Here is a 72,089-nt window from a genome sequence, read left to right on the forward strand (position 1 = left end):
TAAAGAAGTACCGGGATGGGTCGGCCGGCTACATGGGGAAAGTCATGTGTTGTTCTAACTAATGCTTCTCCTAGCCCGTTAGTATATAGATTAAAAAGAAAGGGGGCCAGGACACAGCCCTGCCTCACCCCCCTTCTAATGGGAAAGTCAGCTGTGCGTTCCCCCCCTGTTCCAAAACATACACAAGCTGATGCCTTGCTATAAAGATTCCTTAAGAAGACAATAATTTGAGGATCTACTTTTAAGTCCTCAAGAACTTCCCACAATCTTGCATGTTTTACCGAGTCAAAAGCTGCAGTTAGGTCTACAAAGACCATGTACAATCTACTGTTTTTTGCCCTCATGTACTTTCCAATAAGAAGGGCCAGATTTAAACACTGCTCAGTGGTTCCAAGTCCTTTCTGAACCTGTTATGTTTGCAGGCTTGCTGGCCATGTCAGCTGTTTGCATTGGATCCTCTACCCCCCTCCCTTTCTCTGTTCCCGGTAGTGTGCCTTGTCTGGAATTGGTTGCCTGTAATTGAACATGGGAAGTGTTTGATGCACTTACTCTCGGCAACTCTGAGCTAATCGGGGCATTTATGGTGCTCGTAACTGGCTGTATCTGCTGCTGTCGGACAATACCAATCTCATTCAAATGATGATTACCCGACGTCACTCTATTCGAGCTGTGGTCGGCTACATGACTACAGTGGCTGCAAGCCACTGTATTAGTATTCATTAGACTTTCCAATACTGTCAGCCTGATATCAAATTGTGTTAACATATGTTTTAATGGGTCCAGCACAGACCCCACAATCGATTCAAGTTTTAACCAAAAGTCCTCCCGCCCAGTATCCGACTGATGACCAGGATGTAAAGTTTCTTGACCACTTGCAGTTGGAACCTGATCCAATTGCTGTTGTGATATCTTTCCCGCGGGCTTACTTTTATTGGCCTGGCTTTTTACAGGTTTTCTCTGTTTATTTACAGACTGTCCTTTTCCCTTTTTGGGTGGGGGGGGGGGGGTTAAGACTATCACAATCAGTGGATTTGGCCTTTTGGCCTCTCGTGAGACCTCCAAAATCGACAGACGCTGAGTTTGTACATAGGTCACTATTGTAGGGGCTTTTTGCAGCTGGGAAAAAGTCTACAGGGCAGGTTGTATGATTTTGTGGTTCCAATGAGAGCCTACGCTCAGTAAGCTGTAATTTATGAATTAGTGCTGACTCTGCCCTTGTTAAAAATGCATCTAAAGTTCCCACCACCCCCTTCCCAGTAACAGATTTTCGCTTGTTCATTGTAAATTGCGCAAAAACTTAAACAAGGCACAGTTCCCAAATAGTAAACAATACCAACCCGACCTCCTCAGATTTGTCCCTGTGCTCTACCAGGTTCGATCTTTTTAGGATCCTGACTCAGTTTTAGTGGGCCCGGTCCATGTGCGTATGCAACTTCAGACGTGACAGTACCTTCTCTCCTAGACTGGACTAAGAGGTGTGGCCCAGCCCGGCCTCTTTCAGCCCCCTTTTCAGCGCCTCCTGGTGCTCGGTGATGCGATGCGCGACGTGCGCACTGTGAAGGATGGTGGGAGATGGAGTCCACCTGAAGCAGCAGGCGGCAGGCAGTGGCGGCACACGGGCCCCTTTGCAACCCCAGCAGCGGCGACCCTGGTGTGAAGGCAGCAGCACTTTGCCCGCAGTAGGTAAGTATGGGCTCCTCACCGGCAGTGTGATCTCACCTAGCTCAGGCTGATGTAAGCAATTCAGCAGGGCAATCCCCTTTAAGCCCCCTTTAAACTACGAGGGGTCGTGCCCCTTTACTAGCCGCCGGGTGCCTGCCCCAACCCGGTTGGTCACCAAGCCCTTTGTTCAATGTTCGATATTCCGGCTGGCCACCTCACGCTCAGCTTCAGCTAATTTGGCTCAAACTCCCTTTAATCTGCAGGGGCTCCTGCCCCTTAAAAGTCGCCGAGGCCTGTCCCGCCCTCTTGGCTGCGGAGCCTTTGGTCGAGTGGGAGTTTTCTCCGGCCGGCCACCTCGCGTTCAGATCTTTCTCCAGCTGTATTTCACTCCAAATGCAGGCAAAACGATGACCGTTTTTTCCAAAGTGAGTTTCTTTTCACCGAGACCTAACGACCCAAGGCGATGTCTGTCTGTCTACCCCAGACTCACCAGACGCTCCTACACACCGCTGAACAGGGGTCAGGTGGTTAATTTCCGCTGGAACAACTTAAGCCTTGTGGCAAAAAGGGTGGCCAATGGTGGGTGAAGACAGGCTGGGTTTTGGCCCAGGCACACTCCCGGGCACGTCCTGAGATTCACCTAACTCCTCACCACCATATGCCAGAGGAATTATGTCAGGCTTTAAGAATGCAATTTTCTCTTTTAACGTAAAATTCATTAGAGACTAAGGTAATGTTTACTCAAGAGTCAAAAAGAACTCTAGTAGTTTCACCTTCAATCAAGATTTCATCGAAGGGACTCGCTGTGCAATTTTGTTTGCTGTCAACTTGCACTACTATCTGCACACATTCAAAATCTTCAGAGCTAGATTCAACTTTATCATCATCATAAATTTCCACTTTCTTAACTTTATTTTTTGGTTTGCTTTTGCACAATGATGTGAGATGTCCCTTATTCTTACACTTTGTGCAAGTTTGTTTAACTTCAGGACACTTTCTATCATTGGCAAGATGATCTGACTTGCCACACCTATAACATTTTCTTTCAGTCCACGATTTTATAACTTCCTTCTTCTCTTTAGCAATTGACCTTTCATTTCTGTCCTTAACAACATGTACCTTCAACTCTTTATTGTAATCTTTTTTTATGACAGCCACACATTTAAGAGAATGTTCTATTCTTTTTGCTACTGATAAAACCTCATCTAAAGTGGGCTCATCACGCAACCAGAGTTCCTCCCTGACCTTCTCTATATTGCATCCAAACATAAACTGATCACGAATTCGCTCATCAATTAGATTATCAAATTTGCACAAAGAAGCAAGTTTCCTTTAGTGAGTCACATATGCTTCAATTGTTTCTTCTTCTGCTTGCATACATTTGGCAAACTGATATCTTTCCAGTATAGTACTAACCTTAGGAAGGTAATGGTTTTCAAGTTTTTTAATACAGATTTCGTAATCATTTAAATCTCTGGCTTCCGTGGGAGAGAGATCAGGTAGATGATCAAAAACCTCTTGACCCTCTGACCCTAAGCAGTGAAGAAGCAATGACGATTTTCTTTCCGCACTGAGTGAAGGACCGCACAGTCCTGCATATCTTTCAAAAACAACTTTCCACTTTTTCTACTTTATAGGTGGAGAACCAGGACTGGATAAAAAAAATGAGCTGCAGTAACATTCTGCATTATGCCAATATAATAAGCAATAGTAAATACAACTTACAATTCTATTGTATAATAATATAACACTACAGATGTCAAAAACCGAATGTATAGCTTATACGACAGGTTGAATTACTCCAATTATACCAAAAGGTTCTTTAAGAAACGTGTATGTCTGAATTTAATATACTAATAATGCATTAAAAGTGAGAATGTCACTGAATTCAAGCGTGCGTGCCGCTGAAATGTAAAGTATGCACACACTGGTTTAAAATGAAAAGTGTGCACATCATTGTTCAAGTGTGTGCTTCACTGTTCTGCAGAAAACTCACAAAATACCAAACTCAGTGTGCGTGTCACTGCAAGATTCCGCAAGCTGAAATATACCGTTGTATAGAAAACACAAAAGATTATGTATCTAAGTGTGAGTACCACACTGTATCCAAGTGTGCGTGTCACTGTTGTGCAGAAACACGCAAGCTGTTTGTGCATCCAAGTGTGTGTACAGCTTTATGAGCAACACGCTGGGTTCAACTTATAGTATGCGTGTCACTGTTTTGCAGAGCACACACAAGATTCACAAGTGTATCTCACAGAATATTGGATATCAAATTTAAGTGTACATGTCACTGTTGTGCAGGAGACACGCAATACTTTTCTCAATATTGGATTTAAAATTTAATTGTGCATGTCACTGCTGTGCTGGAGACACACAATGCTTGGGAGAGCGCATCACCGAATATTGAATTTAAAGTTGAAGCGTGCGTGTCACTTGTTCTACAAATAACACGCATATGAGTATCCGGGACGCAGTGTTGAAAGCAGAAGAGTTGCTAGGCAACGAACAGCAAAATGGCCTCCACGCTTACGGAGATGGCTGACGACAGAGCACGCTCCTGACGGGTTAGGGAGGACGCAGAATCTATGCTGGAAGATGTCCTGAAGCAGAATGGCAGCAGCGCTCCACAATCCAAACGAGGTAAGTCTTTTTTTAAGTAATGCACGCGCTGCAGATTACTTTTGAAATATCAGCACACTGTGAGCCCAGGGTTTACTTTTAAATGATGCACATGCTGAAGTTGCATTTATTTTAATACAATGCCGCACTGTGAGCCCAAGACCTCCAGAATTTAAGTTTATCCACGGAGAGCCCAAACAGTCACAGACAACAGTCACAGATGGCCCAACTTGAGTATTAATAATAAAGATGCATGTCTCCAAATGACAAACTGTCAGCAATGCGGAGCCAATGAACTAACACGGAGCACGATTTCACAAATTATCTTGTAAAATGTAGTTTGTTGTAAAATCTAGCACAAACGCCTTATCCCACATTAATGTGACTGGCCACTGAAATTATTAAAGTCATATGTAATGAGTGGATATTTCGTATCACCAGCCAGCTTAAATTTTAAATAGTATTTAAAGTCATGGAATAACAACTCATTTGATCACAAAATGAAGTGAAGAGTACTGCTTCCAGTTCCAATACACTGGAAGAGAATAAGGGCTTGTCAGTGGATGAAGAAAGATAACAGTTTATTTTTTCGTGGGATCCCAAAAATAAAAAGCTCATCTCTCACCAATCCTTTGAGTTAGGATCTTCTCCATCCTGCCGACTACACCAGTGAAGCATTCCTGGTAGATAAATTGAGGACACAGGAAGGCTGGTTCAATGAAGTTTATTCAAGGAAAAAGATCCCATCCATCTCAAGCCAGCATCAGTTTCAACTGACCACTTTACATTCTCTAACAGAGAACCCTATGACATACATAATTCTAAGCATCACAACAAGGACATGTCATGAAGGATGAAATACCACACCCACCCACGCGAGTGAGGTACCATTTTTATCGGGAGACCAGGGCGAACACTGGGTGGTAGGAAATTTGTGGATCTACGTAGATTCCAGAATTTTCCCACACAGAAATTTGAGAAAAAAGTGATTTTTTCAGCTAAATTTGAGGTTTGCAGGGGATTCTGGGTAGGAAAACGTTTGGGGACCTACGCAAGCCATACCTCGCTGGACTCCCCTGGGTGTCTAGTTTTCAGAATGGGTTTGGTAGGTTTCCCTAGATAGCCGCCGAGCCCGGGGCCAAAAACCCAGGTGACCCCCCTTGCAAAACCAGGTTGGTTTGTGATAGGTAATTTTGATGTCACCTCAATACATTTTGGGCCCTTGCCTGTCGCGGGTACTTGAGGCACTATTTTTATCGGAAGACCTGGGGGAACGCTGGGTGGTGGGAAATTTGTGTGAACCCGGTGATGCCAGAACTTTCCCACACAAAAATGAGGTTTGCAGGGGATTCTGGGTAGGAAAACGTTGGGGGACCCATGCAAGCCATAAATCGCTGGACTCCCCCGGGTGTCTAGTTTTTAGAAATGTGTGGGTTTAGTAGGTTTCCCTGTATGGCCGCTGAGCCCGGGGCCAAAAACTCATGGAACACCCTTTGCATAACCAGGTTGGTTTGTGATAGGTAATTTTGATGTCGCCTCAATAGGTTTTGGGCCCTTGCCTGTCGCGGGTACTTGACCCACCCATGCGAGTGAGGTATCATTTTTATCGGGAGACCTGGGGAAACGCTAGGTGAGAGGAAATATGTGGATCCACGTAGATTCCAGAACTTTCCCACAAAGAAATATCTGAAAAAAGTGATTTTTTCAGCTATATTTGAGGTTTGCAGGGAATTGTGGGTAGGAAAACATTAGGGGACCCATGCAAGCCATACCTCGCTGGACTCCCCTGGGTGTCTAGTTTCCATAAATGTGTGGGTTTGGTAGGTTTCCCTAGATGGTCGCCGAGCCCAGGGCCAAAAACTCATGGCAGAGTTAGGGTTCAAAAACTACAGCTAGGCACTTTGCCAAAAAAGGGTCATTTTTCACTGTGAAATTGTGGTGTGTCCACGTTGCGTTTTGCGCCGTTTCCTGCCGCAGGCACTAGGCCTACCCACACAAGTGAGGTACCATTTTTCACGGAAGACTTTGGGGAACACGGGGTGGGTGAAAATCCAAGCAGATTCCAGAACTTTCCACCACAGAAATGTGTTTTTTTGAAAATGTTTTAGGTTTGCAAGGGATTCTGGGTGATAGAACCTGGTGGGAGCCAGTCAGGTCACCCCATCCTGGATTCTCCTGGGTGTCTAGTTTTTAAAAATTAATAGGTTTTCTAGATTTCCCTAGGTGCCGGCAGAGCTAGGGTTCAAAAACTACAGCTAGGCACTTTGCAAAAAAAGGGTAATTTTTCATTGTGAAAATGTGGTGTGTTCACTTGCATTGTGAGCCGTTTCCTGTCGTGGAAACTAAGCCTACCCACACAAGTGAGGTACCATTTTTATCGGGAGATCTAGGGTGATTCAGATTTGTAAAGCAACTGTTATTACCTATTGACTTTCGATGCATTTCTGCCTTCCAAATGAAAGACCATGTGTAAAAAAGAAGTAATTTTGAAAAATGATCGATAATTCTCATGCTAACATGAGTATTCCCAATTTCGGATATGTGCAAATATCTACTGTTTCTAAACTCTATATTTTGTTCCCATTTCAGAAATACATAGGTGTCTTTCATACCGATTTTTCCATGTATACATTTTCCTACAATAATTGCTATATACTCGATACAAAATAAAAAACCATTGCAAGTTGCTGCTCAGTTTTTGGCTCTGGGTTCGTCGGGTTCTTGGTGAACCTACAAGTCCTATATATCCCCATAACCAGTAAGGTCCAGCGGATGTAGCTGTATATTGCTTTTAAAGAGTTGTCATAATTAGAAATTACAGGGGAAAACGTTGACACAAAAGGCTGTTTTTTTCAACTAATTTTCAATGATTCCTATATTTAACTGTTAGTTTCTATAAAGAAACCTTGAAGGATCTACACAAATGACCCCTTGCTGAATTCAGAATTTTGTCTACGTTTCCGAAATGTATACCTTTCCTGGATCCATTATTGCTTTCATACCCATTTCTACCATTAACTGGAAGGAGGTTGAAAACACAAAAAATAGCAAAAATAGTCTCAGAAAAATGACAAACTGTATAAAAAATGTTGGTTTTCTGACAAAAGTCGGCTTGTCTTTGAAAGATGGGAAGATGGTGATTTCACCACCACAACCCCTTTTTTTGATACCATTTGCACAGAAAAAAACAGATGCATTCATCTGGGGTCCCTTTTTTCGCATTTTTCCCGCCCCAAAAAAACTTTTGCTGTATTTTGGCTAATTTCTGAGTCCCCTCCATGGGAATCCACAAACCCTGGGTACCTTTAGAATCCCCACGATGTTGGAAAAAAAGGACATAAATTTGGCGTGGATACCTTATGTGGTCAAAAAGGTACAGGGGCGCAAGCGCTAACTACCCCAAAGAGCCAAAAAAAGGCTTAGCACAGGGGGAAAAGGCCTAGCAGCGAAGGGGTTAATGCTGCTATGTAGTTAATGACAGATTCTTGTTTACCTTGAACACGAATAGAAAATGTAGGTCGTTCCAAGACCACATTTATCTTATCACCAAAATGTGTTTCTAACGCGGTGCGGGCATTTCCGTGCGCGGGCGGGGCCGCGTCGGCCAACGGACGTGCGCAGCACTACGGAGGTAGTGCTCATGACGGCCATTGGCCGATGCACGCAGCGAACGGGTTAAACACATCCCGATCATCAGCATCCTCTACCCACTCTGGTTCTGGTAATGTTTCTGAAATAATCCTACCTTGAGTGCCTAGTTTATGTAATAGGATATGTTTGTTTCGAACAGCAGAAAACCTTTCACCACCTATTGCTATTAAGTATGAGTCAAACAACTTAACCCAGCCCTTCCAATGGATCTCTAGCTCCCCAATTTCATTTAGGAATGCAGGTGGTTGACTCATTGCTGGTACAGCCATAACAATTAAATGTAGTACTTAACACCGCTATATGTAAAATATAAACTTTACAATGTAATACGTAGGAATGTACTTCAATTTTAAATGATAAATACATGGGGTACCTGGAGAACGAACCTAAAAGAATTAACCTTTAAGAGTACACACAATACTAGATTAAGCAAGGTATTGAGGTGTGTGTGTCACCGCATGGAGGAGAAAGAAACAGAAGGTACACTGGCAATAGTACTTGAAGGGGTGTGTGTATCACCGAAGAATAGGTGCACACACAGTACCAATGTAAATTAAAGATGGTGTGCGTGTCACCGTAAGAGTGCACACACTTCTGACTGTAGTATGGCGAAAAACGAAAGAGGACTCCCGAGAGAACCGGTACCTCCTGAAATTGAAGTCAGGGGGCAGCACGTAGATGTCATCGCACAAAGGAACAAGCATTTGCAATGCAATAGGTCTCGCAGTTGCCAGAGTTTGAGCTATTGGCATTGTAAAGGGCAATGCATTTTATTTGTGTTTTGAAAACCTGTAAGCGGTGCGTAAACACGCACTTTGTACATATAGCCATTGCTTACGAGAAGTAAGGCTGGCAGCAAAAGAGGTGCAGTTACTGCCAGGCAATGACTATGCGCCGCTTGCAGGTTTTTCAAAACACATACATAAAAGGCATTGTCATTTACAAAGCCAAAAACGTCTCGCAAATACGAGACCTATTGCATTGCAAATACTCCAAGGTCCTTGTGCTGACTTCCAAATATACACAAAATCCCATAAAATGGCCCTACAATGTAAAAAAAAAAACGTAATTCCTGTTGTGAACTGCAAATGCAAACGACCCCTGGCATCCTGCAGGTGATGAAGGTTCTTTACTACGTTAACTGCTTCTTCTTACAGCAGCATAGTTTGCTATCACTGAAGTCTAAATTTTGTGTGCATAATTTCTGAGCAAGTGTCTTCCTTATCAGCAGGAATAGGGCCAAATTAGACAAAACAAATGTATCATCCTAGTTTATTCGTGGTCTCAAGAAAAGAGCAGGACAGACTGATTCGTGCTTGCAGTGGTAAGCACCCAGCACCCCAATACATATGTTTGATGTCCCAAGTAGAACATTTTCGTTCAACAAATCTGACCCATTTGCTTGTTGCCCTTATCTGCAGCTAAATATATTTTTTTAAAGTGCAGCAATATATTGTGCGTTAAATAAAAACGAAAACCCAGTTTACTCTGGACCATTAATAATTCATCAGTGCGCCAAAAGGTAAAAGGAGCTCAGTTTTATGAATGATAATGCCATACATTCACTCACACCAGTGTAACTCTTGCTCATTTACTTTCCTAAACCACAGACCAATATATGTATAGAAAGCTGCAACTACGATGAAGTGTAGAAAAGAAAATTTCACCATGGGTTACTCCTTGATGAGTTCATAGGAGGTGGGCGAGTAGTTCCGTGGGTGTTGCGCTATAGGATGCAAGGTTAGAGGGTAAAAAGAGGCTGGAAAACACAGTGGTGTGGAGTAAAGGTGGAAGGGCTGGGTAGGTGCGAAGAGGGGTTGTGGCTTGAGGAAGATGCGTTGTTTAAGTATGCGCACAAGTTGTTTGAGTATGCGCAGTGTGCAGAAGGAGGCTGGCATAATGTGTGAGAGAAGGGCTGTCAGTGCCAGTTATGTTCACGGAGGTGGGTGGGCAATGGCTTGTGATGCATTTGCGGAGGGTGGAGCTCGCAGTGTGGGTGTGATAGTAGAGGAGGCGCCGGCGGGCTATGCTGTGGCTTGGGGGCAGGTGTTGTTAGCAATATGTGACGCGCTGTGGTTAGTAGGGGCGGTTTGTAGATGTGTGAGCGATAAGTGTTTTGTGTAAGGAGGTGAAAAAAGGAAGATAGCTTGCAGTTTCCGTGTGAGAATGCCTGTCACGCCATGGAAAGACGCCCCTAGAGGAGTCCTCTGGGAAGCTGTGAGTTTTGAGAAGGTAAACAGCCACTCCCCCTACAGTCCCCATCGAAGTGTGCAGCCAGTACCTGCTGGTGTTTTAAATTTCCACTATCCATCCTACGCAGCACCCTCTCAGCAGCACCTTTACAGCGCCCCCTGGATCGCCAAGCATATTACCAGCATGGCTGCAGCCATTCTCCCTTAGCCAACGTACACATTATGCCTGATTCATGTATCGAGAGGGGTGGCCCCCTGGCCTCCCGTGGCGTGCTTTGCTGGAACGGAAGTAATGTTTTGGGCACACATGCGGATGTATACCTGCATTAACCACTCAGCAGCGCTTGTTCAAAAGTCCGCTTTTAAGATCCAAGCATGGCGCTTCCAGGCAGGAATACTATTTGTTATGGGTAGAAGGAAAAAAGGTGGTGACTGTTCTAATATGTTATTACTTTTTTAACAGCGTGGAGGATTGTTCATCCATTACCTTTTCGACCATTAAAGACCCAAAGTGTCACGGATGTTCTCAAAAAGCTAGGATACATCGAAGTACGCTCCCGCTGTTATCTCGCACAGGCACGCCCCTCTTCAGCGTTATTCCCCTCCGCATGGTTTTATCTTTTGGGGAGGGGCATGAACCACTGCCCCTCCCAAAAAACACAGTCCACCATGGCACCCTGCATACTTTCAAAGTGCACGAATGGGCGACCACTAGTCTGAATGCCGCAGTCATTAATGGCGTCCCCCCCAGCAAACCTTGAAAAAGTTGTTTACCTTCCCTGTCCCATCCCGCTGCAGCTGCCCCGGCCAACATACGCCATCCCTTAGCGCCCTGAAGCCCTTTCTGTGGCGCTTCACAACATTGCAGAACAGATCGCTAGTTCAGTCGGACAGAAGAACAAGCCGGAAGTCAGGCGCCCTTGCCCGGGACGTGGGCGGGGCCTGCTCCGGCAGGAAGAGAAACGGCGTGCCATGCTAACGCGGGGCTCCCATGCTGAAGGGAGTGCCCCGCGGTGGCGACCGGAGTGGACCGAAGCCCCGGGTCCCAGGAGGGGGCCCGGGTGAAGACTGCGGCGGCCGAGGCTGCCCACGGCAGCGCGGGGCTCCCGGGAGTGCAGGGAAGCCCCGCAAGAAAAGTGCTGCAGCCGCGAGGAGGAGCCCCCCCCCCAGAAGAGCAGCCCGGTGAGTGAAGAAGGGCTGGGCGGCTCCGTGTGGGCTATTGTTGGTGCCTGATCGAGGCACAGCGTCCTTTTGGCATTATGAGCGGCCCCGTCTTGCAGCGGGCCGCTCCAACAGGGCTGACGTGATCGGAAGGGGGACAGGAGATGTGCACGCCGCGTGGCTGTAAGCGCGTACACCAATTCAAATCCGCCAAGAGCCTGCGCGTGCACATCTCCTGTCCCGCTTCCGAGGCAAGTCAGCAACAATAGATCTCGCTGGCGACAGCAGCGCTTTGCGCTGCGTTCGCCAGGCGAGACCTAAAAACTGAGCGGAAGGCGGTAGAAGGAAAACACTTCTTCAGCACTCTTGCCGAATCACCTGATGGCGTCGCATACGGGATCTGTCACAGGACTTCACCACTTTACGAGTCTCCGGACGAGTCGGCATGCATCGGCACTCTGCCTCTGGATCGAACAGCTGACGTGATGACAGAAGCGCTTGTGCTTCCGTATGTGTTCCTCACAGAGAACAGCTTGCAGGAACAAGATGCGGTGATGTGGCAGAACTACGCTTCCCTCATGCAGAAACGAGGCGTACTCGAGACAGGCATCGTTCCTGAAAAGAATCGACGAGGAAATGTGCAGGATGTGCCTTCTCCCGTATAAGGTAAAACCTTCCCCACAGACAATGAGGATAAATAAATCATCGAAATACCTCTTTGACGCAGGATAAGAGTATCTTGAAAGCTGGAGTGGAGCACTTCCCAGTAATACTCCCTTCGGAAAGTATGACAATGTCAAGAGGTCGTCGACCCAGGAGGTCAATTAACGGCTGCACTTGAGGTGTTCCACAATCTCCTAACCAAACTCCTTAATCAGGATGTCAGCCATGGAGAGAAGCACTGAAAGGGGAGATGACTGACAGGCCCCTGCGCCCGATCGTCGCCAGTATTATGAAGTAAAAGACGCAGAGACGAGGTGAGTTCAAACGCGTCTTTATTCAGTCATCCGCTCTCTGCCGCCTCAGCTACCAGCATTCTAAAGCGCACTCCAACGGAGTGTTCCAAGGGAGCAGAGTGGAATGGAATGTACTAAGGAAGGGCACCTTCGGAAGGAAAGGAGGTTACAACACTAACAATGTGGGCAAAATATGGGAGCACAACAATAACAAACTCACAGATGCAGGCCCAATGGGGGGGGTGCAATAATTCAATCACAGGGGAGACCTGGGGCTGAACCATGGTTTGCGGCGAGCTCGAGGCTGTGGTGGTGTTTCTGAGCTACGAGGTGCAGCAGTGGGGGAGTGGTCATCTGGTGGAAACACAACATGCTTGACAGCAAATCAATCATTACCTGTATCAGATCCCTGGAAGCCCCACTGGACAGAAGGCTCAATCTTCAGACCCAAAGCAGAACCTTTGCCAGGAAGGTGCAGAATGAACTAAGGCTCCTTTGGGAATCCAACATTACATTCCTCAGCAAGATCTGAAATGTCTTTTTCAATCACTGGTTCTCTCCAGAATCGACTATTGTGCCTCTTCTGACAGGTCTCCCTAAGAGCCACCTCATCCCTCTGTAATCAGTTCTACATTTGGCGGCTCGTCTCATCGATAGGTCACAAAGAACCTACAATATCTCATCTATTCTTGTCACTTTCCGCTGGTTTCTCATCGAAGCCAGGGAGATGCACAAGTCTGCCTAGAGCCCCCTCAGGGCCTTACATAGAAACATTCCTCGCTACCTAGCGAACAAGCTGAAGCTTTCGGATGGGCACCTGGACATGGTGAATCACTAGATCTATCGGAAGGGCACTTGGACATCGGAAATCACTGACGCTATCGGAAGGGCACCTGAACATGGTGAATCGCTAGAGCTATCGGAAGGGCACTTGGACATCGGGAATTGCTGAGGCTATCGGAAGGGCACCTGGACATGCTGAATCGCTGGAGCTATCGAAAGGGCACCTAGACATGGTGAATCGCTGAAGCTATCGGAAGGGCACATAGACATGTTGAATCGCTAAAGCTATCAGAAGGGCACCTGGACATGGTGAATCGCTGAAGCAATCGAAAGGGCACCTGAACATGGTGAATCGCTAAAGCTATCGAAAGGGCACCTGGACATGGTGAATTGCAGAAGCTATCAGAAGGGCACCTGGACATGGTGAATCGCTGAAGCTATCGGAAGGACACCTGGACATGGTGAATCGCTGAAGCTATCAGAAGGACACCTGGACATGGTGAATCGCTGAAGCTATCAGAAGGGCACTTGGACATCGGGAATCGCTGACGCTATCGGAAGGGCACCTGGACATGGTGAATCGCTAGAGCTATCGGAAGGGCACTTGGACATCGGGAATCGCTGACGCTATCGGAAGGGCACCTGGACAAGGTGAATCGATAGAGCTATCGGAAGGGCACTTGGACATCGGGAATCGCTGAGGCTATCAGAAGGGCACCTGGACATGCTGAATCGCTGAAGCTATCGTAAGGGCACCTGGACATCGTGAATCGCTGGAGCTATAGAAAGGGCACATAGACATGTTGAATCGCTAAAGCTATCAGAAGGGCACCTGGACATGGCGAATCGCTGAAGCTATCGGAAGGGCACCTGGACATCGTGAATCGCTGGAGTTATAGAAAGGGCACATAGACATGTTGAATCGCTAAAGCTATCGAAAGGGCACCTGAACATGGTGAATCGCTAAAGCAATGGAAAGGGCACCTGGACATGGTGAATCGCAGAAGCTATCAGAAGGACACCTGGACATGGTGAATCGCTGAAGCTATCAGAAGGACACCTGGACATGGTGAATTGCTGAAGCTATCAGAAGGGCACTTGGACATCGGGAATCGCTGACGCTATCGGAAGGGCACCTGGACATGGTGAATCACTAGAGCTATCGGAAGGGCACTTGGACATCGGGAATCGCTGAGGCTATCGGAAGGGCACCTGGACATGCTGAATCGCTGGAGCTATCGAAAGGGCACCTAGACATGGTGAATCGCTGCAGCTATCGGAAGGGCACCTGGACATCGTGAATCGCTGGAGCTATAGAAAGGGCACATAGACATGTTGAATCGCTAAAGCCATCAGAAGGGCACCTGGACATGGTGAATCGCTGAAGCAATCGAAAGGGCACCTGAACATGGTGAATCGCTAAAGCAATCGAAAGGGCACCTGGACAGGGTGAATCGCAGAAGCTATCGGAAGGATACCTGGACATGGTGAATCGCTGAAGCTATCGGAAGGACACCTGGACATGGTGAATCGCTGAAGCTATCAAAAGGGCACTTGGACATCGGGAATCGCTGACGCTATCGGAAGGGCACCTGGACATGGTGAATCACTAGAGCTATCGGAAGGGCACTTGGACATCTGGAATCGCTCAGGCTATCGGAAGGGCACCTGGACATGCTGAATTGCTGGAGCTATCGAAAGGGCACCTAGACATGGTGAATCGCTGAAGCTATCGGAAGGGCACCTGGACATCGTGAATTGCTGCAGCTATAGAAAGCGCACATAGACATGTTGAATCGCTAAAGCCATCAGAAGGGCACCTGGACATGGTGAATCGCTGAAGCAATCGAAAGGGCACCTGAACATGGTGAATCGCTAAAGCAATCGAAAGGGCACCTGGACATGGTGAATCGCAGAAGCTATCGGAAGGACACCTGGACATGGTGAATCGCTGAAGCTATCAGAAGGGCATCTAGACATGGTGAATCGCTGAAGCTATCGGAAGGACACCTGGACATGGTGAATCGCTGAAGCTATCAGAAGGGCATCTATACATGGTGAATCGCTGAAGCTATCAGAAGGGCATCTAGACATGGTGAATCGCTGAAGCTATCGGAAGGACACCTGGACATGGTGAATCGCTGAAGCTATCAGAAGGGCATCTAGACATGGTGAATCGCTGAAGCTTTGTTGTTAGAGCCTCCAACCTTTACAAAGGGTCGACTCATGGCATAATCTTTCTTGGCCAACGCGACCAGAACCAGGAACTCCTAACCCCGGAACCCAAGCCCCACCACCTCACTACAGATCTTCGGAATGGAGTTGAAAGCCTTTTTCCTACTAAGACACTTTTGACAGTTGTCCCCTTAATTAACAGTTGTCCCCTTAATTAACTTCCCCTAATGAAATGTTCCCTCCGGAGGCTGAGATTACAGCACTGCCTTTGTCTCTTGATCTAACCTTGCTGCTACAACCCATAGCGCCTACATCCTCTAACGACTCTAAGCCCTTTCCTTTGTAGGGACTGAAACAAACAACTCTCCGTAGGTATCTAAACGCCGCTTTGCGCCTTTTTTAATGAACATAACAAACTATTTGTAACATTGTGTCTCTTGTAATGAAACCTGCCTTAATGTAAAGCGCTATAAAACCTCTGGATAATGTCTGCGCTGCACAAAAATGCATAAATAAATAATTTGATCCCCACACCCCTGTTTAGTGGTGCATGTGCACTGCACGGACCCCTGCTACACTGGACGGGCAGCACATACATCTCGTCAGTAGTGTTGCATGTGCCCTGCACTGACCGCCATGGAACAGGAGGGGGCGGTGTATACCCGCACCTTGTTGGTGAAGCTTTCACTGATCCATGTGGAACATAAAAACCTGTTTTCTTCCTGCGTTTCCTTTACGTTCGTGAGATGTCATTTGTTCACCAAAGAAGGGCCTCGGATCTGTGTGAGCGTCATTCTAACGTGGGACAGGTCTTTGGTCGGGCACTATCATAATGACACGTACCACGCCCATCATGACGTCAGAGCGCTCCACATAGAAGAGAGCACGAATACTAGAGTTAACCCTCACTTTGAGATGGGGCCCTTCTATACGTACCTCGAGACATGCACATCAGTGCCTAACAACTGGATGTATTCAAAGAACTTTAAGACCTGCCCATAGACCCACCCTGTCCATACCCTCAGTGGGGGAGGGGCCATGAGAGCAACAGACATTGAATATCCATTGTCACATAACGGGGTCCTCTGAAGTCTAGACACAGGGGCTCATTTGTGGGACTTTGGGGAGGGCAGAGCAGGAAGGCAGTTTGCAGCGCTGCCCTACGCCACAGTGAAAGGGCAGAAATGCACCATATTTATGCAACACGGGGCAATCCTGTCCTAACCCCCCCCCCCCCCCCCGCTTGTAATGGCAACACCTCCATCTGGGGTACTAGGCGTGTTTGACTTATCTGCCCCAAGTATTCCTATTTAGGGCACAAATGTTTTAGTCCACTTTTAATTGCAGAGAAGTTTAGACAAATTAGACCAGAGTTTTAGTGACCCCCAAATTCCTTTTTCTTATCTCGTTTTCTCTCTGGATTGTTTTCTGTATGCCATTAGCTACGGGTCGTTGTGTACACTTTACAATATACACATGTATTTTGTGACCTACTGCTAATATTCTTTTGTGTTGTATACCTTTATGATTTTACTTAAAACTGAATGTATTCCTGATATTTCTCTGTACTTCTCACATATGTATTCTGTGATGTCATGCTGCTATTTTGTATGTGTTGAATACCTTTGTGATTTTACTTAAAATCGAATAAAGTTTAACGACTTGACTTTCCCCCTGCGCTGGCGCCATTTGACAGTCTAGCGCCAACGCAGGCGCCATTGCACCCTGGGGTGCCTGCATTGCATGCAGAATTGTTTTTGTGCAGGAAGGGCCACCTTCCTGCACATAAACAATCTTGAGAGGAGTCTCGTACAAAGAGGAAAAAATGTGGAGAAATGAACCTACTTCTCCTTGTTACGCCTTAACTCAGGAGTCGTACGGATTTGGCACTTCCACAGGTTTACACGATTTTGCACCTGTGGAGCAGCGGTACATTCCATGGGTGTTGCGTGGGACGCCGGTCGGGCGCAGAGTAAGATGATGCAGCGAGTTGTGCCGCTTCGCCATACTCATGCTTTATGCAGCCACGCAGGGTGGCTTTGCGAGGCTTCATTAATCAGATTCAGAGCCCTGCGTAACGCATGTGCCACTTTACGTGATGCAATAGTGACGCAGGGCTCTCGCCCCGCAGTCTTTAAAACCTTTGTGTCGGGGTGGCCATCTCTTTGCTGCTGAATGCAGTCTCCAGTAAGGTCGCCCTTGACAAGGAGGGACGGCGCACACCAGGTCCTGGTTAATAAACCGCAGTATGTGCACCGCAGAAACAGCCCTGGCGCAGGAGGCGGCGGCATAAGCCAGATCCCAGTTAAACACATGAAATATGATCAACCGATAAACAGCCGGAGACAAGAAGAGAGACAGGATGGGACGCAAACACCAAACCCTGGCTCATGGAGTGCAGAGTGTGCGCTGCATTGACATCCATAGGACAGGAGAGGGCAGCATATTCCAAGTCCTGGTTTATGAACTTCAGTGTGTGCATTGCCGACACAGCATGGGGCAGAAGGTGGCAACCAGGTCTGGGTTCAGGGATTGTAGTGAGCACATTAAACCCACAGCTCTGGGCAAGGAAGGGCAGCATAAACCTAGGTTGTGATGTATGGACTGCAACTCATACACTGCACTGACAGCCTTAGTCTGGTAGGGCAGCATATGACAGGCCCTGGTTTATGCACTGTACCTTGTGTACTGCACTGACAGCCAGGAAAGGAGTGGCAACGTCGTGGATCATGGTTTGCAGTCAGCCGCGGCCGCTGCAGTTAAGAGCGGTGGGGCGGGGGTCCAGGTGAGGGGGATTTCGAGAGACGACCACGAGGGAAAATTGATTATTTAATTTCCCCTCCTGGTCATCTCTCGAAATCACCCCTCACCTGGCCCCATCGATCCTACCTGCAGCGGCTGCGGCTGGTTGCGGCATGTGCATATGGCAGGCCCTTTTTCATGGACTGCATGTGTGCACTTTTGTGAATGAAGTTAGGGACATATTTGTGATGTGTGGTGCAGGGCAGCACAGCACGTCACCTTTCTGCACTGTCCTGTGTCTTACTAAAAGGGCAGGAGTGCGCCGCAGTTATCCAATATGGCGCAGTCCTGTCCATTTCCCTTGCGCTGGCGCCGTGGCAGCCTAGTGTCCACGCAGGCGCCCTTGCACCGTGGTGAAAGGGTGCCTGTGTTGTAGGCAGGATTGGTTTTATGCGGGGGAGGGCACCTTTCTGCACAAAAACAATCCTAAGTGGCTCGTTCCTCTTTCTACATAAAGAGGGAAAAATGAGGAGAGAGAAAGATATTTCTCCTAGGTGCAGCTCTCCAGGGCAGGCGTATTTTTTGGTGCATTCTCAGGTTTTCGCGGTCTTGTAAATCTAGGAATGTGCCAAAATCCATGAATGTTCCATGGGAACACTTCCTCAATACCCATGAAAATGCCTCCCTGCTAAGAGTACTGCAACGCAGTGATTTGAGCAGCCACATTACTTGAGGTTTGAAGCCACCAGGGCTATGCAAGGTGGCCTTGTGCAGCTTCATGAATCTCATGTGACATTTTTGCGGGGTGCAAGAGCGACTCAAAGGGGCTCATAAGTATGTCTCTTAGTGCACTGTTCAAGCATAGGTAATGGCTCACGTCTAAATCTGTAGCAGGATTGCAGTGTGCACTGTACTCACAAGAGCGAGGGAGGTGAATGCACACCTGTACATAGGTTGCAGTGTGCACTGCACTCACAGGAACTAGGGATGCGAATGCACACCTGTGCATAGGTTGCAGTGTGCACTGTACTCACAGAAGCGAGGGAGGTGAATGCACACCTGTACATAGGTTGCAGTGTGCACTGCACTCACAAGAGCAAGGGAGGCGAATACACACCTGTACATAGGTTGCAGTGTGCACTGTACTCACAGGAGTGAGGGAGGCGAATACACACCTGTGCATAGGTTGCAGTGTGCACTGTACTCACAGGAGCGAGGGAGGTGAATGCACATCTGTACATAGGTTGCAGTGTGCACTGCACTCACAGGAGGGAGGTGAATGCACACCTGTGCATAGGTTGCAGTGTGCACTGTACTCACAGGAGCGAGGGAGGCGAATACACACCTGTGCATTGGTTGCAGTGTGCACTGCACTCACAGGAGCGAGGGAGGCGAATACACACCTGTGCATTGGTTGCAGTGTGCACTGCACTCACAGGAGCGAGGGAGGCGAATACACACCTGTGCATTGGTTGCAGTGTGCACTGCGCTCCCAGCAGGGAGGGAGGTGTTGTAGGTGGTAGGTAGGTACTTAGTGTTGCGTTTCCTTCACGTATGCAGTGTTCTATTCGGGGAATGTTTAGGTTTGTTTTATCTGTACTTTTACGTAGCATCCTTGTGCCCATTGGCGTCGAATGTATTTGTTATGCACGGAAGATGGTGCGGCTCAGGCCCGCGCCCCTGGTGCTGGTGAGCTCAGTTCTCGCGGCTGTGTGCTCTGTGTCCTTCACTACTTGATAATGAATGCTTCTGTGTAAGATGGCTGGATTCCTTCTCATTAGCTTATCTTTTCTAATGAAATGTATTGTATTGTATATATACTTTTATGGTCTCATCGACCGAAATAAAGTTTTTCTGAACTGAACTGATAATTGAACTTCATTTGCAAAAACGTACCTCAGTGATGCTTTAGAGTTCCCACCAATGCAACAGAGGTGTTTGCACAGACCCTGTCCGTTCGTGGCACTGCACACGCAACAGAGAGGGATGCGGTTCTGTGCACTGTACTCTCAGAAGTGATGGATGCGTGCACACACACACATTATGTCCGTGGTTTGCAGTGAGAGATGCGTGTGCACAGACACTGGCCGTGGGTTGCAGTGAGGGATGCGTGCACGCACACACAGTCCATGGGTTGCAGTGTGCAGTGGAGGATGCGTACACACACACACTGTCCGTGGGTTGCAGTGAGAAGTGATGGATGCCTGCACACACACTCAGTCTGTGGGTTGCAGTGAGGGAGTTGTGCACACACTCACTGTCCGTGGTTTGCAGTGAGAAGTGATGGATGCCTGCACACACACACACAGTCTGGGGGTTGCAGTAAGGATGCGTGCACACGCACACTGTCCGTGAGTTGCAGTGTGCAGTGAGGGATGCGTGCACACATGGTCTGTGGGTGGCAGTTTGCAGTGAAGGATACATACAGACACAGTCCGTGGGTGGCACCGTGCACTGCACTCAGAGCAGTGAGGGATGCATGCACACACACACACTGTGAGTTGCAGTGAGGGATGCGTGCACACACATACAGTCTGGGGGTTGCAGTAAGGATGCGTGCACACACACACTGTCCGTGAGTTGCAGTGTGCAGTGAGGGATGCGTGCACACATGGTCCGTGGGTGGCAGTATGCAGTGAAGGATACATACAGACACACAGTCCGTGGGTGGCACCGTGCACTGCACTCAGAGCAGTGAGGAATGCATGCACACACACACTGAGTTGCAGTGAAGGATGCGTGCACACACACAGTCCATGAGTTGCAGTATGCAGTGAGGGATGCGTGCACACACACACTGGGTTAGAGTGAGGGATTCATGCACACAATGTCCGTGAGTTGAAGTGTGTAGTGAGGGATGTGTGCACACACACACACTGTCTGTGGGTTGCAGTGAGGGATGCGTGCACACACTGCCCATGAGTTGCAGTGTGCAGTGAGGTATGTGTGCACACACACACTGTCCATGAGTTGCAGTGTGCAGTGAGGGATGCTTGCACGCACACACTGTCCATGAGTTGCAGTGAGGGATGAGTGCACACACACTGTGGGTTGCAGAGAGGGATTCGTGCACACACTGTAGGTTGCAGTGAGGGATTCGTGCACACTGTCTGTCCATGAGTTGCAGTGTGTAGTGAGGGATGTGTGCAGTGAGGGATGCGTGCACACACAGTCCGTGAGTTGACAGTGTGCGCTGCACCGGCAGCCGTGCAGCATAGGCGGCCCCCGGCCCTGTGCCTCAGACCCGCCCTGTGTGTGTAGTGCTGGTGGGAGCGGTGCTGTATGAAGGGACGTGGGGGGGGGGGCGCTGAGGTCACGACCTTTGCACAGCGGGAAATCCCCCGCTCAGCCCCCGCGTCTCCCCGCTCTGAGTTCACTGTGCGTCACCCACGAGGGCCCTCGAGCCCGACGCCCCCACGTCACAGCGAACGCTCCTCCAGTCGGAACGCAGCGTCATCTTGCCATTATGCTTTCTCAGACCAATGAGGGGAGGCGCGAGCCGGCCGGCTCCGCCCTGGACTCAGGGTATAATATCAGCAGCCGGGCGCGTGAGAGCAGAGTGGAGCGTGAGCTGTCTGTGGATTGTTGCGTCGGCAGTGTCTGAGCTCGCGCCGTAGCATCAGAGTGCGCGCGTGCACCGCCTGCATTACCAAGGATCTCCGCTGGGACTCGGGAGCGCTGCTGCTCCGCCTGGATACAGCGCTGTCTGGAGCAAGCCCGTGCACAGTCGCTGCACTATGACCCTGGGGGAGCTGATGCACTGCGAGGGCACAGGACACAAGTGAGTCAGGTCCTCTCCTGGGGGAAATTGGTCTGCACTAAACCTTGGGACATCCCACTGCGTGCACCCCTTGAGATTCACTCTGTGCACGGACCCCTTGAGATCTCACTCTGTGCATTGACCCCCTGTGAGCCGTCTCTGTGTCTCATTCTGTGCATTGACCCCTGTGAGCTGTCTCTGTGTCTCACTCTGTGCACGGACCCCTTGAGATCTCACTCTGTGCATTGACCCCCTGTGAGCCGTCTCTGTGTCTCATTCTGTGCATTGACCCATGTGAGCTGTCTCTGTGTCTCACTCTGTGCACGGACCCCTTGAGATCTCACTCTGTGCATTGGCCCCTTGAGATCTCAATATGTGCACGGAACCCTTGAGATCTCACTCTGTGCATTGGCCCCTTGAGATCTCACTCTGTGCACGGACCCCTTGAGATCTCACTCTGTGCATTGACCCCCTGTGAGCTGTGTGTCTCACTCTGTGTACTGATCCCTCTGTGCTGTCTGCCTCACTCTGTGCACGGACCCCCGTGAGATCCTGCACTCGTCGTCGCTCTGACTGTCCCTGCTCCGCGCTGTGATCTCTCCGCTCTGTTCTCACCCCTGTGTTGTGTGCATTATCCTCTGTGCATCGCCCTGGCTCTGTCCACCCTGTTCCATGACCGGCTCTGTCTAGGAGTAAAGTCCCCCGTGCACAGTGAGCTCGGATCCCCTGTTCTTGTGTGTCTGCGGTGGGTTAGGGTTCACCCGCCCCGATCTAACGCTCTTCTCTCCCCCCAGGATGCCCTCCGTGGGCGAGGCCTTGGAGCAGCTGCTGGGGGCAGCCCAGAGGCAGGACTGTCTGACCGTCGGAGTCTACGAGTCTGCCAAGCTGATGAATGTGTAAGTATTTGCGGTGCCCAGCTGTGGCACGGTGCATTGACGGCTGCCTCTGATGCCAGGCCCTCACTGCACCCTTACCTGTCCACTCCACAGATCTCCGCACTCTGTCCCCACACTCCCCACAGTGATCCGGACAGTGTTGTCCTGCCCCAACTAACCTCTGCTCTCTGCCCCACAGTGTTGTTCTGCCCCCACTAACCTCTGCCCTATAATGATCCGGACAGTGCCCCCCACTAATCTCTGCCCCACAGTGCTGTTCTGCCCCCACTAACCTCTGCTCTCTGCCCCGCAGTGATCCTGACAGTGCCCCCCACTAACCTCCGCTCTCTGCCCCACAGTGATCCGGACAGTGTGGTTCTCTGCCTCCTGGCCACGGATGAGGATGACGAGGGGGACATCGCTCTCCAGATCCATTTCACGCTCCTCCAGGCCTTCTGCTGCGACAACGACATCAACATCGTGCGGGTGTCGGGCCTGCAGCGCCTCGAGGAGCTCCTGGGGGCCCCCGAGGACCCGGGGGACCCGCGGGACCTGCACTGCGTCCTAGTCACGGTAGGCGCCTCCAGAAGTAGGAGCGGGGGGGGGGGGGGGGTCGGGGTTATTACCCTGCCTAGGTTCTAATGTTAGGCGCTTCCAGAAGTAGGGGCATGGGGGTGGGGCCTGCTTGGGCTCTTATGTAGGGGTGTGAAGGTTCGGGAGGGCACTTATTGTGGGGAGTGCTTGTCGCATACGAGTCTTGCTCAGTTCGGGCCCATACGCCACATCTTGATTAGGTAGCTGGAGCCGACCTTTCTGGGCTCTTGTTGGACACTTCCGGTGCTGGCCGCACACGGGGAAGAGGCCAAGGGGAGGGTCCGTTTGTCAGACGAGAGGTGGGGGTCACCGAGGAGCCCACAGCACCTGCTCACCCCCCCCCCCCCCAGCTGGCTTCCTTCGGTGGTGCTCAGTTGCTTTTGTCCATCAGTCTTTGAGGCTCTTAGACTCGAGCAGTCAAGGGCCTGGAGGTGTTTTATCTCGTGTACTCTACAGTTTATGGGGTTCAGCATTCATTCGGACAGTTTATGGGGTTCAGCATTTATTCGTACAGTTTATGGGGTTCAGCATTCATTCGGACAGTTTGTGGGGTTCAGCATTCATTCGTGCAGTTTATGGGGGTTCAGCACTCATTCGGAGGCGCGGGGCCCCCGCTTGCCGGGTAGACATTGGTGGGGGCTGCTGTTTTCATTTCAGGCCACTGACTGGTGTCTCTTTGCCCCTTTGCAGAACCCACGCGCCGCGCCGTGGAAGAGCCCCAGCCTGGAGCAGGTCGCCAGTTTCTGCGAGCAGAGCCGGGGCAAGAACCAGTGGGTGCCAGATGTGTCCTTGCAGGAGCGCTGAGGCCCGGTGCACTCTGGGAGCGACGAGAACACGTCGAAGAGCCACCGAGTCCCCTCAAGGTGCCCTGTGTCCAGGAGGTGCCCTGTGTCCAGCAGGTGCCCTGTGTCCAGGAGGTGCCCTGTGTCCAGGAGGTGCCCTGTGTCCAGGGGGTGGACCCCGGACTGCTGCATGGGAAGAGCACCGCAGTCTGCAGAGGGGCTGCTGGAAGAGGAGACGGGCACTGCCACACATCTGGAGAAAGGTTATTGGAGTTGTGGCCTGGACAGGTGGCAAACATGTGACTAGACATGAGATGCAGAACCGGGCATGGAGACCGGATGCGGAAGAAGCATCCTCTTTAACAGGGTTCCTTGTGAACCAAGGGTCGCTGATGGACTGCCCATGCCGTGCACTGGAGCTGGCATAGAGTGGCCCGTGGGATGCTGCCCACGCCGGTGGCTACGGTGGATCCAGGGTCTTCCATCATTTGTTGCTGCTGGACTGGAGCTCGCGGCCTTCATGGTTCCGTAAGATTGTGTGCTGGGTGGGTTCTGATGGACTGCTGGCAAAGTGCACTGGAGACTTGGATGGCATACCTGTGCCAGTGTTCACTGGCAGCTCACGAGGGGTCTTGGATGAAGCGCCTGTGTCTATACTGGACATACAGACTGTAGGTCTGGTACCAGGGAGGGAGGCTGGCACACAGGATTTTTGCTGGTCACCTGGTACCAGTGAGACTGGCTGGCACACAGGAGGACTACTGATGGCTGGTCACCTGGTACCAGCGAGGCTGTCTGGCACACAGGAGGATGGCTGATGGTTGGTCCCCTGGTACCAGTGAGGCTGGCTGGCACAGAGGATGATTGCTGATGGCTGTACACCTGGCACCAGTGAGGCTGACTGGTACCCAGGAGGATGGCTGATGGCTGTACACCTGGTACCAGTGGCCGGCCTGTGTTGGAAGGTCAGAAGCACCCTTTTAGTTGCAGGGACATGAAAGGTAGATGGAAAAAAGCGCATCGACGCCTCGTCATGGGTAGTAAGCGCTATATAAAGGCAAGTACAATACAATACAATAATGTATGTCCAGGCTGGATTCCGAAGCAGAGCCTTTTTATAGACTGGTTCTAGAAGAGAGGGTTTACGTATCTGGTGTTTGGACTCTAGATCTCAAAGCTTGCATTTGCTGTATGCCGCAGTATTACTGTTTTACACCGGAGTACGTTGTATGCGCTGCAGGTTGATATGCAATAAAAGGCTGTGGAATGTACGCACTGGTGTCCTGTTTTCCCTGTGGTTCACCCGGTTCCGCCTGTTCCCGCTCGCAGGCAGTTTCTTGCCCTGGGGCCCCGGCTGCACCTACCAGCCGGTTCTCACTTGGAGTGAAGCCAGAGATTCTCTCTAAGTCACCCACAACAAGCTGGGAACTTGGCCCACAGAGGCCTAAGGTACTACTGTGAGGATGCGTTACTGTGGCTGGCTCTGTCCTATCACTCACTGCCCTGAGTTTCCCTGCATCCCTCATACTTCCAAGATGTTACAGCAAACTGAGCCTACTCTCGGCGCCTCCTTCCTCCGTCTTAGACTAACCCAGCACTGCTGACTTCTTTCAGACATTCTTCCCACAGCTGTTATGCAAGCCTGTCCCTGCGACTTCCCTCTGCAGGGGTTTGGTTTTCTTGTTCCAACAAGGGTTAGTGTGGCCCCTTCTTTCCCGGTGTCGGTCGGTCACAGTAGCTGGTGTAGGACCCCCGAGGCACCGCTGCAGTCCGGAGTGAGCTCGTACCCTTAGGCAGCACTGTGGTCTGCACGCCATGCTGAACACACTCAACAAGAACTGTCTATCATCTATAGGGGACGGACAGAGTCTGATGCTAGTGTATGCATGACCCGAGTGGATGCACAGTGGGGTGGGGTGTTTATGGCTACGTTAGTGGTGTTGCTGCTTCCGCAGTGGATCAAAACTGAACTTTAAAGCTTGGCTTGTGCTCCCCTGCGGCGTAGTTTGAAGTCTCTGCACTTGGTTTGTGCTCCCCTGCACTACGGGGTAGTTTGAAGTCTTCACTTGGTTTGTGCTCCCCTGCACTGCGGGGTAGTTTGAAGTCTTCACTTGGTTAGTGCTCCCCTGCACTGCGGGGTAGTTTGAAGTCTCTGCACTTGGTTTGTGCTCCCCTGCACTACGGGGTAGTTTGAAGTCTTCACTTGGTTTGTGCTCCCCTGCACTGCGGGGTAGTTTGAAGTCTTCACTTGGTTTGTGCTCCCCTGCACTGCGGGGTAGTTTGAAGTCTTCACTTGGTTTGTGCTCCCCTGCACTGCGGGGTAGTTTGAAGTCTTCACTTGGTTTGTGCTCCCCTGCACTGCGGGGTAGTTTGAAGTCTTCACTTGGTTTGTGCTCCCCTGCACTGCGGGGTAGTTTGAAGTCTCTGCACTTGGTTTTGATGACTTTAAGGACATCGCTCACTTTGTGTTGCATGTAAGTGCTCTGTGATTGCAGCTGTCTTTGTAGACACGAGGAGGTTGTCTGCACTGGGTCGGCTGGTGACCATCTGCTCTGGGGCCCCCTCTGCATTTTGGGGTACTAGTTACTGTCAGCAGTGTGACCTAGTCTGTGTCGGCATTGTGAGGTGACTGGAGGTGTGTGGACCACGGGGATTGTCTGCACTGTGGGGTGTTTTGTGTCTGCACTGTGGGGTGTTTTGTGTCTGCATTGACAGTGGTTGAGGCCTCTCTTATGGAGTGATTAGTGTTTGATTGTGGCATTGCATTGTTTTGGTTCCTGCTATTCTTTTGGTGGGAGGGGGGCTGTCTATAGGGCAGGTTGGATTCAGATCATCATTTTGACCTTTATTGCTGCCTAGCAACAACCCTGGAAATCAGGAAAGGGGAGTGTGTGGGTGGGTGTGGGGGAGGGCGCTATGATATCGTTACCATTCAAGTAAGGGATCTCTGCTTTGAGGTTTCAGATTCCTTCCGGGTTAGGGTACATGTGCAGATCACTGAGGCATCCACACTAGTGCCAGCCTAATATAGAGCCCCCCCCCCCCCAACAAACACGCCTTTAAGTTACTTACAAAGTGCCAGATAAGATGGTACATTCAGGTCACCCAGCAGGTGTTCCCTACCTAGAACTGCCGCTGGAGTCCAGCTTTGGCGACAAACCGGATGCAACCAGCATCCTGTACCATCAGCCCAGCCTCTGTTTACCATTACACCCAGCCCCAGATTTGGTCCACTGCATACTGGAGGTTCCAGTCACACACATTACAAAGTACATTCCATCTTTGAAGAACAAATACAATTTACAGTTTTCTGGATTTGCCTGGAGTTCATGCAAATGGATTCTGACCTTGAGCAAGAATCCGCACATGCCAGTCACTGGACCTGGTATCCCGGAGATATCTGTGGGTGTTCCGTCAACTGGATCAACCATTGATGCCATTGAGCCGAAACGTGTTGCTGGTTCTAGTGCCGAGCTATATTTTGGGCCTTCTCTCCCCGTGCAGCCTTCTGGACAACAGTCCTGAATCCTGGCTGCAACTGGTAAACAATGGGGCACTTTTAGGGGAGTTTGATATGGTGCCAATCATGCAGGTTTACAGCGAATTAAAGCTCCCTGGTTTGGAGCCCAACTGAGTATTTTGGGAAAGTCAGTGTAGGTGATGCAAATGCCCAGTCTGGATCAGAAATGTCTCAGATTCTCAGACTGTGAGGTAGGGAAGGGTGTCCCAAGAACTGAAGAGTAGTGACCGGGGCTCCCTTTCTCCCAGTTGCAGTGCCCATGATGTACCAACGATTTTTAGACCAGATGTAGTAATTACTTTGCTGTTTGGACTGATCTTCTCATGACTCAAATGGAGAATGTGTTTTTCACAGCTGTAGCCTTGGCAATGAAGCTTCTCATCAAAGCGTGACAGGACCCGGATCTTCCAAAAGGATGAGCACCCATGGACTCAGTGCTTCTGTGTAGATCAAAAGCCGGCGCCTATAAAATGAAGGCAGAGTCCCGCTGAGGTTGGGAGGGGTTTTCTAAGTTAGATCAACAAGCCATTCGGAGGTTTGATTGTTTTTAGTGGGGGTGGGTGGGTATTCTAGTGCAAATGCTCCATTCTGTACTAAAGCAAAAGACACACAAATGATGGACGGAATGCAGAACAAATCAAAACATTCTCCTCCAGTCAAGAGATCTGGGTGAGATCCATCATTCTTTTGCTCACCATGCCACCTCAGTTTAGACCTGGCCATATGCAAATCAGTCTTGACCCTGTGCCTGATGAGAACAGTCCAGCCCGAAATGCCAAGCCAGGTGCTGCCTGGACTGGACAAAAGCATCCTAGGACCGGTTTCGGGGTTTCACCCCTCTTCAGCCAGGATAGCTTGATTCCAGTGGCAGAGTGAGCCCGGGACCTACGTCTAGGCATACCCGGCGCACTTAGGGCGAGAAAGCAAAAGACACACAATTGATGGACGGAATGCAGAACAAATCAAAACATTCTCCTCCAGTCAAGAGATCTGGGTTAGATCCAAACGATGGATTTAGGCCCAGATCTCTGTACTGGGGTGAATGTATGACATTGTTCTGCATTCTGTCCGTCGACTGTTGTTTTTGCATTTGTCACCCGAGTGGGAAGGGTATGCCCAGACGTGGGTCCCGTGCTCTCCATGCCACTGGAATCAAGCTATCCTGGCTAAAGAGGGGTGAAACCCTGAAACCAGTCCTAGGATGCTTGTTTCCAGTCCAGGGAGGACCTGGCTTGGCAGTTCGGGCTGGACTGTTCCCATGAGGCACAGGGTGAAGACTGATTTGCATATGGCTGGGTTCAAACTGGAATGGCATGGTGAGCAATAAAACGATGGATTTAGGCCCAGATCTCTGTACTGGGGTGAATGTATGACATTGTTCTGCATTCTATCCATCAACTGTTGTATTTCCATTCTGTACTAAAGTCAGAATAAAAGGCAGTTTTGGTTACTTCAGTGTGACTTTTCTACTGTCACTAAGAATCGCCCTAAGGAATGTGGATTTTTCTGGGGGTGTCCCAAGCTCACTGTGGCGAGCCCTCAAACTGCCGCCGAGGCTTGCGTTCCTTTCAGAGGGGACGCGGACACGCATTCTGTGCCGTTATTGGAAGGATGGCCAGGCTGGCTTGCATATGTCAAGTCCATTTTTATAATGACAGAGGGCATAAAAGCATGTATATTAAGATTAAAAAATCTATTTGGTTGAGTGGAAGTAAATGGTTACCATTCTTGAAGCCTCTCCATCCATTGGGTTCATGGCCCATGCTCCAGCGAAGCGTCCGTGGGGCGGGTTGGATTTCAGGCATCGCATTCTTAGGAAGTGCGGGGTGGGGGCGTCACTGAGTTGGTAGGTCACATGGCATTGAAGGGTCATGAAGAAAGGAGGGGTCTTTTTTGTGGGGAGGGAGGAACATTAAAATAAAGCAATCCCACCTGAATTAAGGTTGCCAATAGTTATTCTATTCCCTCAAAGGGACCCTTCTAGCCAGTCTGCGCTGTGAGATTCGCGCGTATATCGGGAGGTCGCGGCCCAGGGACAGGGGAAACCAGACCGTGGTTTTCTAAGGGGAAAGAGACTGTTCCCTGCATGCTTTCACCATCTGAAGATCGCCGATGCCGTCATTAAGGGCGACCATGAAAACTTTCTTACCCCTGACGAGGGGACTAAAATGCATTGGATGTTTTGTTTATCTGACAAGTCAAAAAATGATGGGTACACCCCCCTCTTCTAATAAAAGAATTATAATAATTTATACCTGCTTAAATATTTTGGATGTTATTTTTATTGGTGCTACATCCATTGACCCCCCATACCTACTACGATGCCAGAGCCTGCAAGCTTGATACCTTGAAGAGTGACACCTTGATGTCCTGTGCTCCCCTGAAGTGGGAACGGCCTATAACCCTCCTGCTGAGACCCCGGACCCTTTACCAGAGATGCCGCCTGAAGAGCTGGTTAAAGGATTGGAGGTTCTCTGGAATAGGGTGGCTTTGGGTACAGCCCATTCACAGCTGATCTGCCCTCAAGAGACAACAGGGAGCCCTACCCCAAAGCATCAGAGACACAAGGCACCGCATGGCCAACAGGGAGCCCTACCCCGAAGCATCAGAAACACAAGGCACCGCATGGCCAACAGGGAGCCCTACTCCGAAGCATCAGAAACCCAAGGCACTGCATGGCCAACAGAGAGCCCTCCCGGTGGATAGTAAAATGCAAGACATTGGCCCCGAAGTTGTCTTGTGTCCAGTAATCCCAACTGTGATAAGGCAGGTCTCCAAGATTCTCAGAGGCGCTGAAACCCAACTGCAAATGGCAGTTTTAGAAATGGTCATCCGTTGCATTCTTAGGCTGAACAAAAACATACCCAGGAGCCATGGGTGGGTTTTGAATCGAACGTCAACCCAAAGGGACGGTACAAAACATAATTTAATTTGAGAAAGTTTACACTTTTGCCTGAAAGACAGTAGCATCAGGAGGCCATGACAACAATCTCAGATTCCCACTGGATTCTTGAGGGGGCTGAGGGTCAGGGGTAGATTCTTGAGGGAGACTGAGGGTCAGGGGTAGTGACCGATTGCAGGTGTGGGTGACACCCAGTGCTACCTTCAAGCACCCCCTTATGGCAGTGCCATTCATTGCACTGGCCCCTTGGAGAGAGAAGCTGGTGTTACACATGGATTCCCATCTTTCCAAAGCTCTGCGAAGCCTGCCTCATTACACGGAACAACGGTGCCTGTTGGAAGCACAGCCAGGACCCCGTTACTAGAGCTAGCAGCCATGGCCAACCATTAGGATCTGAACAATCCCGGATTCCCGGTGAGAGATTGCTATATATTTAAATACAATGAATCGATCACCAGGACAGTCCACCTTTGCAGCGACATTTAAACGCATTGGTAAATCTTTAGGACTGGGGCGGCGGGAGGAAGGGGCAGGAGAGACAAAGGCTTCATAAGAGGTGAAAGAAGAACTCGCAGGGGTAGGACCTGTACCCGTACACGTGAATGTTTGAGAGATGGCAGCCCCACACCTCACTCCTGGTCAGAGAGGGGACTCCTTAGGACCCCATAGTCCAGCTTGGTGGGGGGATAAACAGCAGGCTGAGCCTCAGTCTAGTCAACTGGTCAAGTATGAAAAGAAACAACTTATTAAAACAATTCCAGGGTATTGTTGCTGGTCGAAGAGAAACTCCAGGGCATGGCTTCTGGAGGCGGTGCCACCTCCAGGGCCTTGGTTACCGAGGGATTGACAACCGTGGGTATTTGTGGCTGTCGAACTCCCTCAGGGTACTGTCAGTGCTTGATGTGTTCTCGGTGGGTTGCTGCACCCCCTACCCCACCCCATCCTGATTCAAAGTCCATATGGAGAGACTTGAACAAACGCAGCAAAGAGTCCGACCACCCGCGCTGCTGGGAAGAAGGGGTCCTTCCAGGGCTTGTATTCTGCAGAAGGGCAACTTGCGCAAGTCTATTAAATGGGGAAAGGGGGTTCACATAGGGCCGTTTATCTGGGGAGTCGACCAGCTCGCACATAGCATGGGGAGGAGGCTCTATTATAGAGCACCTGTTATCAGGAGCGTGGGAGTCCTCCCGCAAGGTATGGTGAGGTGACCTCATCATACAGGGCCTGGAATCTGGTCAGGGGACACCTTCACATGGGGGTTGGAAACCCCAAACACCGGGCCTGAATCTGGGAAGGCGGGGTCTCTGGACCTCTCAGTAGAGCACGCAGTGACCACCTCTGGGAATATCCACTCTCCCCAAATAATTCTGTATATATGGCCATCTCTAGGACCCCACTAAAGTGAACTCAACAAGTAACCATCTCCACAACCCCTTGCACAGCCTACTCTGAGTTGTTCTATATGAACCCTTCCCTCCCCCAGGACACACAGTGAACCAACCTGGGTCATCTCAATAGGGTACTGAATGACTCTGTGGCCCCCTGTTTGGCATATAAAGACCACTTATAAAGAATACTGGGACAGCCTCCACTGCTCCTCTAAAGTGTATCCCCACTGACCATCTCTAGGGCTCCTCCTGAGCGCACTCTACAAGTGACCACCTCTGTCTCGCCTCTATTGTTCTTGCTTCCTTAGTTTGTATTTGTGTATGTCTTTTCTTTGGCACCTACAGTGCATTGTGCTCTTATTTTCACTCCCACTTCAGCTTGGGGACACACAATGCCTTATGATCATCTCAAGATCCAGTCCTCTACTCCTGCTCTCTCGATTCAATAGAATCTTCTCTCTTTGCTACCTCTTTTTTTTTTTGTAACTCCCCCACTATGGTCTCAACACTCATTAAGCTCAAACACTTCGGGGCAAAAGTAGAGGAACTTGGTTTGCATACAGATTTACTTTCTATTAGATACACCCCTGGTTCAGACAACTGGGACCTCTTAAATCTCGACCCAAACGCTTTGCACCGCTTATACCCCCACAATGATGGCACCTAATCTTACAGAGAACCCCAATATCATCTCCCTTAATGTGAAAGAACTGAATCTCCCAGTCAAACGCCGCAAAATAATGGACTACTTAGCAAAAACGAAAGGAGATATTATCCTCCTCCGAGAAACCAAATTTAGTGAGAAAGATGCGAGTTTTATTAAAAACAATTGGATTGCACACATGTCCTGCTCCCCAGCAAATCATAGGCAAAATGGAGTAATTACAATAATCTCAAAAAAACTCCAATATCTCTCTCGTGTCAACTACTACAGACACTGAGGGTAGAATCCTTATTACAAATCTATGGAGAGGTGATGACTCTTTTCACGTAATAAATATATACGGCCCAAACTCGGATGATTCCTCTTTTACTGAAAATGTGTCTAATAAGATTGACCGTCTTCCCCAAAATGATCTCATCATAGAAGGCAGCGATCTAAACCTCCCCCTTGACACCACCTTGGGCTGCCAATCCACCTGTAGATACCGCCCAACGAAATAATCTACTACAAAAGATATGCTCAAAATACAACCTCAAAGATACTTAGCGCTTACAACACCGTGATAGCAGGGATTACACCTTCTATTCAGCCCTCACAATTCATACACTAGAATCGATAACATTCTAAACACGGGAAATTACACCCACCTAATCGACCAGACCAACATATTCCCAAAACTTGTTTCCGATTATTCCTGCATCAACACCCTTCTTTGTGGTAGCCACGTAAAACCAGCTACTAAAATGTGTCGCTTTAATAATGACGTTCTAGCTAACCCTGAAGATAATGGAAAAATCGGAAATGCGACCAAAAATTATCATAGAGATAATGACCTCCCGGACACTAATTTATATACATTATGGGATGCCCTTAAAGCTACTCTGAGAGGAACACTGATAGAAATTAAAACCAAGATCAACAAGGCAACTAATGCTAAAATTACTATCACTAGAACAGGGAATAAAACAACTGGAACTTTCACATGCTAACGCACTAGATAATAACACTCTCTCCCAACTTACGCAGAAAAAACATGAACACAATAAGACTGAGAGTTAGAGCAGGTGTATCGATAAATAATTTCAAAGATCTCAAACCATGCAAGGCTAATAAAGCAAGCAATATGCTTGCCTCCTACCTCAAGCACAAACAAAATCAAAACAGAATCATGTCAATTAAAGTTAAAAAAATATAGCCCATACTAACTCAGAGAAGATACTTGATACTTTAAATAAAAAATGATGATTCTCTTTACCAAAACGATCAATCCTTCAATCCGGTGCAATGTGAATCTTACTTCAAACAAGCTAATCTCCCCCAACTGTCAGAGGAAGGTAAACTAGCTCTAGGTAAACCGATTTCTCAGACCGAAATATCAAGTGCAATTAATATTTTAAAAGACAATAAAGCCCCCGGTCCGGACGGTTATACCGCAAAGGTCTACAAAACTTTCACTGACTTGCTACTACCTACACTTTTGTTCCTATTCAACCATATCACTAGCTCAGGTGAGGTCACAGGCACGACATCTGAAGCCAACGTCATCGTGATTCCTAAAGAAGGGAAAGACCCTACCCTCCCCCAAAACCTCAGACCGATCTCCTTGATAAACCTGGACTGTAAAATATACGCGAAAATCCTAGCCACTAAACGTAACATTTACCTCCCCAGACTAATCAGCAATTCTCAAGTAGGCTTCCTCAAACACAGAATGTCTATTGACAATACACGTCTCTTATGCCACGTTATAGATGAAGCAAATAAATCCCCCACAATCTCAGTCACCGTACTGCCCGATGCGGAGAAAGCGTTTGTCAGGGTTTCTTGGGACTTCCTCCACCAATGCATGGTATCTTATGACCTGGGCCCGAGGTTCATCGATATGGTCATAGCTCTCTATAAACATCCAACTGCTCATATCTCAATTAATGGTTCACTTTCTCACCCACTTACCCTTCAACAGGGAACGAGACAAGGTTGCCCCCTCTCCCCATCACTTTTCCTTTTAGCTCTCCCCTGTTATCAGACATAAAACAAAACCCTGCAATCAAAGGTGTAGGATTCAAGGACAAATGCATCAAACTGGCTGCATACGCTGATGATATCTTGATAATGACAGAAGACCCAGGCCCCTCTAGACAGGCCCTCATATCTACCATAGACCTCTACTCTTTACTCTCAGCATACAAACTTAACAGAGAAAAATCGGAGGTTAAGCCCCTAAATCTTCACTGTATGAGGGAGGCGCTAGGCTCATCTGGGATAACCTGGCAAACTGGCTATGTAAAATATCTGGGCATCGAATTTGGAGCCAACCTAATTAACACCATTAAACACAATGACTCTATTACTCTCGACAAGACTAACTGACTACTAGCCGCATGGTCCCCCAAATTCGTCACTTGGTGGGGCAGAATTAAGACCATAAAAATGACGATCACCCCTATAATAAATTACCTGATCAGCATGCTTCCCATGCTACTCTCAGAGGACTGTCACTCCAAAATAGATAAACAGATCTCTAAAGTCAGAATTGCAGTGAAAAAACTCAGACTACACAACTCGTTGGGGGGAGTCAACCTAGCCAATTTCAGGGACTATCTATCCGCCTTTCTGGCAAAGCCGGGCTCATATTGGATTCACCCCGTGTGATTACAGCCCAGTCTGGCTAGAAATAGAGCTGATCCTCTTAAATAACCGTAACCCACTAACACTACTTACGTCCGACACCAAACACCACGGCAGCTCCAACATATTTTCCAAAACACAAAAAGCTCCCTTTTAAGAATAGATAGAAATCTATCAGTTGGTAGAAAACTATTCAATTTCGCCTCACTTTGGAACAATCCTCACATTAAATATAATGGCAAGACGCTGTCGTTTCAAACATGGATTGACCACGGTATCTTCTTCCCCCACCGGCTAGGTCCTAACACACAACCACATACCTTCACCGAACTACAAGTAACCTATCATCTAAAGCCAATAGAATTTTATAACTTCCTAAAAATCAAAGTAGCCATCACGAACTCTAAGGTTCATATTGACACACCCTCCCTACCGAATCTTATCCTGACAATTAACAAATCTGGCCACCAAGTTTCCTACCTCTACAAACTTCTACGCCTCAAATCGTCACAACTAAACAAGAACATACCAACCTTTTGGGGAAACCACTCTTCCAAGGCCATTTCAACCACAGACTGGTCCCGCATTTGGAGGTCAGTCACCCACCAAAAATCTCCCCTGTACTCTCGCAAACTAAATGCTGGCTCCTGCACAGAGCATTCTGGACCTCAGCCCGCATACACTCACTGAAATACGTGTAGGAATTGTAAAGAAGAGGTTGGGGATGTTGCTCATCTCATCCTACACTGCAAGCTCCTCTCATAGTTTTGGGAAAAGGTTTTCTCCTTCCTATCAGACCTATTCAAATGCCACCCAAAAAAGAATTTGCATTCCTCATTAACGGGTTTCTCAACAGTAACTTAACCAAACCCACAGATACCACCTTGCTTGACCTACTACTCACATCTGCAATCAAAATAGTCCTATCTAAGTGCAAAAATACACACAAAGTCTCTCTTAACACTTGGATAAAATGGGTCACTCACATTAGAGGTGCTGCCAACATTTCTCTTCAGCACTCACCTTGGAAATCTACCCCCAATCCTATATGGGTCACCCTAGACAATTACTTCACCACGAAAAAACCTCCTTGGACACAACCGTGCTGTGCACGCCTCCAATAACAAATCTTTGCGAGGACCTTTCATCCTTATAAACTGTATGCGCCCCTCTGGACCTATATTGCGCTCATCCCTAACTCACCTACTGCATGTCCCCTTGCACCCACGAGCCTATATCATGCCCCGGCTCAAATTATCCGTACCAGAATAGTACAACCATGAAGTAACTGGTGCTTAATTCGCTACCATACTTGTATATACCTCTGCCTTTTGTATCCACACCACTGCCTTAATAACCAAGGTCTCCCTCAAATGCTCATAACTTTCACAAATGCCTTCCAAACCCCATTGCTAATGTGCCCGCAGTAATGGTAATGATCCGGCCCCTGTTTAGTGGGCATGCATAGACAAGTTCCTGCTTCTCCTTTGGCTTTTCTTCCCCTTTTTGCTTTATGTTTGTAGGGGCCTTTGCTCTCTGTATACATAATTTGATTACTTATCTTATGTTATCCATTAAGTATGCTTTGTACTGTATCATTGTTTTATTATTGCATACTTCTTGTATCTCAATCTAAACCTAATAAAACGTTTTGAAATAAAAGGACCAGTCTCCAGGGTCACTCTGTCGGGCCCTCTAAACTGATTGCTTCAATAGCCCTTCTGTGGCTCATTCTGTGAGCCAGTCTGTAGGACCCCTCAATAGGGCACTGTAGGGGTGAGGGCCTCTAAGAGCCCCCATAGCACACCCTAGGAGAGACAGCCTCTAGGACACCTGCACAGCACACTGAGTGCCAGTCTTGAGAATCACACTATAAAGCACTATGCAACTCATCACCTCAAAGATCCATCTGTAGGTCATTCTCTAATATCCCTTTATAGCACACTCCAAGAGGGTCATTCTCTGGGATCCCTCTATAGGGAATTCAACAAGTGATCGCCTCGAAGGCCCTTCAATAGGTTCTGTCTGTAGGACTCCTCTATAGGGTACTCTGCGAGTATACATTTCCAGTATCAGTCTATAGCGCAGTCTACAGCAGACCACCTCAAAGAATCTTCTATAGCTCACTCTATTGTCTGTAGAGTATCAGTCTCTGTGATCACTCTATAGGGCACACTGTATCAGTCTCTGTGATCACTCTATAGCACATTCTGCAGCCGACGACCCCAAACATCCTTCTCACTTCCTGTCTATAGGACCCCTCTCTAGTGCACTCTTCAAGTGTCAGTCTCTGGAATCTCTGATCGCCTCAAAGACCCTTCCATAGCTCACTCTCCTGTCTGTAGGACCCCTCTACAGGGCACGATGCGAGAGTCCGTCTTTAGATCACTCTACAAGGCATTCTACAGCTGACCGCCTCAAACACCTTTCTCGCTCCCCTGTCCGTAGGGCCTCTCTATAGGGCACTGTGTTAGTCAATGGGGTCACTCTATAGGACATTCTACAGCTGACCTCCTCAAAGTCCCTACTATAGTTCACTCTCCTGTCTATAGGACCCATTTATAGGCAGGGCCGGACTGGCTGTAGCTGGCACCAGGTGTTTCCCCGGTGGGCCGGAGGGATTGGGGTCGGTTTTGTCACTGGGGGCTGGTTTTGCAGCAGGACTGCAATATTGGCGCCCCTGCAACAAAAGCGGGAGCTGCACGTTTTACTAGAACCCACACCCCTGCTCCCGGTTGAGCAGCAATCTGCCAGGGCTGGTTGCTGATAGCAGTCCGGCCCTGACAATAGTGCACTCTGCGAGTGGCAGTCTCTGGAATCACTCTATAGTGCATTCTACACCTGACCTCCTCAAAGACCATTCTGTAGCTCACTCTCCTGTCTGTAGGACCCCTCTATAGGACACTCTGCAAGTGTCAGTCTCTGGGATCAGCCTCTAACACATTCTACAGCTGATCGCCTCAATGACCCTTCTCACTCTCCTGTCTGTAGAACCCCTTTATAGGGCATTTGACAGCTGACAGCCTCAAAGACCCTTCTATAGCTCACTCTCCTGTCTACAGAACCCCTCTATAGGGTGCTCTGCGAATGATCGCTTCTATAGGACCCCTCTTAGGGGGACTCTGTGAGTGTCAGTCTCAAGGATCAGTCTATAGGGCATTCTACAGCTGACGACTGTAGGAAAGTAGGATCTTTCTGACATGGTTGCTCCCACTTTTTGCCTGGAGTCACTGGGACCCTGGTAACCAGAAACCCAGTGTCGGTGTTGTGTTCCCTAAATTGGTACTTGGTATACCCCACAATTGGCATACTGGTACACCCCTGTACGTTCCTAGTACATGATGTTAAGGTACCCAGGGCAGTGGTACACCAGGGGTCTTCTATGGGCTGCAGCATGTATTATGGGAGCCCATGCAAACTGTGTCTACAGGGCTGCCTTTGCAGACTGCGTTAAAAGGTGCATGCACCTTTCACCACAGATATGAAGTTTACCTTATATCCCAGTCACTGCACTTAAAATCTATATGTTACCCCTAAAGTTGGCTCCCCAGCCCAAGGGCAGGGTGCATGGTCCTAAGTGTGAGGGTGCCCCTGTATGAGCAGAGGCACTGCTACAAACCACGGACTCCATTTTCTGGGATTTGTAATTGTGGGGAAGCCATCTTAAGGTATGTAGTGGACACTGGTCAACACAAGATGCACAACTACATAATAGCTTCTCTGTTTGGTATCAAACATGTTAAATCATGCAACTACATGATTACAATGTTGATTGCATGATACCATGCACTGTGGGGCTCCTTAGATGTATTCCCCATGTCTACCTGTATAGCCTTACAGGGTCTGAGGCAGGGAGAGGCAGAACAAAGGATTTCCTATAAAGGAGAGGTGTGACTGTTGTAATCTCTGTTTCTGTTCATAGTTGGTATGCTCCGCACACCCCTCTGCCATTGCCATGTTGGTATGGTCCCCGAGAGGTGACAGTAGAATGTTGACAGGAGAACTCTCCAGTTCAGGAGAGCGGATGACAGGAAATAAAGGTTGTACTTGCCTCGTCTTCATTGCCTTAAGAGTCTTCTTCATACTACAACACTGGCGACGTCTCTGCGCAGGGGGCAGCCTGTCATCTCCCCTTTCGTTACGTTCTCTCCTGGTTTTGCTGTCGAGTACGAGTTGGAGCAGCTTGGATCATTGTCCATCCATCTACGCTGTCAACCGGTGGGCGAACCGTGGCGATGGATTTCTAATCAGCCTGCATGTTCACATTGTCCTCGTGGAAATTTATTACGGAGGAGTTGATGCTTGGAGGAGCGGTGAACTTGCGAGCCGTGCAGCCGAGCAAAAGCAGTCAGCTTTCGAAGGAAGTGTCCTCCGTACGTGCTGTTGTGTCTGCGAGTCTCCGGTGAACTTCTGGGATTCCCATCTGCAAGTCTGACAGGACGAGAGGAGGTGCGTACCTTGGCGCTTGCCTCAGTCAGCAGGCAGGCTCCATCACGTCAGCTGTGGAAAGTCGACACGCCTCTTGCAAGTTTCTAGTCTGCGGCTGAGAGTTCGACACGCCTCCTGTCAGTTTCACCGGCGCACCAGTCATCGAGAGCCGGTTCAACGCCAGGTCCGGAGACGCTGAGAGTTCGACACGCCTCCTGTCAGTTTCATCGGCGCACCAGTCAACGAGAGCCGGTTCAACGCCAGGTCCGGCGTAAGAGTCCCTGCCTCTGTTTGGGGTCTCAAGGGCACCGATTATTTCCTGTTTCTGCGCAGCGATCGTTCAGCAAGGAAAAACAAAGACGTCTTCTCAAGTAAGACTTTTCCATTTCTTTTCGCTGGGTTACCACTGTGATAGGCACACATTCTACGTGCCTTCTGAATGCTCCTGTGATGCGCACACATTGAGGGAGACATAATCCTTACGTCTCTTCTGCTGCAGTGCGTTTCTTCTGTAATGCGCACACACTGTGCGCTACTCCACTAATTTCCCTACCGTGCAGCCAGTGCCAGGAGGTGACGTATGGCCCTTGATCTATTTCCTCAAGGGTTGTCTCTCTTTGTTTTACCGTCACAAGGAGACTTGGTAGTTGTTATAGATCTTTGGTGCTAGATTATCCTGTTTATGTAAGCTCCTGGTGGAGCGGGTTCCGCTAGCTTGAGGTGGTTTTACTGCAAAGCGCACCCTTCTGCCTCCCCTGCTCCTAGGTCCTTAGGGTGTATCCTCATACTATACAGGCCAGCTACGTCAGCCAAGTCTTACACAAGATGGGTACGCCTGGAATGAGCCAACCGCCATCATTTTTAAATGACTGTGGCGATCCAGATATTCATTGGAAGGACTGGACAAAGTTGTTCGAATCCTATTTGATTGCGATGGGCGGAGAAAGGTTCTCTCCGTTGCGCAAACAACATATACTATTGCATAATTTGGGGGTGCATGGTCGTAAGGTTTACGAAACTCTACCTGAGCCTGAAATGGAGGAAGAGGATGATGCAGATGTGTACGACATAACACTGATGAAATTGGAGATTCATTTTGGTGACAAAGTCAATGTGGTGCTTGAACGCCACAAATTCTTTAGCAGGGTGCAAGGGAAGAGCGAATCTATTAATAATTATATAGCGGCTCTTAGAGGATTGACGCAATTGTGCGATTTCGGTGAACTTAATGATTCGTTAATAAGAGACCAACTGGTAAGGTGTACAAACAGTGTGAAGGTGCAGGAAAAATTACTTGCTAAAAATCCGTCCTTAAAGGATGCCATTGCTATTGCCCAATCTATTGAGCACACAGCCAAGTGTGTGAGAGAAATGAAAGCAAAAGAAGAAGTGGTAGCTCCCATTCAGTGTGAAGAGTTTGGAGGGGAAGTGTTAAAAGTGCATAATAGGGAAGGCATGAAGAATCTGACCACCCACAAGGAAAGTCAAAATTTGAAATGTTACAGGTGTGGAAGCAGCAACCACTTAGCTAAAAGTCCTTTTTGCTCAGCTCGCAGCGTTATGTGTAAAAAATGCAATAGAAGAGGACATTTGGCCAGAGTATGCAGGGAGGGGTCGAGTAACACTTCTAGGGTCAGCAATCCTGGGGGAGAAACACAGGCAAGATTCATTTTCCAGGTCAAGGACAGCGACGAAACAACCAAGCCCAACTATCCTAAATGTGTTATACACATAGACAACAAAGCCATTGAAGTGTTTGCTGATTCGTGTTCCCCGTATACGCTTATAAACGCAAAGGACTTTGAGGAAATTCTAGGTTGCAGTAAAAGCATGCTACATTCTCCCGACATTTCTCCTGAGGAGTACACTAGAGACCCCATTCCCCTGGTGGGGATGTTGAGTAGCCACATAGAGTTTAAAGGCAGATCTATGGTGGGTAAAGTGTATGTGGTTGAAAAGGGCGCGAACCTGTTAGGATGGCAGCACCAAAAAGTACTGGGCATTATCCTAGATCCTAATAACAAAGAACAAGTCATCTTGGTAGACACTCCCGAAAACAATGAATGCTGTTGTCTACAAAACGTCTTTCCTGACTTATTTACTGAAAAGTTAGGGAAATTGAAAGATTTCCAGCACAAAATCAGAGTTAAGAAAGGCGCAAAACCAGTGGTCAATAGGGCGCGCCCTGTGCCGTTGCGCCTGAGAGAAGTCCTGAAAAACGAACTGGACAAACTATGCGACATGGGGGTGATACAACCCATAGATGCATCCGAATGGTTGGCCCCCCTGGTTCTAGCGTCAAAGGCCAATGATAAGGGTATCCGCGTTTGTGTTGACTTACGCAGCCTAAATGACAACATCTGGGTGGAGAGGTTTCCTCTGCCCAATATAAATGAAATGATGAGCACGATGGGTAAAGGGTGTTTCTTCTCAGTCATCGATTTATCCATGGCCTACCACCAGGTCGAGTTACACCCTGAATCGAGACCGCTTACGGCGTTTTCCTCGCCGTTTGGGGCTTACATGTTTGTAAGGATGCCGTTTGGTTTAGCCTCGGCGGCATCCCTTTTCCAGAAGGTGATGCAACAGGTGTTGGATGGTATCAAGAACACATTATGTTTTCAAGATGATATTTTGATGTATGGGGCTACGGAAGAAGAACATGATGCCATTTTTAACATGGTGTGTCAAAGGTTAACCAGGGCAGGATTAACCGTGAAATTAGAAAAATGTAAAATCAAGGTGGACTCAGTTGACTATTTGGGTCATACTATATCTAAAGATGGTTTCAAACCAAAATACAGTTTGATTCAAGCAGTTATGGACGCCCACAACCCTACTAACAAGGAAGAACTTAAATCATTCCTAGGTCTAGCTGAGTACATGTCTAAGTATGTACGGAATTTTGCAGAGATGTGTGATGAGTTGCGTGAACTGCTGAAAAAGGAAAAGGAATTTCTGTGGGAGGAAAAACACAGCAGGGCGGTAAAGGCAATAAAGGTGAGCATCCTAGAGTCACCTGCGCTGGGTGCATTCGACCCATGCAAGAAAACAGTCCTGACCACAGATGCTTCCAACAAAGGGTTGGGAGCAATGTTATCTCAACATGAACAGGGGCAAGTTACCATTATTGCGTTTGCATCACGGTCACTCAACTCTGCGGAGAAGAACTATTCCGTCATTGAGAGGGAGGCTTTGGCGTGTTTCTGGGCAGTGAACCATTTTAAATTTGTCCTGTGGGGGATACAATTTGTTATACACACTGACCACAAGCCTTTGACCTTCATGTTTTCGCCAAAAAATGCACACAATAATTCCCCACGCATAGCGAAATGGGTCCTGGGATTACAGAACTATTGCTTCAAAGTAGAGTATTTGCCAGGTCCAAAGAATGTAATCGCTGATTATTTGTCAAGGTCACCACTCCTGGAGTATGCCAAAGAGGAACAATTGGATGCTCCTATTTTTTCCATGCATCTCTCTTCTTTGTCGAAGGAAGAGTGGGATGCAAGTGTGAAGGGCGACAAAGAAATGAGCATCATCAGACAGTTAATTCTCAATGGTTGGCCTGAACATCGTTCTCAGGTTCCAGAAGAAGTAAAGGATTTTTGGGAAGTGAGATATGAATTGTCGTTAATGTCAGATATGATACTTAGGGGAAACAGAGCTGTTCCTCCTTGCAACTTGAGAGACAAGATAATTGACCTGGCCAATGAGGGTCATTTGGGGAGGAGCCTCACCAAAAACAAAGTCAGGAACTATTTCTGGTTTCCAAAGATGGACTCCATGATCGAACTTAAAGTAAAGGAATGCAATAGCTGTGCAAGTAGCGATAAGAGCAAAGTTACACGCAAGGCTCCTTTATCCCCTGTAGAAGTGCCAGAAGTTCCTTGGACCAAATTGGCAGTAGACATAATTGGTCCCATGGAAGTTCTAGGTACCCAGAAGAGGTTTATGTTTGTGTTGGTGGACTACACGTCCCATTGGGTACATTTTAAGTTCACATCGCAGACTACCACGAGTAACCTAATCACATTCTTGAGGAATGTATTCGTGTATGAAGGCATTCCGGCAACATTGGTTACAGACAATGGAGTGCAGTTTACTTCAGAAGCTATGTCCACATTTCTTGAAGAGTTAAACATAAAGCACGAGAGAACTGCACTCTATTGTCCGAGAGCTAATGGGTTGGTGGAGAGAACAAACAGATTCATAAAAGAGCACATTCAGTTGGCCATCTCTAGTGGGTTCAATGTGGAAGATTCTTTGAGAGACTGCATTTGGGCATACCACACTACCCCTAATCTGGTCACGGGAGTGTCTCCCTTTGTTAACTTAAGAGGAAGGGAACTGTGTACCAAACTGGTCCCGCACTGGTTGAGGGGTGGAAACAAGGTGAACCTAGACCATGGGGAGAGTAAGCAGCTGAGATCCCAACACCAATGGAAGTACAAGGGGTGGTATGACCAGAGTCATGGAGTCAAAACACTAGAGTACACGAGGAGTTCCACAGTGGTTGTTAAGAAGCCCACACATGTACAACCAGGGTTGAGCAAGTATCATGCACACCAAAGGGTGCAAAAAGAAGGCAAGAATGTGGTTCGCCTAGAGAATGGTCAGACGTGGAGCAAGGACAGAATAGCTGCCTCATCACAACCTTAAGTTATGGTGAAGTGTGCAATGCGAATAACGTGAATTGATGAATGTCTTGTTTTCCATATATATATATGGGGAGATGTGTTGTAATCTCTGTTTCTGTTCATAGTTGGTATGCTCCGCACACCCCTCTGCCATTGCCATGTTGGTATGGTCCCCGAGAGGTGACAGTAGAATGTTGACAGGAGAACTCTCCAGTTCAGGAGAGCGGATGACAGGAAATAAAGGTTGTACTTGCCTCGTCTTCATTGCCTTAAGAGTCTTCTTCATACTACAACAGTGACCATCTCTCCTTTAGAAATAGGTGTCACGGTCTAGGGTGGAGGTGGCCCAAAGCGCCACCAGACACCTTTTAAAGGCACATTTGGTGCCCCCTTTTATAAACCAGTTTGCCCTAGTCCAGGAGCCCTTGGCTCCTGCTCTGGTGCAAAACCACTCAAAGGACAATAGAGTGATAATCCCCCTGCCCAGCTCCTCCCCCGGGGAGGTGCCAGAGCTCTGCCAGATGGCCACTTGAAAGCAAGAGAAGCAGCGGCCCCTGGAAGCAGCGGACTGGTCGGTCCACCAGAATAGCATCCCTGACCCCCCTGATAGGGAGTCACTGTGGAAGCTGTACAACCCCCTTCCTGGGTTACTTAAGGGATACCCCGAGGGTGGGGCCCTAGATTTGCCTGGAACAAGATTCCTCTGCAAGACTGTTCCAAAGACTCTTCTGCTGCTCAACACTGGACTCTGCTGCTGGACTTTGCCAGGAACCAAGACAAGTCTGCTTCTGGTAGAAAGGCTCCTACTGCAACTGCGTCCCCGTCTGCAAAGACTCTGCAACCTCAATGGCCGTGCATCCTCCAGGGTCACAAGGACTCTATGGGAATCAAGGACAGCAAGAAGGAGTCACTCCCCTGCAGCCGCAAGCACCTCAATGGTGACTGGCTTGTGGATCCTGCTGTCCCACGGACTCTTCAAGGAGCTATAACACAGGTGGTGGTTTGGCGATGCTCCAGAGGCCTGACCTGTTTCTGTGCAATTTGGAAGACTGCAATCCCTTGTGGAGCTGCTGGAACCGAACCCCTGTGCACCGCGTCTGTTTTATGTTACCAATGCTTGTTGGTGCACCAGTCCGGAAGTATCTAAGCTCTAAGAATCCCCAGCCTCAAGCATTACCCTGCTGCAAAAGCGACCTCCTCAATGCATCTCCTGCGACGTGGGCCTCCATCTTCACTGTGCTGCTGAGGACTCCCTGTGCCTTCTGCCAAAGGGTCTCTCTGAGGTCTTCCATCAATTCCTGCTGGCTCTCCTGTGTGCTGAGGACCGGCCCTAATGTACCTGTGGTGGGTGAGTTCTTTTAACCTTGCTGGTCCTCCTTTCTGCAATTCATCCTGCAACACGTGTGCTGCATTTGCCAAGGTTTGTTGGTGGTTCTGCTGGCCACTGACCATCCTGCAATTTGTTGACCATTGTGGGACAGGTTATGGATGGCTCCTGTGATCCTACATCCTCGCCTGGTCTCTCCAGCTGCAATTCCAAGACCTTCGTTCTACCTTGAAGTACCCCCGGGAAGGGAGGGTATTGTGCTCCTGCACCTCCTGGACGTCTTCGGGTGGTTTGGATTCTGTCTCCTTTCTCCACAGGTACTGCTCGTCTGAAATCCACACCTGGGTTACACGGACCTGGTCCATGGGTCACGGTAGAAGCTGGATATCCAAAGATGACTTCAACGGGCGGTTCTGACACCACTTCACACCTATGCACCAGGGCTCCCTGGTGTAGGTATCCTGCTTCTCTGGGTATCCCTGAGTGGGGGTACTCTACAACCTCCCAGGTTCCAAAGGGTTTCCTCTGGGAAGGGTCCTGAATGCTGAGAAGCTAACCGTGACTTTCCAATGTTATCATATGGACACTGAATCTGGGTATCACCTCTGCCACCGGACGTCTAGCGACTCCTAGTTACTTACCTTTGGTGGTTCCATGCTTCCCCTAGCCTACAAGTTTTTGGGTGGTAGTCTTGCTTAGGTACCCCTTTAGCATTCCACTTACATAGTGTATGGTTTGGCCCCCCCATAGGGGCCCATGAGTTTATGTGTTTACTTACCTGTTTTGCCTAAGTTTTTATTGTGTATGCATATCTCCGGGGAGGAGATATACCAACGTAGTTAGTGACTGGTGTTGTATTAAATAGTACCTATTCTTGTAACACTGGTGTGGTTCTTTCCTGTGTGGACATCACTGACTGACTTGTGTGGTAAATGCACCCGACTTACACTCCCCTGGATAAGCCTTCGCTGCTCTCCGCAGCTACCCCTTGAGAGCTTTGGTTATCAGGGACCCCTTACACTATCACTAACGGTTGCCTGGACTCTGTGCAGGGTGTATCACCAATGGGTGTACACCAAATACTAAGCCAGCCTAATAGAACCAACTCAAAGGCCCTTATAGCTCACTCTCCTGTCTGTAGGACCCCCTGTATAAGGCACTCTGCGAGTGATCACCTCTATAGGCCTTCTCGCTAGGGCCCTCTGTGAGTAATCGCCTCCATAAGCCCTCTCTCTAGGGCACTCTGTAAGTGATCGCCTCTACAGGCCCTTCTATACCTCACTCTCCAGTCGAAGGATCCCCACTCTAGGGCACTATGCAAAGGATCGCCTCTCTAGGCCCTCTCTCAAGGGCACTCTGTGAGTGACTGCCTCAAAGGCCCTTCTATAGCTAACTCATTAGTCCGTAGGACCCCTCTATAGGGCACTCTGAGTCATCGCCTCCATAGGCTCTCTCTCTGGGGCACTCTGTGAGTGATTGCCTCCATAAGCCCTCTCTCTGGGGCACTCTGCGAGTGATCGCCTCTATAGCCCCTCTCTCTCTAGGGTACTCTACGAGTGATCGCCTCTATAGGTCCTCCCTCAAGGGCACTCTGTGAGTGACTGCCTCAAAGGCCCTTCTATAGCTAACTCATTAGTCCGTAGGACCCCTCTATAGGGCACTCTGTGAGTGATCGCCTCCAGAGGCCCTCTCTCTGGGGCACTCTGCGAGTGATCGCCTCTATAGCCCCTCTCTCTCTAGGGCACTCTGCGAGTGATCGCCTCTATAGCCCCTCTCTCTCTAGGGCAATCTGTGAGTGATCGCCTCTATAGCCCCTCTCTCTCTAGGTCACTCTGTGAGTGATCGCCTCTATAGGCCCTCTCGCTAGGGCCCTCTGTGAGTGATCGCCTCTACAGGTCCTTCTATAGCTCACTCTCCAGTGGAAGGTTCCCCACTCTAGGGCACACTGCGAGTGATCGCCTCCATAGGCCCTCTCTCTGGGGCACTCTGCAAGTGTTTGCTTGCATGAACCCGCTCTGGCACACTCTACTCGCGCCTGTCTCTAGAACCTGCGCCTGTCTCTGGAACCCCTGCCTGTCTGAAGGTTACAGTTCTCCATTGCTTTACTGCTCGGTCGTGCTGTTCCAATACGCCACATACATACATATGGGATGGGAACCAGAGGGGCTCGTTGCTATGGAAACCTTGGATGCAAAGTCTGGTTGTTGCAATCAATAACACTGTAAAGATGTTTAACTGAGAGCCCTTCGCAGATGGACTTACATGGATGCAGTATTTCACAGAAAAGCTAGTGTGAGAAGCACTTACAGGCATAGTTCTTAACAGAGGAGGCAGCACTTATACACGTATAGGACTTCAAAGAGAAGACAGTACTGACAGACGTATAGTATTTCACAAAGAAACACCTGTGTACTGACATAAGTACTGCACACAAGCAGGAGTGTACCAAGGGTACTCCAGTACTCCATGACACAGCCAAGAACAGCTCTAACGAGCAGTGAGCACATCTAACTGCCACATTTGTTCGTCTGCTGCAACAATGCTTGTTGTTACCAAGGATTGTTGACTTCAGACCCAGCACCCCACCTCTGTGGGTTGAGATTTCTCGGCGCTTCTTTGTTGTATGTTCCTTAAGCGGAGGGCATGGAAGTAAGCCATGTGCCACGACACCCCGGCATGCAAACCACACAGTACTAAGGCATAGGGTACAGTGAGTTACCCATGCCACCCTCCGCCATGTGCCACGACACCCCATCACGCAAACCACAAAGCACTAAGGCAGAGGGTACAGTAAGTTGCCCATGGCACCCTCCGCCATGTGCCATGACACTCCGGCATGCAAACCACACAGTACTAAGGCGGAAGGATACAGTACCCATGGCACCCTCCGCCATGTGCCACGACACCCCGTCACGCAAACCACTAAGGCAGAGGGTACAGTGAGTTACCTATGGTACCCTCCGCCATGTGCCATGACACCCCGGCATGCAAACCACACAGTACTAAGGCAGAGGGTACAGTGAGTTACCCATGCCACCATCTGCCATGTGCTACAACACCCCGGCATGCAAACCACGCTGCACTAAGGGAGAGGGTACAGTGAGTTACCCATGCCACCCTCTGCCATGTGCCACGGCACCCCGGCATGCAAACCACGCTGAACTAAGGCAGAGGGTACAGTGAGTTACCCATGCCACCCTCCGCCATGTGCCATGACACCCCAGCATGCAAACCACGCTGCACTAAGGCAGAGGGTACAGTAAGTTGCCCATGGCCACCTCCGCCATGGCAGGTCTGAATCGCAGCAAACATTTCCGTCAGCGTTGGGACTCTGTCCGATGTTGCGCACCGCAGATATTCCCGCTCAATTTGCTCTTGAGCGCGTTGCCAGTTTTAACAAGAGCACAGACACAACAATTTCTGGAATAGGAACCCCTAAAGGTACAGCCACCGTGGGCGGCTCGAGCTCCACGAACAACGCAGCCCTCCTGGAAAACATCTCTTAACATCTCAAATGGTCATCGCTGCCAATGGAAACCACCAGCAAAACGAGAACGCAACATAGTGCGGAAAGCAAGGACAAAAAAAAGGAATAGGCAACTAACAGATTATCTATTACAATAGATCAAGTACTTGATAAAAGACATACAGTATTTAAGGACATACTTCAAGTTTCAGGGAAAACAGGTGAAGCTAATGAACAGATACCAAGCCCCTCCCATCACTGGAGCCCACTCACCGCGGGAGGCTCAGGTTCAAATTAATGCACAGTCAGCTCAGTGAAGCCGCATTCAACCCAACAAACCGGTATCATGAAAACCAGCGGCCGGACCTGGGAACGAGTCATTCCAGCCCAAGTCCAGGCCAATGTCTCCACTAGGGCTGGGAAAGATAAAATACCAGCCCTTGAGAGTAGAGAGGGCTAGAATGGGCTAGGAGCTTTGTAAGACCTTGAAACAAAAGAACTCTGGGCAGCTACAATAGAAAATCAGTGGAAAGAAATGACAGTATCAGGAGAGTACCCTTTGAAAAGCACCAGGACCTCACGTTTCATAGATCGCCACAAGCCACCGGCAAATCCCTCACCTGCACAAACCCCTCTGCCAGCAGGCTTACAATGTCCAGGAAATGGACCACAAACGTCCCGCAGAGAACCCCTGGAAGCTGCTTCATTTCCAAGCTCTGGGATTGGCCACAGATCAGGAAATCAGATATTAATCTATCCAGGACATGTATCAAGAGGTTCCCACGATATTTTCCTCAGAGGAAACATTCTTAAGTGACTCAGAAGCAGGGGGCGTGGCCACGCCGAGCAGCAAGATGGCCACTCGCTAAGAGGGCTCTGCCAGCTGAGCGTCAACATCCAGAATAATCCTGCCTAAAACTCGAAGCCCGCACAGCACTGCACACAGTGTGCTTACCTGGAGGAGGCGTGTGCAGAATTCTGGGTCTTTGATGACCGGGATAGGTGCCATCTGCGCTCCCGGTGATGAGGACATTCCGGGCCTCCTGCGGCCCAGCGGACGCAATCCCTTAGCACGCCAGGGACTGGCGTGATGGGTGCCGCTATCGACCCAGCACCCCACCTGCCTGCTGGTGCCTGGGTTCGCGACCCCTTGGTGGTGCCCTCTCGTGTCACTGGTGCCCCGCTAGGGTCGATCTGGACTGCTGGCTGAAGAGGGGGCGAGAGGGACCTGCAGGAGCCGACGCACCGATGAGTCCCGCGGTGCGGCCCTGACTTGCACTCTGCGACCTGGAATCCCCGGCAGGGGGGGCACGATGTGGGAGACACCGGGGTCCTTCGGTGCAATCTACTAGTTATCCTGGGACCAGTGCAAGAGCTGGTGGCATGACCGGAGACACATGAAGGACGGTGTGGCCCCTAGCACGGCAGAACCAGGCCGGGATCTCGATGGTGGCAGTTGCAGTGCCCCATAGTGATGCAATCCTGTTTGTATAGCCGACACAGCAGACCCACAGCAACCACTCTGTTGGATCGAACACTGGTATATCCAGGTGCTGCTGTGCAACATTACGGTGCCCCCTCCCCCCGGGTGGAAAAACCAAGGGTGAACACAACTACTGCAGGCCCCCACACGCTGAAATATACGTGGGCAGCGACATAGACCACATTTCATTTGCTCCTCGGGGTGCACTGGATCGGTGAGACATCCAGAGGCCTAGTGAAACTGCCAGAAATATAAGACTGACAATACCACTGCAAAGGAAAATATGTGGCCAGGGGCCCCAGGACACCTGCCTACCCGGCGTCCGGCCCGTCAGAAACATAGACATGGGCAAAACCGATATAAAACAGACGAAACTGACATTCGACAAAAGATCAATACGTCAATTGGAGAGTAGGCCCTTGGCTACCAATATAGCAGGAGAAGCCGAAATGGATGCTGCACACAAGGACGACCTTTGATCCATGCTAAAAGACGTGAAAGCCAGTCTGTTGGTTATCGACTCCAAGCTAGACTCCCTTGCGGCCTAAATGGACCAGGTGACCCAACGGGTTGAAAAGCCCAAAACCCAAATAGACGCCATCGAGAACAGGGTATCCGACGCAGATGACCGGCAAGCCGAAACACAAGAACAGCTGCTCCAGAGGGACAAGGTACTAAACTTAATAAAGGCCAAGAACGAGGACTTAGAACATAGATCCCGACGTAACAACGTCAGAATCACTGGAGTTCCAGAGACGACCAACATACCAAACATGGAGAAATACGTGGGGTCCATGCTGAGAGACCTTTTTGGCAGTGAACTGTCCAGCATGTTCCTCTTCGAACGGGCGCATTGCTCTCTCGGCCCCAAACCACCAATAGGGGCGCACCCGCATCCAATTCTAGGCCGCGTCTAAACTATCGGGATCGGGACACAGTTCTGAGGATGGCCCGTAAGCAAGGTTCCATGCAATACCAGGGCAACACAATATCCCTGTATCCGGACTTCACTCAGCTGGTTCAGACGGTATGCAGGGAATTTGTTCCAGCCAAGAAACTGCTCCAACAATCAGAAACTAAATACGCTCTCCTATACCTGGCAAAGCTAAAGGTGCATGTCTCAATGGCGGGCTGTCCACTACTCATACTGTGCCAATCTGAGAAAATGCCAAAATTCTGTGTCATTAACTCCTGTTCACATTGACAATGTTGAATCATAATTAAAGACTTTCTAGGGCTCGGATTCCCAGCCTTAGCAGGCAGCGCTGTAAGCCGGCAACTCTTTACTCCCCGCGGGATAATTCCCCGGTTGCCTTTTGGCTATTTTAAAATCACTGGTTTGTGTTGCATTAATGGGGGGTGGGTACTTACACAACCTAATAGGGGGGTTGGTGTGGGAGGGGGTTGTGCTGGGTTTAATTGTTGTTGTTTAATGCCGCAAAATGTTTTGCTGAAAATGATGTTGCTGCATGCTTCCTCCAAGGCACAAGACACATAGCACCGACTCATAGGCGCATACCGCCATGGCACACATTCCTGTATGTACTGTATCTCACGGTGGGAGGATCACATGCTGGGCCGATTGCTCCAGACTTAAACCCGATACAATTCTGCGCAGGCTGAGATGACATCATTAAACTGTATCACCTGGAGCGTACGCGGTCTGAATGACCATAGAAAAGCGCTACTAGTTCACTTGTATCTGACCAGGCACAAAGTAGACATTTGTCTCCTACCAGAGACCCCTCCGAAAGACGTATCCCACTCCAGGTTGAAGTCTAATAGATGGGGGGTAACAGACACCTTTAACTACTCCAATCACTCACAGGGGGTGGCAATCCTAATTCGTAGAGGCCTCCTGTGGACAACTGAGCAAGTTACAATAGACCCAGAGGGCCGATACATTTTACTGGAGGGTGGGCCTTACGGGCAGCAAATAACCATAGCAAACACATATGGGCCCAATACAGATAATCTCAAATGTTTTAATCAGGTGTGGCTGGGGATTCAATCACTGGGAAAGTTCAGCGATTTTATGGGGCAGCGACTTCAATGTTGTTTTGTCGGAACATGCAGACAGGGTGGGCGCATCTCGTACTCGTCTTCCACAGTCGGCTGCAACACTTTGCACCATAATAGAAGATCACTACCTGGGTGACACATGGCATGCACTGCAAACGGATGCTAGAGAGGGCACCTGTGTGTCCCAGCAACATAGAGCATGGTCCAGATTGGATTTTTGGCTCACATCCAGAGATATGCACTCTTGGGCCGAGGAGGCCTTACACTATCCACGCACTCTGTCGGACCACGCGCCAGTGGCAATAAAGCTCCAAATCCCGAAACCATACATACAGCCCTTCACACGGCGTTTACCCCCAAATGCGCTATTAGACAATGTGTTTAAGGAAGAGATCCGAAAAAACATAACAGAATACTTCGAACATTACACAGGTTCAGTGGATTCAGTGGGCACACCATGGGAGGACTTTAAAGTGGTGATCCGCGGGGTACGCATAGCCCCACAGTCAGGGGCTCTGAGAGACATTCGGAAAGGCCTCAAGAAAATAGAGGAAGAGATCCAGGACCTGGAATGCCAAAACCTCCAATCTCAATCACCTGCAGTACTAGCTAAACTGCGAGAAAAACTAACGGCATTCCAAGATGAAGCCGAAAGAGAAACCAAATTCCTACATAAACACGCATAGGCCCGCAATACGGGATGGGGACCGTCCTGGAAAGATGCTCGCAAACCTACTAAAACCCCCCAGGGGCTCCTCTTAGATCACTGAGCTCCATATCCCCTGGCATGCCACAGTTCCACTAATCAACAGAAGTTCTGATCACAATGAAAAACTTCTATACCCAACTATACACTTCAAAATAAGCCCCATTAGACTCCGAAATATCAGGATACCTGGACTCGTTAAAGTTATTGTGGTTAAGCGGGGTGCATCGAGAATACCTGAATGAGCCGTTTACCACTGAAGACATCCAGCGAGTCATCCAAAGTCTTCCTGGGAACAAGGCCCCTGGAGCTGAGGGCATCACTTCCGTATTCTACAAACAGTATGCGTCACTGCTGGCCCCTCGCCTGCTGGAGGTATATCAGGAGGCGCTACAAAAGGGCTCATTGCCACCATCCATGCGCAAAGCAGTTATTATCACACTACTCAAGCCGGGCAAGGACCCAACATCATGCGACTCATATCGCCCACTCTCTCTAATAAATATAGATAACAAAATATTCCGAAAATTGTTGGCGAACAGACTGCAACCGTTATTCCCTCTCATTGTTAGGTCGGATCAATGCGGATTCGTGCCTGGCCGCTCCACTTCTCACAACCTACGGACAATCTTCACGCTGATACATTATCTCGCTCCACGTCTCAGCAATTGCCGCATTATTAGATGCCACTAAATATATACAACTAATCCATTCTATTATCATACTACAACCGGAGAGCATCATGCTAATCGGCACGATAAAAGTAGAGCTGTCATCAATACAACATAATGAAGTTAAAATATACATGAATTACATTTTCTTAAAAGGGGTAGGTCTCTATATCATAGACCCTGCTGTTAACTTTGCACCTGTTACCAGAAAGCTTGTGCAATATGGGGGAATGTCAGAAACTCTAATCAACTGGGCCATGTCTACTCTTCTCCAGCTGACGAAAGGCACTGCCGCCTTCAAATCCGAGTTCCCGATAGCCTTGACGGATGGCCCAACGAGATATCTGGGCGTCTGTATAAGTAGGGACATGCAAGCGATATGGACGGCCAATTATGGCATGGATGGAAGAAAGGATCCAAAGATGGGAGACTCTGCCCTTATCCCTTACAGGTCGCTTTGCCATCACTAAAATTATAATTCTCCCTAAATTGCTGTATCTTTTCGTAAACATACCCATGCCAATAACTGCACAATTCTTCAAACGCCTCAAATCATGCATGGTGGAGCTAGTCCGGGCAGGAAAACAACCTAGGGCATCCTGGGAACTTCTTACGCCACCGCTAGCGCAGGGTGGTCTTGGGGCTCCAGACTTCGTGCTATTTGCCTAATGTGCGGAGGCCCAATTTCTACAGTTCTGGCAACATCCAACGCCATTTCAATCACATGTTGCCATCGAAATAGACAGAGTTGCCCCCCCACCCCTGAATACAGCGCTGCACCAGAATTACAAACGCCCCAGGAAAGAAATTGACTTTACAGAAACCATGCGCTGGGCTTGGGGGGGGGGAGACTCTGCCAGAGGGCAAACCTGGACGTGCTATAAGCACCATCCATACCACTAGCCAATAACCCACTAATTACCCCGTTGATGGAGAGGGACGCACCGGCGCGCGCACACCAGTATGGGATTGATACATTCAATGACCTGTTCCCAGGAGGCCAATTCCTCACACTACAGCAAATGTGCAGTTCCCCGCAGCGATCGACACTAGACACACTACTACACCTCCAGCTCCGGGCAACATGTCACGCAGGATTAGGTGCGTTTCCTGCTGCCCCACTGCCAGCGCTGGAGCATATGCTCATGGTATCATCGGCCCGGAAATTAATCACCCGCATCTACACTATCACACAGCGCGAAGTCATCAAACCTAGATCGCGCAGCGCTTGGGATGCAGATGTTGGCGTTGCCCTCTCAGATGAGCAATGGACATTCTGTTGCAGCCAACTAGAGCAGCTTTCCCCGAACTACCGCCTCAGACTAATACACTTCAAATTCCTGCTCTGCCTATATCGCACCCTGGGACAATTACACCACATGGGGCTCCGGCCTGACACAAAATGCTGGCGTTGTGGGACCCCGCAGGCAACTTTCCTACATCTGGCCTGGGAGTGCAGGTCATAGCTGGATTTTGGGTCAAAGTGTTAAAACACATAAAAGACATAACCGAACATAAACTGCCAAAATCTCCCCTGGTGGCACTGGATACATGCGCAACAGACGAGTGGCCATTCACTGGGGTGAAACAACGTCCCCAGCAATACAAGCTTTGGTGCAGACTGTAAAGATCAGCTGACGATTACCGGCCCGATCTCAGCCCAAAGACATCTGGGGACCAAAGACATCTGGTCCCCATTCACATGCTGGCTCCGATCCACACACGGGGGTCACAGGATGTTCAGCGTCATTACCGAGACTCGAACCCAGTTAGCCAGGTCCGAGGTCGAGCGCCCTAGCCGTTAGGCCAACTCCTCTCTCCACTCTTTACATGTTGGATAATATGAGAAATGCCATTGAACTAACAATGCTGGACAAGCAATTGTGGTTGTTTTATGTTTGTAACTGTGAAACTTAATTTAAAAAAATTAAAATATAAATAAAAAGTTACTCTAAAGCCATGAAGATTTGGCACAGATCGATGTCGTCCCTGCCGCCTGGAGGCACACTGTTGCGTTCTTGTCTCCTTGGGATCAGTACGGTGCTCAGAGATGGCCCACCACTCAATATCACCAATTCCGATTACCGTGAAGGCACAGAAGTTTGGAGCGATTGAGTGGAGGAAAAAGAAGTAGGGATAGGAACAGCAGGGAAGTAGATCTAAAAAGAAAACACAACAACATTATCATCTCTTTAATACTTGTACCCTAAAAATACTATGTGACGTCTCTTTAGAAATATGTACCTATCTATGAGTATGTACCTATCTATGAGTATGTTCTAGGAGCTCTATATAGGTGAATGTTTGGGCAGCGTGGGAACTCGTCCATTCGCTCTAATGGATAGCTTGGATACAAACGTAAACTGCAATCAAAACAAATAATAGGAATTGGTCATAACCCACATATGTTCTGAGCCACATCCAGTGGCGGCTCCCCGCTATGGCGAAGGAGCGTTGCCCGACTGCCTTGAAGCAGCAAAAGAAAGGAAAAAATAAAATCAAAATAACTAATGTTAATATCATTTTATTTTGAGCTCCTGCTGCGGCAGGTTGCATGACGGGGCGGGCTGGGGCTGAAGAGCAGGGGAGGAGTGGTACAACCCTCCTCAGTGCGCAGTGATTGTTTGGTCGGCTCTCGAGGGCCACCCAAAACAGTCATGCGCACTTTCCCTGTTCTCCATGCAGCTTGCATTACAGCCAGCGTGGAGAACATGCCCACCCCTCCAGCCCCTGGCTTAGTGCCGAACCATGGCACTCAGACCAATCACAATGCTGCATTGCAGCGCTGTGATTGGCTGTGTTGAGCGTGGGAGCCCTGGTGCTTCCTGTTTCTCCCAAGAAGCCAGGAAGAGGATACAGGAGAGGTGGCTGCGGCAGCCGGCTGGCTGGGCAGTAAGGGATCTTTTTAACCCGATCCCCTCTGACCCCCACCCGTCCAACTGCTGCCTCCAGGTAGCAGCCGCAACTGGCCACATCCTCTCAGATATGACATATATGTATCAGGGGAAAAAACATGCATACCACAGTTATTCTGTTATCCCAAATAAGTCTCTTTGGTAAATGTCACTCAAGGCCCAAAAGAATTGTCAACGGAAGCCAAAAGTCTCAATGAATACATCCAAAGATAGGGGGTACGCGGCAATCTCCATGGAGGCTGCATTACTCCACCGCGAAACCGAAATGTACTCTTAGACCAGTCCATTATTAAGGAAAAGAACCCCCTGCCCCTCCATTCCTTATGAAACCAAACAAGGAATCCCCATGAGTATGTCTTCACACACAGACCAGGAGTCCATGAAGGCAAGCCCCACCATGACTGGTGGCTTCTGTGAGAGCACCATGAGGAAATAACGAGGTGCACTTATCTGAAAACGTGGAAGTCCCGCAAAAGCTTTGCCTCCTTCCGGGGATATAAGAACTGCTTCCTGCAGATCCAAGAAACAGAAACCGCAGGACAAAGCATCTGTAACGTATAAGTATGGAAATCTCCTCATGTGACGTACTTGGTTCTATTGTACAGCGCCCCGACGCCTTTGGGTAGAGTCCGCGCTATATAAAACTGCATTAAATAAATAAATAAAGCAAAGCCGCTTCCTCCTCAGAGCAGGTCCCGCTAATCCTGAAAACGCACCAATAAGAATCCTAGACTAGGAATGCCACCAGAAATCTTTTCTTTAAAAGTAACTCCGAGCTCAAATGACAACTTTGGCGTCTTCTTCTACGCAGGAATCCGCTTGCAATCACATCCGTCCATGATGGCAACTAAGGAGACCCCACGTGAAACAAACTCAGAAGTTTGCAGCTGCCCGAGGCCACCACAGGGGGCAATTCAAGAGGGCAGCCCTGTAGTGGCATCGGGCATCCACCCCCCCACTCCTTTCTCCTCCCCCCCTTCTCCTGGGGGGGGGTTTGGCCTAGGGAGGAGTCCCCCGTTGGGTCGCGGGTGTCCCACGTCATGTCTGGTGCGCGAGGCAGGGTGAGGGGTACATAGGTATCCCCCACCCCCTTCTCGGCCTCTTTTGCACCGGACACGCCGCAGACACCACGCTTCCACGGTACTAAGTGGTTCGCCACAGTGCTGCTAGGCTCATCAGGCGGGCAGGTGGCGAGAAGGCTACCTGTCCTTGGATCGCCCGTAAGCTAACCCACCAGATTACATAACGTTGTATGTAATAAACCTGCAGCAGTTTTTTCCCAAGTATAACTTGTGTGGTGTGTTTCATTTGCGGGCATTCTTGCTGTGGGGGGGAGGTCTGTTGCCATGATGGTGCTACGATCATTACACACGATGAACCGGGCCTGCTGGGCCTATCCGCACGGCCTCATGGGAATTGTAGTTTCTTGAATAAATATACATTGTTTTGGGCCACAGAGATCCAGCCTGTGAATGTAAGGCTCTTTTGGGTTCTATTTTACTCTTCTGACTTGAACCCTCTCATATAATCAAATCAAATGTCTTACCCTGAAGGCACCTCGGCCTGTCCTTTCCTGACTCACACTCAAAGCACTACTTTAATAGCATGGTCAACGGGCAAACATACAAGGCAAATGTGGCAAGAAAAGGATAACAGCGTGGACATGGGACATAAAGTTAACAAGATACTCTACTGAAGTACACCCAGTACAGCCCTGGAGTGCAGCTGTGACAGTCACAACAGAGGCCGCTCAAATGAGACCTCCATTCTGAGAGATGCAACAGGCAGCAGCCCAAATATATCACCAGGACGAAAGGGACATGGACCAGATCAAATCAGCAACATGGAGATTGACTGGTTATGGCTACCACCGCCTCAGCCAACAAGGAACCGGACTGCGTGCTACACGCAGACCCCGTCCGGACACTGGGGGCTCTTGGAAACCAACAGATCTGAGTAATCCAGTCAAAGACGTAGAAGTGGTCACTCCCCTACTGACATCAGTTCAATGAGTTGACGCTTCATGAACCGCAACTCCCCTGAGACGGAACCTGGAGCATCGATCTCGGGCACAAAAAATGAAGTTATAAAGCCCTCCCAAAGGTTGCATATCCATGCTTTAGGTGTCAATATAGAAGAAATCGCTTTACATTAATTCTGAATCATGGCTGCATTGGTTCCAACTGGGCACGTGACCTCAAGGCACCCCATACACTAATACGTATTTATATCAAGCCACACCTCTATCATAAATGAGTGATTATCCCGAAATTTGAGTCAATAATAATCGACCTGAGCCCAAAGTATGTCGGCACACGTGATCTTAACTGGCGACTTTAATTCAAATCTGTTCCCCTCCACCTACGGTGACGAACCAGTACTGCTACAGCATGACATTTGGAACATCCCTCATCAAATGAAGCCATCGATTAAGAGACGTGATCATACTGGTGATCAGATATTGGGTGGTTGCGTGTCTGCCGGCCTCAGATCTGGGAATGGAAGAGTGAGGGAAGCTCAGCCCCCGGCACAGACTCACTCGCTCCGAAATCATGTCCCATTATAGACTACACTTTAGGAGTCTATCCTTGCCTGGACACCTGGAGCCCTTCAAGACAGGGGTTCACTCAGAAAGCGGCCACAACCCGCAAATACTGCTGCTAAGTAATATAAGTCAGATACCAGCAAAAACCAAGACTCCGGCTCCAGGCCACCAACCACCAGCCTCAAGAGACTACATTGGAAAAGAGCTGCAGCGAAGGACAGGAGGAGCGCTGGCGACTGGTAGAGGTAAATCTGGCTACACATGATCTGAGCCCGAGCAAGGGTCGGGGACTGGGAATCAAGAGGTAAATCTGGCTACACATGACCTGAGCCCGAGCAAGGCTCGGGACTGGGACTCAAGAACCTGACTGAGGAGATCCCATCACACTCACGGAGAGCACAGGCCCTTATACGAAACAGACGATGCCGCCACACGATCCCGCCACCCAGAAGTCCAGTTAAAAAGAAACTGCAAAAACAACTCAGAGGCTATAAAAGCAATCCAACTGAGGCTGGCCTAAGGCCCAAAGCTGCAGCCATTCGGACGTCATATAAAAAGGAAATATGGGCACGCGGACGCTCTGACCATGATAGTTACCGGGGCACACTTTTCCATGTTTATAATTTGAGAAATACAAAAACATTCTGGGAGATCCTAAATAAAAGTAACTGAGAACACCCTGTGGCAAACTAGGCAAATATAGCTACACATCACTGAGAAGAATATATTATAAAGGCCCAAAGTACCCATGCAATGGAACCTTAAAAACATTGCAGGAGGACTCCTGCTGTCGAAACAGCTGCTGATATGGAATATGTATAACTGCAAAGTACAGAAACGTGTGCTCCTCCCCCCCCAGACACACACACGAACACACAATGCCCACCCCTGGAATATGCAGTTCCAGTAAGCAGGTTGTTGAAGTCATCAACAGGGAAAGACCAGATGGGGCCCCAGGGCCAAGGGGCCACCACAACAACTCGAGGGAGGGCCCAGAACATTGAGCATTCCTAGTAACTCCTTTACTCAACCGCTGAATCTCCAACGAACACATACCGGAGTCCCGGGGGGGGGGGGGGGGGGCAATAACCCACCAGATATATAAAGGAAGGAAACCCCTCAGCATTGGGAAACTATTGACAAATGTATGGGCTCCACATCGAGGCCAAATATTACACATATCTTCTGCTAGGAAAACTCGACTCGCGGGCAGAATAAAATGCATTACCCCTCCCCCAACCATAACCACCACCAAACGGGGTTCAGACAGGGTTGGGGACTACTGCCAGCCTTCCAGCACCGTCAATCGAAGCTGACAAAACGACAAAATCAAGATCCTTGCTGCACCCATGCTTTGTGGATTTTGAAGCGGTCTTTGATTTGGTTAAATGTAACATTTTATGGCAGAAGAGGGCAACAAGGAACACCTTGCCTCTTGCGTACTCCGCTTGTACTCAAACGCCGGGCTCCAAGTAAAACTGGCACAACCTTGACATGAAAAATAAAAACATCAATAGGTTTAAAACAAGGTTGTGTCCTCGCCCCGCTGCTGTTAAATATATTTTTGACAGAACTCCTGACAGCCCTGGGCAAAGTTAATGAACACACCCCAAAAACTTGGAGGTGAACCAACATGCTGCCTCCTTTACGCAGATGAAGGCCTTTTAATATCCAGGACCAGAGGATGGCTGCAACGACTTCTGGACAAATTGCACAGTTACACGAAACACAACGGGCTTACCATGAACCCCGAGAAAACAACGACAATAATCATGGGTAGAAAGAGAAAGAAACCAGGCCAGTGGAGTCGCTCTGGACTACAAGGACCTGGGTGTGATCATGGATAATGTGTAGCCTTCCCCTCACCTGGAGGCCTCAAAGTCAAGAGCAGTCGCCCTACAACAAGTGCTCTTAAAGCTTTCAAAAACCCTCCGGGTCCCTCCTTTGATCATCATTGGAAGTGATCCGCCTCAAACCCTCCCCAGTCCACCCTCTGATCCTGAATTAGAGTGATCCGCCTCAAACCCTCCCCGGTCCCTCCTTTGATCCTCATTGGAAGTGATCCGCCTCAAACCCTCCCCGGTCCCCCCTCTGATCCTGAATGGGAGTGATCCACCTCAAACCCTCCCCGGTCCCTCCTTTGATCCTCAATGGAAGTGATCCACCTCAAACCCTCCCCAGTCCCCCTTTGATTCTGAATGGGAGTGATCCGCCTCAAACCCTCCCCGGTCACACCTTTGATCCTGATCAGGAGTGATCCACCTCAAACCCTCCCCGGTCCCTCCTTTGATACTGAATGGGAGTGACCCACCTCAAACCCTTCCCGGTCCCTCCTTTGATCCTGAATTAGAGTGATCCACCTCAAACCCTCCCCGGTTCCTCCTCTGATCCTGAATGGGAGTGATCCGCCTCAAACCCTCCCCGGTCCCTCCTTTGATCCTGAATTGGAGTGATCCGCCTCAAACCCTCCCCGGTCCCTCCTTTGATCCTGAATTGGAGTGATCCGCCTCAAACCCTCCCCGGTCCCTCCTCTGATCCTGAATGGGAGTGATCTGCCTCAAACCCTCCCCGGTCCCTCCTCTGATCCTGAATTTGAGTGATCCGCCTCAAACCCTCCCCGGTCCCCCCTCTGATCCTCACTGGAAGTGATCCGCCTCAAACCCTCCCCGGTCCCCTCTGATGCTGAAAGGGAGTGATCTGCCTCAAACCCTCCCCGGTCCCCCCTTTGATCCTGAAGGGAAGTGATCTGCCTGAAACCCTCCCCAGTCCCCCCTTTGATCCTGAATGGAAGTGATCCGTCTCAAACCCTCCCCGGTCCCTCCTCTGATCCTGAATGGAAGTAATCCGCCTCAAACCCTCTCCGGTCCCTCCTCTGATCATGAATGGAAGTGATCCGCCTCAAACCCTCCCCGGTCCCTCATCTGATCCTTATTAGAAGTGATCGGCCTCAAACCCTCCCCGGTCCCTCATCTGATCCTCAATGAAAGTGATCTGCCTCAAACCCTCCCGGGCTCCTCCTCTGATCCTCAATGGAAGTGATCCGCCTCAAACCCTCCCCGGTCCCTCCTTTGATCCTCAATGGAAGTGATCCGCCCAAGCTGCCGCACACTCCTGCCTCTGGACCAGAGGCGGTGCTTTTTAGTGGCTCCGGTATGTAGGATAAATTCCTAGTGAGCACCTGTAAGAGGGGGTTTCACCCACAAAAACACACTGCCTTTTGCACAAATTCGGCTACAGCTTGGCCTTTACAAGCAAACCCTGGAAAAACAAGATGCATTTTTGAAAACATGCTGAAGCTACGTGCAACAATAACGGACTCAAAGGAGTCTTTACGAATCATACACTGAAATTAATTGAATTGAAAAATTGAAGCGAGGGATGCCCTTGACATACAAGCGGAGGGACGTTTCAGGGATTGAAGGGTGGATCTGTGGGGGTTTGTTAGACCTGGCGTCCTTGGCATGGTTTCCCAAGACTTTTCACCTCCAGACCTCCTATTTTTGCTGACTTTGGTTTCGCTGGCTTTAGGAATCTGAACATTGTACCCCTGCTAACCAGTGCCAAAGTGCATGTGCTTTATAAGTAAAACATGGCAACAGTGGCTTATCCACAATTGGCATATTACATTTACTTATAAGTCCCTATTAAAGTGCATGAAATGTGCCCAGGGCCTGTAAATAAATGCAACTAGTGGGCTTGAAGCACTGATTGGGCCACCCACTTCAGTAGCCCTTCAAACATGTCTGACACTGCAGAGCCTGTGTGTGTACTTCCTTTTTATTCCATATCAGTCACCCCTAAGGTAGGCCCTGGATAGCCCATGGGCAGGGTGCAATGTATTTAAAAAGTAGGACATATACTTTTAAAATTTACATGTCCTAGTAGTGAAAAACTCTTACATTCATGTTTCACTCCTGCAAGGCCTATCTCTTCGATAGTCTAACATTCAGATAGCCGTATTACAATTTATATGTGTAATTTCCAATTCAGGAGAAACTGGACCCCCAAATTTGGTGTCCCTGAAACCACAACTTAAAAACACAACTGATGGTGAAGTTGGATTTTAAATTGCAATTCTGAAAATGCCACTTTTAGAAAGTTGCCATTTTCTTACAGTAACCATTTGGTGCCTTCTGCCGGTCTCTGAATACACGGCAAAGGTGGGTGACAGCTGGCTTAGTGCATTCCCTCTAGTCAGCCCCACGCAAAGGGAGCTTATGTGTGACTGATGGGTATTCACATCCTGATGGGCCAACCTAGGCAGGATGGGCGGCAGAAGCTCACACTTAAATAGGCTGGGTCTTGTCCCCACACAAAGGGCTGTATACCCCCCTGTAGCGAGCCGGGACCCAGGGCAGGAACTCTGTGCACTTCATGGCACCTCTTTGAAGTCTCCCCATTTCAAAGCCCAACTGGGTATAAGTAGTGGACCTCTGACACCCCCAACTGAGAACACTTCTGGAACTGTGGACATTCTACCAGGAAGAAGGACAGCTGTGCTGCTGACTCTGCTGGAACAGCTATGCTCAGCTGACCTGCTACCCTCTTGCCTGGGAGTGAGAGGGACTGGACCTGCATCTCTATGTCCCAGATCCGAAGTGACTCCAAGGGCTTGTTGGTTTGCCCCCTGTTCCAAGTCTAAGGGGCATCAGAGACTCATCAACCTGCAACAGCACCTGGACTTTGCTCGCTGTAAGTCTTGCCCATCCAAGTGGTGCCAATCCAGTCCTGGGCCCATGGAAGTGGGAATGAAGAGCTGCAACTACCAGAACCCATTCATCGTCATCGTTGCACTAATCGAAACCGAAGTATCCTCTGGTGCAAGAGCAGAATTGCCGCATTTCCGCTGTCACTGGGACAAGATCAGTGCATTGCACTCTGAACCACTGCATTACCTCCAAGACCGCAGCTTCGAAATGAACGCATCGCCGCCACAGTGTGGAGAAGTTCGACGCATCACCTCTGAGAAACCCAGCGCAATGCATTCAGAACCGCCGGAACCGGTTCAGCACTCAAGGAACCATCGCATTGCCATCGTTGCATGGAGAAATCCGATGCATCAGCCCAACTGCGTGGGATCACAGATGCATCACTCGGCTGCACCCCGCATCTCTGTCGATGCAAGCCTAGGGTCAAGGTACTTTTGTTCATCAGGCTTAAGTGGCTCCCTGTATATGGCCCATGCTCCATCGTGGTCGTCCTGAACTCTTGACTTTTACAAAGTCTGGCACGACCAATTTACTTGCTAAGAACTTACTGCTTCTAAGCGCTTTTTTTGCATTTAATCTTTAAAAATTCTTCTCTCGACTTCTATGGATTGGATTTTATTATTTTGGTCTTGTTTTATTTATAACATTATTCTGTATTGTTCTAAACTGGTGTAGAGTCTTTTTGTGGTGTTTTCACGGTGTTACACAAATATGTTACACATTGTCTCTTAAATTAAGCCTGGCTGCTCTGTGATAAGCTACCAGAGGGTGAGCACAGGTTAACATAGGGTGTGTTTGTGACCTACCCTGACTAGGATTGTGTTTCCTGTTTGGACAGGGTGTGAGTGGGTTCACAGGCAGTGGCGTAGCTAGAGGTTTTGCTGGCCATGGTGGTCGGACCGTTTTCCGCCCTGAGACGGCCGCAGGTAAGAGCTCTGGTGTGGCTGCCGCCAAAACTCATGCCACTCAGGGCACACCAACCCCCCCCCCGAAAGTGGTGGGGTGGAAACTTTGGGTTGAATGCCTTGCGGCGAGCGATCGAGCCCGATCGTCATAAGGGAGGTTCGGGGGGGGGGGGAGGTTCTCCCCTGAGAAAAGTTTGAATAAAAAGTGGGCAAATGGTGCATTTTTAAGCAAATTTGAGAAAGCAAGGTGGTAAATAAAGATATTGTGAAAGTGTAGTTATGACATTTGTAGGAAGGTGCAATCTGACTAATGGTTGCCCCCAACTTTTTGCCTGGTATTTGAGTGGTTTTTGACTAGTCTGGCTGGGATCCTGCTATCCAGGACCCCAGCCTATCTGCTTTCTCCCTAAAATTAATGTGAAGTACCCTAGGTACAAACTAATTGGATGCGGAGGATGCCCTGACAGTCCCTTGTAGATGGTACCCAGGGCATGGGTCCCTCAGTAGGCCTACAAGGGCTGCTGCAGCACTTATTGTGCCACCCTGGGACAGCCATACAAACTGACACCACCAGACCACTACTGTAGTCTGGGTAAGGTGGTGCTAGCACCCCTTACAGGGATATAGGTACCCTATATCCCACCCCATTACAACACATATACTCTCATTGGTCACCCCTATAGCAGGCCTTGCTAATCCTACAAGGCAGGGTGCTGAGGTATGTGTGAGGGGGGACCCCCACGTGAGTAGGACCTCCCTGCAACCTTCGTAAAATCATTGCTGAGTTGTTTGTAGTGTAGCCATACCATATACTCTTAACCGCATTATAAGTATATCGCGATACCGCGATAACTTGAGAATGGCTACACAGAACCATATCGTGTTTGGTGTCAAACATGTAGGAATCATACCCCCAGTCCAGCCATGGGCATGAGGGTACGATTCCCCCCTGCTAGAGGGGCGATATGGGAAAAGCGGTAGAATTTGGACACCAATTTAAAAGTGCACAAGTGACACAAAATGGCTACTGCCCGCCACCTACACGACCCTGGCTGGCTGTTGCTGGGGAAAACCCCAGCCTCGCCAGCTGGACAATAGGGCTCCTGTGGCAGGGAGGTGCTAGCATCTCCCCAGACAGGATAATGTGGATTGGAACAGGGTGGGTGCACCAAATGTCCTTTCAGAGTTGCACGTAGGCAGCTGCAGAGCCCTCATTCTGCATACACCGCTTGGAACCGGTTCAGGGGCATCCTGCCCCTTGCCCAGGCGGGAAACATACAAAGGGGAGAGGGTGTAGCCACCCTTTCCCGCCTCACCTCTCATTGGTGGACACTACTCTGGACACTCCCCTAATCTGGGGGATAAAGGTGAATAACGTGTCCCCAGAGCCTCAGATTAATCTTTAACTTTACAGTCTTGACCTTCGACTTGCTGCTGCCCAGCTGACGGAAGAAATCTCCCTTGGGATAAAGGAGTTATCCCCCTGCTTGGCAGGCACCTGAAACACTGCAAGTGACCCGGTTGGAACCTTGCTGCTCCTACGGACTTCGACGACTTCCAGCACCCTTGAGGTGGGTTTCCAGCGCATCCCAGAGGCCAGTGAGTGTGCTCAACGAGTTTAGGCACCGTGGACCGTATGGGTGCCGAGATCACCAATACCTCAGGACACCGGCCACCTCTTGCGTAGCACACGACCCTGACCAGTGGGGAAGCGGTGCTTTGGCCCGTTTACGAGCCAACCACTCTACAGCAATTGTGCCAAAGACCAGCGCCCTAGCCCCTTCCGGTGGCCCGTGGGTGCCCTTTTACGCACTCCAAATTGCCGCCTCCCACGGTCCCTTGTCTCTCGTCAGTCGCCCTCCCGAAGCTGGCCTTCCTTGAAGCCTCCTGGAGCCCGTGGCTGCAGATCCAAGCTACACCACTTCGCACCTGAAGCACCTGACATCAAAGGGCTCTTTGCTTTGAGCCTCCTGGTCACTTTGCCGTGACCCAGACTCTGTCCCCTCTGCTTTCAGGTTCTTCTCTACAATCTTCACATCTTTGATCTTCACGGCATCATCAACGCTTTTGGCTAGCAGCACTTTTGAACATTTTCCTATAGAAAATCAGCTCGCGACCCGACATCGAAAACGACCTATGCACCCGGCTTCCCTGGGGCAGGTAACAGTGGTACCTCGGTACTCTCGTGGTAGTAGGCTCCTCAAAAGCTTAAGTCTAAAGTTTTAACTTTGTACTCCTGCTAGAAGTGACTTTAATCTGTGTAATTTCAACCGCGACATTCTCCATAGACTATAATAGAGATCCCGATAGCAGCTTTTTCCACTGCACGCGCCTCCCGTGGGTCCCCTTCCTCATAACCTGGGGTGGATTCTTAAGGGGCCAGCGATCCTAAATGCCCTAGGATTGTCTGTAGAATTGTCGTGGTTCTTATACCACTTTTTTTATATATGGTTTGGTCCCCCCCTGGGGCCCTGTGATTCCTGTGCTATTTATTTTGTTTATAAATGCTTGTTTGAATTGTAACTTTGCCACTAGCCTCATAAAGAGACTGTGGGATTCTGTCTAGAATAAATACATATATTTTATATATATACCGGTGTGGGCTACTCTTTCATTTGGTTATTTAAGAGGTTATTATGGTAAAACAATAAGCTTAATACTCCTTCAAGACTTAGCCTGAAGGCTGCTCTCCACAGCTACCACTAGGATAGCTTTCTTTAAAGGTTGTCTTAAACCTATCATCAATAAGAGTCGATTTGGACTGGTGCAAGGTGTCCCTATAACTAGGAGACAGCATATGCCAGGCCAACTTCTCACAACATTAATTAAGAGACTAAACCTTGTACTGAGACCGCCTCTGCAGCCAACCTGCACTAAAACTGAATTTATATCCCTGGGAACTCAACTCGCCCGGTCGCCTGGGTGCTCATTGTATAACCATTCAGTTCCTGTTTCATATCTGCTCTTTCAGATCAGCGCTGGGTTTGCTTTGAAAGAGCTTTCGGTCCTGAAAAGTGGATTTCTGTGGCGGATATGCATGTAAAGCATGGCTCTACGGTGCATATATGATGATTCATGACGCACGGCGCGATCCTTACTGCAGCTCACGGTAGGATAAAACGTCTGGTGCCTTTGGGCAGCTACATAGCACCAGCAGGAGGCAACACTCCCCACCCCCCCCCCCCCACAATAGCATGCATGTTCTACGCATAAATAAAACACACCACACAAATTTTGTTTGGGTAAAAACCTGCTGCAGGTTTATTACATACACCGTTATGTAATATGGTGGGTTATCTTACGGGCGATCCAAGGGCAGTCAACCATCTGGGCCGCCTGCCCGCCTGATGAGCCAAGCAGCACTGGGGCGAACCCCGTCTGTGCTGCCCCTTCGTGATCCTCTTCCCGGATCACAGTCCCTTATTACTCACGCCCCTTTCAGGGCGGAGCGTAGCAAGGCAAGCCCCCGGTTGTTCAGGCCCACAACCACCCAAAGGACTAACGGGGCGCTGACACGGTTTTCCAGGAACCTCCCATGAGGTTCCTGGGCTCTGGCTCTGGCACCCCCTATGGTGCCGCGCAGAGGTTCCCTTCAGTACCCATTTGCTTCCAGATTGCCCTGTAACTCCGCCACAGCTCTGGAAGCAGCCACTGTCGCCGCCAGAGCCCCCCACCAAAATAGCTATAGTCTTGCCCGCTAACTCTCCTGTCTAGAGCCTCCTACAAATCTAGATGATTGGTATAGACGACCCCATCTATATCCCAAAGCCCTTGACGTTAGGAATTTGGCCGTTCAGTTCCCCCCGTGGTGGAACCCCCTGGCATACGGCTTAGAGAATTTAATTGACAAAGCAGTACGCCCTTGACGGTAGCTTGGAACAGCAGTGTCTGATGAAACAAGGTGCCCTGTCGGCCTATGAAGCTGTGCAAGCACTATACACCTCACGTGGGAAAGTTCCACTGCGTCACATGACATCAGCCCTGTCCCCACTCTGGGCGGGACAGTTTCTACTTCGCACAAAGCGCCATGTCTGCAATGTGGTGCCTAACATTAAAGGCAGACTAAGTCCTACTTACCCCCATCCTCGAATATTCCCTAATCGGGGGGAGGGGGGGAGAGGTACCCACTGCCACCCCGGAGCATCCCCAGCGTTGTAAATTACCTGCCCTGTAAAGTATGGTTTTTGTGAACATTGGGCGTGCCAAATGTTCGATTAACATAGTAGCCCATGTGCTTGACACCTTGTTACCCCATTTATTGGGACGGCAGCACACCATGTTGGCTGACCGCGTCCCCACGAAGCATGGCTAGTCTAGCTGACCGTGCGGGGCTTTTGAGCTTAACTGCAGCAACAGGTCAGCTGCCCTTCTGGCGTGCACTTACTTCCCCCCGTTAACCAGACAATTGCACAGACCCCTTTGAATGCTAACCCTGGCGAACACCTTATAGGTGTGGAATCAGGTTTGACCATGTATGTGTTATTCCCGCTATAGGCGACACCTCACCCTTTCATATAGTGACAACTTATGCAGTGACCTCACTTGCTTAACTGACGTTGACGCAGAGAAAGCGTTTGACTCGAAGCCCCTCTCCTGTACCCTCTACCCCTGAGCAGCGGCGCATCCAACCGACACAAGATCACACGTCACTGGAAACAAGCTCTGTCCAGCTGTGCATCGCAGCTGACTGATCACAGAGGATGTTATCGACATTGGGAGGCTGATGGTGGGCCGAGCGGACCTCATGGATTCGAACCTGTGACCTTGGGGTCAAATAGATCCCTGCAGCGGGTACACACATTAGTTCGCGGAGCCATCAACCCCACAGGAAGTAAAAGGAAGCAAAAAGGGAGACAGGGAAAGGGGGGATCGAGGCAGAAGGGAGGGAGGGAGGCAGCAGAAAGGGAGGGGGCTCCCGACAGCAGAGGGGTGTGCAGCGGAAGGAGGGCGGGAAGGAGGCAAGGAGAGGAATGGTGATCCGCCAGGGTGGGAATAGCGGACACAAGAGAGGATGGAGGGGGGAGTTACAGTAACATTTGAAGACAAGCTGTGGCTGCCCTGGCCTGAGAGGAGTTTGAACCCCAGTTCATCCCTACACCCCCAGGGTGGCTGGTAATAGGTATGTATTCAGTCCGTGAGTCTTGCACAGCGCTGCGCGCCACCTCACGACAGCTTCACAGCACTTGATTAGTTTTGCTAGGGGTACGGCACGCAGAGGTACCACTTCTTAAAGGCAGAGCAACAGCAAACCCGCAGCTTCTGGGCGCTTCTGGGCGCTGTAGGAGATCAGCGAGAGGCTTTCAGAAGAGGAACACAGAGGAGGGGAAGTGGTGGAAAGGAGTTCAAGGGCCGCTTCTGAGCGGCATGCCTTCCCGCCCTTCTCTTCTCGGTTCAAGCAGCCTTCCTTGTGGCGCTTGTACCTCCTCTCCGCACCATACTGTGTCTGTCTCTCCCAGCGCTCCACCCGGGACCTTTCGCCCTGCCGCCCACCCCCCCCCCCCTCCCCGCACCTCTTCCGTTAGACCTGTAACGATGCTGTAAACCGTCCCTAGCAGTTCACACCTTATTTGCTGACATTTTTAACATGTTGCGAGCTCACAACGTGGAACTGAAGGAGTGTTCTTATAAAGCACTGACAGATTTAGAATGAATGAATAATTAAAATATATATGTCTGGGGTGTTTCCAATCAATATCTTGCGGTGTCTGCTCTAATTCCCAAATCTAAATCCCAAAGCATTATAACCCTTGCGCACATTCTATGCACGGTCTTGTGTTGGTGGGGACCGAGGGGAGCAACCGGAAGCAGAGAGATGTGGTCCTGAACTGTGGTGAAAACTCAAAACACCGAAGAGGCGCCTTCAGAGCAGTCTGGGATGGCAGTGGGGTAGTGATCGCTCCTCAGGTGGCACAGAGCTCCCTTCACAACCCCGGGGTCTGCAGCCGCACTCAACACACAGCAGCAGCAGCAGCACCAACAGCAACAGCAGCAGCAGCAGAAGCAGCAGCAACAGCAGCAGCAGCAGCAACAGCAGCAAAGGCAGCAACAGCAGCAGCAGCAACAGCAGAACCAACAGCAACAGCAGCAGCAGCAGCAGCAACAGCAGCAGAAGCAGCAACAGTAGAAGCACCACCAGCAGCAACAGCAGAACCAACAGCAACAGCAGCAGCACCAACAGCAGCAGCAGCAACAGCAGCAGAAGCAGCAACAGCAGCAGCAGCAACAGCAGCAACAGCAGAACCAACAGCAACAGCAGCAGCAGCAACAGCAGCAGCAGCAACAGCAGCAGCAAAGGCAGCAACAGCAGCAGCAGCAACAGCAGCAACAGCAGAACCAACAGCAACAGCAGCAGCACCAACAGCAGCAGCAGCAACAGCAGCAGCAAAGGCAGCAACAGCAGCAGCAGCAACAGCAGCAACAGCAGAACCAACAGCAACAGCAGCAGCAGCAACAGCAGAACCAACAGCAACAGCAGCAGCAGCAGCAGCAACAGCAGCAGCAGCAACAGCAGCAGCAGCAACAGCAGCAGCAAAGGCAGCAACAGCAGCAGCAGCAACAGCAGCAACAGCAGAACCAACAGCAACAGCAGCAGCACCAACAGCAGCAGCAGCAACAGCAGCAGCAAAGGCAGCAACAGCAGCAGCAGCAACAGCAGCAACAGCAGAAGCAACAGCAGCAGCAGCAACAGCAGAACCAACAGCAACAGCAGCAGCAGCAGCAGCAGCAGCAACAGCAGCAACAGCAGCAACAGCAGAACCAACAGCAACAGCAGCAGCAGCAGCAGGAGGACAGCCCCCGGCTCCAGGCTCCACTCCCCTGGCTAAGCTCAGCCTCGGTTCTCGAAGTGGTCCTCGCTCCATTGGGGTCCCTCTCTCTATTTCATGTTACACAGTCACTGCCAGTCACGTTTTAGAGTGCCCAAAAGGGCGCTCAGTAAATTCAGATGTGTAACTTTGAAAACAGTACCTTCATGAACATAAAAATATCAAGGCATTGTCTGTACTGATTCACATCGTTACAGCGAAGAACATTCCCCGGAGTCCCAGGGAAGAACACTCGCCGTGACGTGCTGCCTCCGGGTGGGCACCTCGCATCCCTCAGGCCCAGTTCCACCCATGCGACTCCAGCCGCGCAAGGATTGGCTGGGACAGGGGCCGCCAACGCTCATTTGGAGCCTTGGGAGCTGAGGCAACATCCCCGGGGGTCTGACATTGC

The 72,089-nt window shown here is 49.5% G+C and overlaps 1 protein-coding gene across 1 annotated transcript; it reads left to right on the forward strand.

The window, feature by feature from the left end:
• Positions 1-21,500: 21,500 nt before the first annotated feature.
• Positions 21,501-25,226, forward strand: GADD45B (growth arrest and DNA damage inducible beta). The gene is made up of 4 exons (XM_085637996.1): positions 21,501-21,725; positions 22,499-22,600; positions 22,939-23,152; positions 23,864-25,226. The coding sequence occupies exons 1-4, from the start codon at positions 21,682-21,684 to the stop codon at positions 23,975-23,977; spliced, it is 474 nt and encodes a 157-aa protein (XP_085494122.1). The 5' UTR covers positions 21,501-21,681; the 3' UTR covers positions 23,978-25,226.
• Positions 25,227-72,089: the final 46,863 nt, after the last annotated feature.

Source organism: Triturus cristatus, chromosome 12 (assembly GCF_964204655.1).
Source record: "Triturus cristatus chromosome 12, aTriCri1.1, whole genome shotgun sequence".
NCBI classification, from domain to species: domain Eukaryota; kingdom Metazoa; phylum Chordata; class Amphibia; order Caudata; family Salamandridae; genus Triturus; species Triturus cristatus.

Bases quoted from the DNA above. Each gene is read 5' to 3' on its own strand.
- GADD45B (XM_085637996.1), top strand. From the start codon at position 21,682: ATGACCCTGGGGGAGCTGATGCACTGCGAGGGCACAGGACACAA. The intron at 22,601-22,938 runs GTAAGTATTTGC...TCTGCCCCACAG, and splicing joins TCTGCCAAGCTGATGAATGT to TGATCCGGACAGTGTGGTTC. The intron at 23,153-23,863 runs GTAGGCGCCTCC...GCCCCTTTGCAG, and splicing joins TGCACTGCGTCCTAGTCACG to AACCCACGCGCCGCGCCGTG.